General features: G+C 31.9%; 3 protein-coding genes and 1 long non-coding RNA gene across 7 annotated transcripts; 1 reads left to right on the plus strand and 3 right to left on the minus strand.

Moving 5' to 3' along the window:
- Positions 1-10,602: 10,602 nt before the first annotated feature.
- Positions 10,603-29,013, minus strand: LOC139483712 (uncharacterized). Of its 3 annotated transcripts, XM_071267632.1 has the most exons (11): positions 28,533-29,003; positions 28,135-28,242; positions 26,275-26,382; positions 23,807-23,914; positions 22,754-22,861; positions 19,947-20,054; positions 18,576-18,683; positions 17,770-17,852; positions 15,433-15,559; positions 14,102-14,268; positions 10,603-12,658 (listed from the first exon to the last, which is right to left on the minus strand). In XM_071267632.1, the coding sequence occupies exons 1-11, from the start codon at positions 28,933-28,935 to the stop codon at positions 12,575-12,577; spliced, it is 1,512 nt and encodes a 503-aa protein (XP_071123733.1). In that variant the 5' UTR covers positions 28,936-29,003; the 3' UTR covers positions 10,603-12,574. The 3 variants fall into 3 exon arrangements, with proteins under 3 accessions (XP_071123733.1, XP_071123736.1, XP_071123734.1); XM_071267635.1 differs by lacking the exons at positions 23,807-23,914; positions 26,275-26,382 and having other exon boundaries at positions 28,533-29,013; XM_071267633.1 differs by lacking the exons at positions 22,754-22,861; positions 23,807-23,914.
- A 2,929-nt stretch (positions 29,014-31,942) lies between these two features.
- LOC139483748 (uncharacterized) lies at positions 31,943-44,560 on the minus strand. 2 transcript variants are annotated; one of them, XM_071267636.1, is made up of 8 exons: positions 43,938-44,528; positions 42,412-42,519; positions 39,957-40,064; positions 38,984-39,091; positions 36,463-36,545; positions 34,990-35,116; positions 33,373-33,539; positions 31,943-32,563 (listed from the first exon to the last, which is right to left on the minus strand). In XM_071267636.1, the coding sequence occupies exons 1-8, from the start codon at positions 44,341-44,343 to the stop codon at positions 32,480-32,482; spliced, it is 1,191 nt and encodes a 396-aa protein (XP_071123737.1). In that variant the 5' UTR covers positions 44,344-44,528; the 3' UTR covers positions 31,943-32,479. The 2 variants fall into 2 exon arrangements, with proteins under 2 accessions (XP_071123737.1, XP_071123738.1); XM_071267637.1 differs by lacking the exon at positions 42,412-42,519 and having other exon boundaries at positions 43,938-44,560.
- A 2,705-nt stretch (positions 44,561-47,265) lies between these two features.
- On the plus strand, positions 47,266-58,922 carry LOC139483774 (solute carrier organic anion transporter family member 2A1-like). The gene is made up of 10 exons (XM_071267638.1): positions 47,266-47,347; positions 47,932-48,626; positions 49,415-49,501; positions 50,482-50,718; positions 51,303-51,467; positions 52,864-53,047; positions 54,529-54,667; positions 56,500-56,654; positions 57,491-57,555; positions 58,399-58,922. Exons 2-10 carry the CDS (start codon positions 47,942-47,944, stop codon positions 58,686-58,688), a joined length of 2,007 nt encoding a protein of 668 aa, XP_071123739.1. The 5' UTR covers positions 47,266-47,347; positions 47,932-47,941; the 3' UTR covers positions 58,689-58,922.
- Positions 58,923-61,935: 3,013 nt separating this feature from the next.
- LOC139483790 (uncharacterized) lies at positions 61,936-64,784 on the minus strand. The gene is made up of 2 exons (XR_011655098.1): positions 64,433-64,784; positions 61,936-62,404 (listed from the first exon to the last, which is right to left on the minus strand). It is a non-coding gene; the product is annotated as an uncharacterized lncRNA (long non-coding RNA).
- Between the last annotated feature and the right edge of the window lie 7,305 nt (positions 64,785-72,089).

A 72,089-nucleotide genomic window follows, 5' to 3' on the forward strand; every position in this document is an offset into this window, starting at 1 on the left:
ATGTCATAACTTTCTTTTGATATAACGAAAAAAAAAATAAAAATAAAAAAAATCAATTTTGGTTACGTGGGAGATGCGATAACAAGACAAACAGTGTTTGAAGAGTTAACTCTTACACTAAAATGTGTTTGGAAACAGAATGAGTTTTAAAAGCGCAGTAAATGTTTGATGTTATAAGCCTTGGAATTAATTGCCACCTTTTGACCCCCTCACAATACAATGGCGGAAAATAAAAGTATAAGCGTTTAAAACCAATTATTTAGAGAACCCTACATATAAATATGTTGATTAGACTATATCAATTTTTACTTTAAATTCATTTAAACTTTTTTTCAATTCAGTTAAAAAAAAAATTAAAAAAAAGAATGTGCCCCCAGTACACGGATGTTCCATCCAAACTATCATTTTCTATGTTCAGTGGACAGTGAAAATCGCGGAAAATCTCTAATCTGGCATTAAATTTAGAAAGATCAATTCATAGGGATCATGTGTACTAAGTTTCAAGTTGATTGGACTTCAACTTCATTAAAAACTACCTCGACCAAAAATGTTATCCTGAAGCGGGACGGAGGGACGGACGAACGGACGAACGCACAGACCAGAAAATATTATGCCCATAAATGGGGCATAAATGGGGCAGAGGAAAAAGTTGTCACTTATTTATTTTGGAGATGGTGATGTGTTTGCAGATCTTACTTTACTGAACATTCTTGTTGCTTCAATTATCTCTATCTATAATGAACTTGGCCCAGTCATTACAGTGGAAAATATATTCTAAAAATTTACGAAAATTTACAAAAATTTATGAAAATTGTTAAAAATTTATGAAAATTGTTAAAAATTTACTATAAAGGGCAATAACTCTTTAAGGGGTAAATTGACAATTTTGGTCATGTTGACTTACTTGTAGATCTTATTTTGCTGAACATTATTGCTGCTAACAGATTGTCTCTATCTATAATAATATTCAAGATAATAATAAAAAAACTGCAAAATTTTATTTAAAATTACTAATTTGGGGCAGCAACCAAACAAGAGGTTGTCTGATTTGTCTGAAAATTTGAGGGCAGATAGATCTTAACCTAATAAACAATTTTATTCCATGTCAGATTTGCTCTAAATGCTTTGGTTTCAGAGTTATAAGCCAAAATCTACATTTTACCCGTATGTTCCATTTTTAGCCATGGCGGCTATCTTTGTTGATTGGCTGGGTCACGCCACACATTTTTGAACTAAATACCCTAATGACGATTGTGGCCAAGTTTGGTTAAATTTGAACCAGTAGTTTCAGAGGAGAAGATTTTTGTAAAAGTTAACGACGACGGACGACGACGACGCCGGACGACGACGACGCCGGACGCAAAGTGATGAGAAAAGCTCACTTGGCCCTTCGGGCCAGGTGAGCTAAAAGGGTATCAATTTTATATAGACAAATCACATTAGCAAAAATGAAAAACAATAATACTGAAACTATTCATTATGAAATGTTGCCTTTCGTAATAATGAAGTTAACTATCAAAAACTATCTACAAGCAATTTGTAAAATACTATAATTCATTGACGGAACATTTACAAATGCATTTAATATGAATTTAAGTACCAAGGTTCTGGGTGATTGAAAAATAAATACATACGGTATGCTTGACCAAGCCAAGCGGACAAATTATTATTCTATCATCCAAAGAATGATTAAATGGTTTTATCTGGATTATTTACCGTAAAATTTAAGGTCAAATGTGTTATGATGTTTTTGATGAAGTATTGATTTGGTATTGTCTTGAAAACTAACTGATTCTTTTTATGTGAACAACAATGAAATGTCAACGCCCATTAAAATTGTTCAATACGGTAGAAAATTATGACACTGATACTAATCTAAAATCATTATTCAAAGTTTGCTTAGTGCACGAAGTAAGTAAACCCAAAGTAACTCCTTCTTTTCTGGAAGTTTTTATTTAAATGTTGAATTTAACTGTAATTGGTTATTTATTAACGATGTACATGTATATAGGCATTGATCCTATGAACATAAATACTCTCACCTTTTACAACTACAGTACTGTATCTAGAACATATATTAAATATATACTTTTGTTTATGGTGTTTTTAGCGGAAATCACTTTTTTTATTTATTATAGAACTGGATTATATATTTCAGTCTGTCTCTATAATCAAATATGTACAGTAGTTGTTCAATTTGACATATACTAATTGCCAATTTTGACTACAAGAGAGATCCACCTTTATAACTTATTGATGTATAGTCAACCTCAAAATAGAAATAATGAAAAAGTGTTGTTTTTTATGTAATGTCAACACCAGTTACATATTGTTTGTGGTTTGTGTTTGATAAAGATTGTAAATTTTATTTTAATGAACACGGATTACAGATAATCACTTAATCGCTTCAGTACAGATATGTCATAACTTTCTTTTGATATAACGAAGAAATCAAAAAAGTTTTAAAAAAATATTTAAATTTTGGTTACGTGGGAGATGCGATAACAAGAAAAACAGTGTCTGAGGAGTTAACTCTTACACTAAAATGTGTTTGGAAACAGAATGAGTTTTAAAAGCGCAGTAAATGTTTGATGTAATATGCATTGAAACCAATTGACACCTTTTGACCCCCCCCCTCCCAACAAAATGGCGGAAAATAAAAGAATAAGCGTTTAAAACCAATTATTCAGAGAACCCTACATATAAATATGTTGATTAGAATACATCAATTTTTACTTTAAAATGACAGCTATGTTGTAAAAGGTGAAATTAAAAATACCTAATTCTGCGGCGAATTTAAACGGAAAGTCCCTAATCAAATGACAAAATGAGAAACTCAAACCCATGCAAAATCATATCAATTGACAAAGATAGGATTTTAGTGTATCATATGTCCTTCGTGGCTTCAATAAACATTACATTGAACAATAAATCGAAAGACTTGCCTTGTTTGTATTGGATACCCAAGCTTTACAAACAACGGTACAATACTTTTTACCTTGGTGCTAATGTTGTTAAAAGATGTTAATCATTACTTAAATCCTAATACTTAAGCTTAAGGTGGTACTTAACACTACAAGGAGATAACTCTACAATCAGGTAAACGTTTAAATTACGTTGTGTTGTTGAGGGAATATTAAGCTTCTCGATGATCAAAATAAGTGTTTGTCAAACTGCTATATAACCAGTGTAATTTTTCTGATAAATTGGTTTTTTCAAATGTTTTGAAATTTTCATATTTTTGACAAAGGTTCAAAGTAAATACTGTGTCAAAATTTTATAGAAATTAAAAGAGCCAAATTAATTAAAGTGAAGGTGTTGGGTATCACCTTAAGTCCTGAAAACAATTATGTAGACATTATTTGTAATGCCTAAAATATAAATGCGGGTAATTAAAAACATTTATTCTTTTAAATACAAATACAGGGGTTGCATAATAACATTATAAAAATGGAAGTTTAAAATGTCAACTTCTGGAAATTAAATCACTAGTAGAATATATAATTGATATCGCAATTGAATATGAAAACAAAACTACTAAAATCTGTCTTATAAAGGTTTATCAATATTTGGAATATTATCAAGAAACTACATTGCATGTTTATTGTTAATTATTTGTTAAACTTTTCACAAACATAGTTTACTCACTGTGATACGAGTTTGTTTGATTATATTTTTTAAATATTTTTTGTATTTTTGTTGAAATCAAATATCAAATATCGACCCATATCAAGTCCTGAAGCTTAAGCCATCTGATAGGGGAGTTTACAGCTGGTCCCACGGCAAGTTTAAAAAATGCAATGTAATAATCTGTAATTTTCCAATATAGGTATATAATTTAAAGAATACGCAGAAAATGAATAAATAAGAATTAAACTCTGCCTCCCTCATCCCCTTCCCCGCTTTTTGTTTGCTCTTTTAAGAATTTAGAACATAAAAATGTAATACTTCTTTTTTGTAGACCTACTCTCATTTGAAAGCATTACAACTGAGGTTTTCTCTTCGTTGGGTTTAAAACCACCACATTTGTTTTATCAGAATGATACCATTATTTTTAAAATGACTTATATAACTGTTTATGTTGAATAAAGAAGATCACGTTGAGATGGATAAATTTCATTCGTTTATTTTTGTTGTTTATATTGTCTTTAATATAAGATAAGATAAGGTAAGATCAGATACGATGATATAAGGTAAAGACAGATGAAATCAGCTTTAAAAAGATAAAATAAAGAAAGATAATATATGAAAAAGTTAGATAAAGATATACAAGATCTGATAGATCAGATAACGGCCATGATGAGCAAAATAATTTATCAAAATGAATTTTATAAATATATATTAATAGGTCATGTTGAAGGCTCTATTAAGTGATGTTGGCCTTGGGTAAGTATTATGATATAGATAAAATCTTATCAAAATTTCGTCGGTAGCAATAATTTAATATTTTATGACATTGGCTTTAAAAAAAATAATATGAAAGCAATTAGAAACATACTAGGCGATGGAATAATAAATTATGTGTGATTGACGATATACCTTATAACCAAAGCAAACAAATACTAAAATAATTTTATAACAAATTTTAATATGATAATTTTTATCTAGGCTATTTTAAACGGAATATTTTTTAAAGGTTTATTTTAGAACAAAATCTTTCTTTTTATACGAACAAAAATGCTACTTCATTGCCGGTTGACTTTTTAAATGTGATAAATTTTAAATGATAACTTGTGGTTTTTCTTGTTGCTATTATTTAGTAGAATACACTCCCACTTTTCGTATTTTTTGATATTTTTTTTTTATTTCAAACTTTTTACTGTAATTAGTAAGTCATTATTTCGTAGTCTACGAAATAAGAAAAATTAACTTAGGAATGACAACACACAAATTTAAGTATTGCATATAACATGAAATTTTCGATCATATATCAACCATCAATATGACGAATTGGACATATACATATACAGTTTTGTGTAAATGACTAATGAAATTCGGAACCCATAAATGAGAGCATATATATATATATATATAAGAAGATGTGATATGGGCTTATTCTCATTTCGCCTTAGCTGTCAAAATTATTATATAAAATTAATCCCAGTTTGCCTTAGTACAAATTTTCAGGTTAAAAGAATTAACTAAGGCGAAATGGGAACTTGAGTAAACAATGGAATTAACTTATTCTTTGTTTGTATTGCAATTATGTTTGATATGTGTTATTAATGTCAAAATTAGTCTTGAAATACTTTTTAAAGATTTTTTTTGTATCTTTCCAATGTCTCTCTTTTTTAATAATTCTTTTAAGACTTTAGAGTGGCTCATCTTTTTTAAAATGTATTTTTAAATTAGAAAACTAATAATGTACATGTAATTAAGAATCACATGAGAGAAAAGCATTAATACTTAAAGCACAAAAATCATTTACATAAACATAAATAAATATTAATATAATGATAGTATTTTACATATAAATGGACTTAGTTTTTCTGCCAGGAACCATAAAATTCCCTCTGTAGTTAAAGTTTTTAAAATAACTTTCTTAAACTACCCTGGATTTGTACCAAACTTGGACAGAAGCTTGTTTATGATCATAAGATAGTTTACAGAAGTAATTTTTCTAAGATGAAATATTCAATTTTTTCAGTATTTTACATATAAATGGACTTATTGTTTCTGCCAGGAAACATTACATTCACTCAGAGGTTAAAGATTTTGAAATTTTGATAACTTTTTTTATACTATCCTGGATTTGTACCAAACTTGGACAGAAGCTTGTTTATTATCATAAGGTAGTATCTAGAAAGAAATTAAGTTAAAATTTTGTTCTTTATTTCCGTATTTTACTTATGAATGGACTTAGCTTTTCTTCTAGATACATTACATATAGTCTGCAGTTAAAGTTTTTAAAACTTTTATTAGATTCATAAACTATCCTCTTTTTTTACAAAACTTGGACAATCAAAAGTTAGTATAGAGAGGAATATCTTTATCATGTTTTTTCTCATTTTTTGTTGAGGCTGCGTTTAACATCAAAAGTAGGCGAGACACCAGGTACAATGGAATCCTTACAAATTTAATATATATACAATAAGCACAGTTTTTTTTTAATTAAATTTTTTATTATAAAAGTCTGTTGGAAATAAAATTGAGAATGGAAATGGGGAATGTGTCAAAGAGACAACAACCCGACCAAATAAAAAACAACAGCAGAGGGTCACCAACAGGTCTTCAATGTAGCGAGAAATTCCCGCACCCGGAGGCGTCCTTCAGCTGGCCCCTAAACAAATATATACTAGTCCAGTGATAATGAACGCCATACTAATTTCCAAATTGTACACAAGAAACTACAATTAAAATAATACAAGACTAACAAAGGCCAGAGGCTCCTGACTTGGGACAGGCGCAAAAATGCGGCGGGGTTAAACATGTTTGTGAGATCTCAACCCTCCCCCTATACCTCTAACCAATGTAGTAAAGTAAACGCATAACAATACGCACATTAAAATTCAGTGCAAGAGAAATCCGAGTCTGATGTCAGAAGATGTAACCAACGAAAATAAACAAAATGACAATAATACATAAATAACAACAGACTACTAGCAGTTAACTGACATGCCAGCTCCAGACTTCAATTAAACTGACTGAAAGATTATGATTTCATCATATGAACATCAGGCACAATCCTTCCCGTTAGGGGTTTAGTATCATACCATCATAACATATATGAGAAGAACATAACCCGTGTCATGCCAACAACTGTTTTTAGAATAAATGTGTTTAGTTCCGATGCAAAGACCTTATCAGTGACTCAATATTAACGCCAAAATATGCAATCTTTAATGACTTGACAACAGTATCGTAATTATATCCCTTCCTAATAAGTCTATTCAAAGGTTTTGTAAGTTTCTGAGGTGAATACTGACACCTTTGTGCTTTATAAAGAATATTACCATAAAAAATTGGATGTGAAATACCTGAACGTATTAGAAGTCTGCATGTTGAGCTATATTTACGAATGATGTCTTTATACCGATGATAAAATTTAGTAAATGTTTTGACTAGTTTGTGATATCGAAAACCCTGGTGTAATAATTTTTCAGTAATACATAAATTTCTCTCGTTAAAATCTAAAACATTGTTACATACACGAGCGAATCGTACAAGTTGAGATATATAAACACCGTAAGATGGTGACAAGGGAACGTCACCATCTAAAAACGGATAATTAACGATAGGAAATGAAAAATCATCCCTTTTATCATAAATTTTAGTATTCAGCTTTCCATTAGTGATATAGATATCAAGATCGAGAAAAGGGCAGTGGTCATTGTTAGTATTAGCTTTATTTAAATTAAGTTCAACAGGATAAATGTCATTAATATACATACTGAAGTCGTCATTATTGAGAGCCAAAATATCATCCAAATATCTAAAAGTATTATTAAATTTGTTTATCAGATGTTGTTTCGATGGGTCTTTGCTCATGTTTTTTTGTTATTAAACTTGTTTGTGTGTTGCATAATGTAAAAGGATAATTCTGAGGATAGCTAGATTATTTAGATTTTTCTAACTTCATAAAATTAAAAAAAAAGTTCAACTTTTATTAAATATGAAACAAACAATAGTTCAAGAGAAGCAAGTTTCCTACTTAAAAATGTTTTATTTTAGATTTTTCCTGATTTCACAGCTTTTGAAATCATACAAATGGTCAATTTAATTAAAAATAATAATTCAAATAATTCCCTAATTGCATGTTGTGTAAATTGCAATAAAAACAACACAGAGGTTTAATTTGTTTATTTAATATTTCTATCTAAATTCACATTTCGCCTTAATTCAATTCCCATGTGGCCTTAGTATATTGTTTACCTTTTTTACCTGGAATTTCCAGTTAAGGCGAAATGAGAACACACCGTGATATGAGTGCCAATGAGACAACTCACAATCCCTGTCACAATTTGTAAAAGTAAACCATTATAGGTCAAAGTACGGTCTTCAACATGGAGCCTTGGCTCACACCGAATTACAAGCTATCAAGGGCCACAAAAATGACTAGTAACAGATCATTGAAACATGAACATAATTATTTAAAATATCAAAATAATACTGTCATTGTCGCTGAAAGATCAAGACTACAATGTCAATAAAAAGAAGAACAAAAAACTATTGATTAAACACTCAACTGAAAACTAAGGATTTAACAAAGAAGAACCCTAAATGATAGAAGGATCATTGTTTACTTGCCATAATGAGGACAAAGTACATTTTGATTGTTACTGTAATACGTGAATCATGATGCTTGTAAAACGTGTAAAAAGTATCAGTGGTATAATTAGTAGACTCAATCATCAACTAATTTAATTTGAAGATTTGTTTTGAAAAATGTTTATATAAAGATTGTAAATACTGCCACTTTTGTCAACTACAGTATTTAGATCAAATATTAAAAGATATACATTTGGAGCGGAACCCATTTTGCTTTTATCATAACATACAACCGTTGTTTTGTAATTAATCTAGCCCTTTTCAACTAGTTTTGAGAGTTTTTTTTCTCATGTTGTAATTTTACATCACTATCCCTAATTAGGGGGTCTGAGCCCAGGGACCAAACACGTTAAAATCTGCTACATTATTATGTGTATCAGGAGCCTGTATTTTAGCGGTTGAAGTTGGTCTATGTTTGTCATATCATTTTTTCGTACATTGATTTTTTTAATATATAAGGGTGTTTGTTTTCTACCTTTAAATATATCTATTTTGTCGTTTAGGGGACTTTATTTGCGACTATACCATGTATACGGTATGGGTTTTACTCGTATTTGAAAGGCGTGCTTTTGCCTATAATTGCTTACATGCACTTCATTTTAACTTTGGTGGAGAGTATTCTCATTGGCAATTATAAAACAACTTTATATTTTTCATTATAATAAGCATTATAATTCATAGCTTAGAGTTTTGAAATTACAGTTTTTCAGGTATCGCTGAAACTGCTTTTTTAGTGATGTTGTTTTACTAATTATGAAGTTAACTATTAAAAAGTGTTAAAAAGCAGTTTGTAAAAAATACTATAATTTATGGACGGAACATTTACAAAATCATTTAATATGAATTTAAGTACCAAGGTTCTCAGTGATTGAAAAATGAATACATACACTATGCTTGACCAAGCCAAGCGGACAAACTGATATTCTATCATCCAAAGAATGATTAAATGGTTTTATCTGGATTATTTACCGTAAAAGTTAAGGTCTAGTGTGTTTTGATGTTTTTGATGAAGTATTGATTTTGTATAGTCTTAAAATCCAACTGATTTTTTTTATGTGAACAACACCGAAATGTCAACGCCCATTACACCTGTTCAATACGGCAGAAAATTATGACACTGATACTAATCTAAAATCATTAATCAAGGTTTTCTTAGTGCACGAAGTAAGTAAAACCAAATTAACTCCTTCTTTTACGGAAGTTTTTATTTGAATGTGGAATTCAACTGTAATTGATTATTACAACAATGTAGTTAATGATGTACATGTATATAGGCATTGATCCCATGAACATAAAAACTCCTACTTTTTATACAGTACTGTATCTAGATCATATACTAATTATAGATTCTTGTTAATAGTGTTATTGAGCGGAAACCAATTCTTTTTTTAATAAAAAAAACCTCGATCATATATTTCAGTCCGTCTCTAAAATCAATATGTACAGTACTGTAGCTTTTTAATTGAACATATACTGATTGTTGATTTCGACTGTAGGAGAACTCAAAAAGACATCCTTTGCTACCAATTTACGTATAGTTAACCTCAAAAAGAAATAATGAAAAGGTGTTGATTTTTATGTAGTGTCAACACCAGTTACACATTGTTTTTGGTTTATGTTTGATAAAAAAAGTAGATTTTATTTAAATGAAAAAGCAGTTATTGCATGTTGTAAATATATATGATAAAAAAGTTACAAAAAAATGGTAACATAGTATTGATATCACCACAGAATGCCTGATGTTGTTCAGCTTTTAAAGCTTTACTTTCAGATTGAAGATGTTATCAAAAGTTATGATGTACTAAAGAATAAATGTACATGTAAGTACTAAAAGCTGCAACTGTTTTTGTAATTCATTCAAAGTAAGATAGTCTTGATCACACTTTCAACAAGAAGCGCACCAAACAAAGGGTGATTCATAACTTTCTTTCCGTGTGAAGTGTTTTTCTCATAAAACAACATTAAATCTATAAAAAAAACTGTTCACCATTACATTTATAAATAATTAATCTACTTCTGGTTACTACGTTTCGTCCCCGAGGGTATCACCAGCTTAGTAGTCAACATTTCGGTGTTGACATGAATATCAATAATGTTGTCATTTTTATAAATTTCCTGTTTACAAAACTTTGAATTTTTCGAATAACTAAGGATTTTCTTATCCCAAGCATTTATTACCTTAGCCGTATTTGGCACAACTTTTTGGAATTTTGGATCCTCATTGCTTTTCAACTTTGTACTTATTTGCCTTTATAAATATTTTGATATGAGCGTCACTGACGAGTCTTATGTAAACGAAATGCGCGTCTGACGTACTAAATTATAATTCTGGTACCTTTGATAACTATTTATTCGAAGTTTATATTGAAATAACATAATAGATTTTTTCATACTGATTAAATCATTATTCTTTCTATTTTTCCTGAAAAAAAATATACATTGTTATTCATGTTTAGAAAATGTCTTTCTGGTAGCATATGCTAGCTGTGTTTACGCTAATTAAAAAAAGATTTTGTATACTTTTGCCTGAAATAAGGAGATAATTTGCTTATTCTAGTGACTTTTTTTTTTGTTGAACTAAGACTAAAATATCATTGAAGACCGACTCACACAATAAATAGACAGGGTGGTAACGAGAGCCAGATGTGGACAATGATAGAATATCGTAGATCATCTAAACGAGATTGATTCTCTCGCTTGAGCTGATACGGCAAAAATGAGAAAAGCAATCGAGATGAGTTGACAAATGATAATTATCGCTATTTTATCTATGACAACGTTGTTATTTTCATTGACAATGAGTACGTATGATAATTTTTCACATAACTCTACTGTGCTGAGAAAGTATATTACCAGTCAATTAGATGAAAAGAAAATTTCATAAAACAGCGATAATATTAATTACACAGAGAAGCCAAACCCGATATGATTTTTATTGACCCGATGAATTCCGTATTGGGACAATTAAACACTGTGTAACGAATTTATCCTGATTTTTAATATATTACATATTATTATATTCAAAATCAATTTTAGGACAATAGCAACCCAATATATTATAGATATTTAATCTTAAACTGTGAAAAATTTTAAATATTAGGACTATAAAGCAACTAAAATTTTATTATTTTTATTAGGTCAATGGTATAAGGGAGATAATTCCAATTGACGTAATACATAAGGGAGATAATTCCAATTGACATGATAAAAAATTGTACTGAAATTTATTAGGACAATATCAGCCAATCAAATTGCGAGAAGCTAATCTAAATCAGGATAATAATTATTTCAAAGATCTATTTTAAAGTACATACAATCTAAGACTTTATAATCTTGTTATAGTATTAAAACATTTGATTTTTCTACACTTTACACCATGATTCATCATTCCAAACTAAAAGACACATTGAGGTAGTGGATTTTGCTGTGTTTCATAAAAACAAATGGTCAGTAAAATCTCGTAAAGTTCACTCCCAAAAAATCTCTGAAACTGACATTCATCAAGATGTTTAAATTCTTCATTGACAACATATTTGTTACGTTTGAAGGACGAGTTTTTCAACAAACAATCGGCAATCCCATGGGAACAGATTAGGCCCTTTATCTTGCCGACTTGTTCTTTTATTCGTTTTTGGCTGATTTCATACAGTAACGTCTTAGGAAGAAAAAAAAGAAGTTAGTAGTATCCTTTCACTTTACTTTCCGCTATGTATATATGATGTTCTCTCACTAAATAATTGACTTTGTTGAATATTTTGTATTGGTTCAATTCACTTTTTCGTTTATTTGTTTTATTTAATGTGTATAGCGATGACATCTTACGTTGTATTCATTCGTTTAAGAATTTTGAAATTTTTTGATTGTGAAGTCTCTAACATGTGTGTCACGGTGATTTTTGTGGGCACTGGTTTATATCATATCAAGTTCATATATACAAATTTATTACGTACAAGGTCATTGTATATACATTCAATATCATGATTACATGGTTTCTAATATTTTATACTTTGTTCTCATGTCAACATCTCAACTGTTTACTGATTCTCATTTATATAATGCATAGCGAGAGAAAGATTATGTTGATTCTTCAATTTGAAAATAATCAATCAAGTTTAAAATAGATTTTTTTTTCAAGTTTATTCAAGTCAAGGTCACTTATAATTAAAGTATTCAGATGTTATAGAGTATGTTAGGGTCATTTAAAGTTGTAGTATTGCCATATTTACAATTTCCACTAAAAGCAATATAAAGGTGTTTATACTACACAAATCAAGACTCATTATATATTCTGTGTAATCGAGGAATATCAGCATCTTGATAGATGAACTTCAACGTTGTCTATAGCAATATCACCAGTGTGACTTGTTCCACGGACGGCTTCAAAATATATCTAAAACAAATAAATTATTGTTTAGACTTTGATGGAGATAATTTCCATTTAAATATCTCCTGTAAATGTTATGTTCTGAGAAATAACCATTATACCAAAAGATTATTTTTATCAAACCATTGTTTTTTCAAGAATCAACGCTTTTTGAATATGTTGCTGAAATTGACTCACCAAATTACATTCAATGGATTTCTTTTTTTATGCATAATTTCATTAAGTTGGAATTGGATAATTAACAGATTTCTGTTAACTAATCGCATTAATTTATTAACTTGCTTTAACTGTTGAAATATGGATATGCCTTCAATGGGAATTGAATCCCTCCTTGATATCTGTTATGAGTGACTGAAATCAACGCATCGACGAAACCGCACGGCTATTAATGTGTTGCAACTTAAACGTCTTTTTTTATTTTTATAAATTAATACACATTGGTTCAACAGACACACATTAATTGCCTTTATATATACAGAATTATAATCGTATAGTATAAGTTGGTAGTCGCGAGCCTAAGACCAATGAGCTATAGACTCAAGTAAGAATTAAAAACTTATCGGTATAGGTTCAAATTTCTGTTTTTCCTGTATTGTCCCTTTTTATAGTTTTTCCGCTTTTCTAATTATTTTATAAAAATCTTCTCCTATGAAAGTACTATGACAATTTAATCAAACATGGCCATACTCAACCATTGGAGTATCTGGCAATCAACATGGTCGACATGGCACATTAGTATGACTCCTTTTGACATTTTTGCTATGTAATGTCGGTTTTTACTACTTTTCAGCTTTCTTGCCTTTCGCAATGAGTTTGTACCTATGACTTGATAGTTACAGTTTGTACTAGTACAAATTTGTACCAGTCATATATATGTATATATATATGTATATTTAAAGTAGAAATTAAGACTTGTTCGTTATAGCACACAAAGAGCAGTTGTACATATTTTAGTTCATTGGTGTCATATATAGAGTATAGTTTACTTGTTGGATAACCTTTAAATAGAAATTTAAGATCGAGTATCAAACTGGTAATTGAGTTGCACATAATAGAAATTATCACTATAAATCTGTTTACACGTTACAAATCATCTCGATACTATAATAGATACATGGACAATTAGCAAAAACGATCAGCAACACCAGCTCTTCAAAGAAGTTAGATTTTACTGAAATTGATGATAGTCGCTGTATACTTTAGAGTGAATGCCCATTGAAGATTAGTTTATCTTTTTAGTAGTTTAAAAAATTACTAAAGAAAATAGGAAGAAACTGTTAACAAAATCATAATCAGCAATACAATGCAAGATAAACAAAATAAAAGAGATCTTTGTCATGAACAATAATGTTGTCTTGTATATTAACGAGTGTTCAAAGTTGAAGATACGTACATATTCCTAGGTGAACGTCACATGCTCTTTAGACCTTTTAATCAATATATTCAAACCTTAGAGCAATGGCAGCTGTTAGCTTGAAGAACAAGTTCGACAAGTTGCCATTGATTTCCTTGATTTCCAGTTTTCCTCCAAATTCGCCTGTTTCCTTGATAAACGTTTAAGGCACCAATTGTAGCACCATTCATATTATAATGAAACTTCAAACATCCAGGGGACTCTACAATTAGTACATAATCTGACTACGTTTTTTATCATATGTTTTCCAAGAAGCATCGATAAGTGATAGTTTTTCAGTAATGATAAGTGAAGTTCGTCAAGTAGACACGTACGATAAAAATCGAAAAAAGTAAATATTGATTTCGGACAATCTGAAAAAAGGCTATGTGAAAATCTAAATCACGGTATTTTGAGTACAAATAGATGACGTTCTTTCACTAAATAATTCTTTTTGACTATGTTGAACGCATCTATCCCATCGAACTAGAGATAAATGATACAACAGATACAGTTAAGTCGGCCTCATATCTTGACTTACATCTAGAAATTGACAATGAGGGTCGGTTGAAAACAAAACTTTACGACAAAAGAGATGATTTCAACTTTCAAAATGTGAACTTTCCATTTCTAAGTAGCAACATTCCACCAGCACCTGCATATGAGGTATATATCTCCCAATTGATACGATATTCCCGTGCTTGCATTTCCTATCATAATTTTCTCGATAGAGGGTTGTTGCTCACAAGGAAGCTATTAAACAAAGAGTTCCAAATGGTGAAGTTGAAATCATTCCTTCGTAAATTTCACGGACCCCATCACGCGTTTGTTGACTGCTATGGAATAACCGTTTCACAAATGATATCGGATATGTTCCTTACGTTGTAACAAAAATCCCCTTCCCTTTCATGTATGTGACCTACCGAATTAGACTATCTATCGGATTTATTATATCATAAGCAATACGACGGGTGCCACATGTGGAGCAGGATCTGCTTACCCATCCGGAGTACATGAGATTATCCATAGTTTTTTATGTGGTTCGTGTTGCGTATTCTTTAGTTTTCAATGTTGTGTTATGTGTTCTATTGTTTGTCTGTTTGTCTTCTTTCATTTTTAGCCAGGAGTTGTCAGTTTATTTTTAATTTTTCGAGTTTGACTGTCCTTCTGGTATTTTACGTCCCTCTTTTATCATTTTTTCAACCATTTTTTATTTTCTAATTTTAGGGCCAATATATCGACTGTGTATGTTGTTAATAAAGTACAACGTTAGATTTATTTTTGTTCCCCAACCCCGGAATACCGAATATTTTAAATACGAATTTCAAAAGGAAATTAAATGTGACGGTCATTAGTTTAAAAACTTACAAAAATGCAATGCTCTTACCAAATATGAAGCTTCGTGATACTAATCGTGCAATTGATCCTTCAGTTCCACTCGATGTCTCAAAATATAAGTATTTAACGCCTTTATAAGCTGCGAAAGGACCAGTATTAGTACTGCCTGTTTTACCCTGCAGGACAAACAAAACGCTCAAATTAGTTTCATCATTTGTATCCGATAATTATTAGTTTTTTTTATATAAATGCAACAACAAGACAAAATCGAATTAAACAAGAAGTAATTGTAACAGGATTGTCTCCCAAACAAAGCTCCCATAACTCGCCATTCCTATGGTCCCATATTCATTTTATTTGAATTTTTGTCCCATACAAGAATATATATGGTTTAGGGGTGGGGATCTTGACCATATACAAGTATTCAAACAGGAGGGGCTGGTGGTGACCCCAAGGGACTTTACCTAAATTTCATTTGATTTGTTTAATTGTCCTATACAAGAATATATATGGTTTAGGAGTGGGGATCTCAACCATTTAAAAGTTTTTTCAAACATAAGGGTTTGGAGCTGACCCCGATGGACTCTCCCTATGTGTCATTTGATGTGTTTTATTGTTTTATACAAGAATATATATGGTTTAGGGTGGGGATCTCGACCATTTACAAGTTATCAAACAAGAGGGGTGGGGTGAACCCCCAGGGACTTCCCCTGTATTTCCTTTCATTTGTTTTATTGTCACCCACAAGAATATATATGGTTAAGGGGTAGGGATCTGGACCGTTTACAAGATACTAGCACATTCTCAAATTGTACCGGGTGGGGTGACCCCCATGGACTTCCCTGTAATTTCATTTGATTTATCTTATTGTCCCATAAAAGAATAAATATGGTTTAGGGGTTGGAAATATTTTGGACCGTTTACAAGATAAAAGCATATTCTTAAATTGAAGGGGGTGGGGATATCCCCCCCCCCAGGGACTCACCCTATATTTCATGAGCATTGTTTTATTGTCCTATGTTCATTTCAGAAGACTGTGTGTGTCTAGCACTTACAGTTTTCAAGTTATATTAATTTGACAATTTTAGAAAAAAAATCCCATAGGGTTCTATAGTAAAACCCTCCCCTCTTTCTGCCCCCCCCCCCCCCCCAAATACCCCTAAACAGACCCCAATGCACAAACGAAAAATTGATGGCTCACTTAGATATATTAGTTTAACATTCTATGAAACCCCAAGTAATTCTGACAAGTGGTTTTGGAGAAACGCTGCGGACAAGTTCATTTTTAAATTTGCGCAAGAAAAAGAAGAAGAAGACGAAGACGAAGAAGAAGAAAAAGAAGAAGAAGAAGCGAGAAGAAGAAGAAGAAGAAGAAGAAGAAGAAGAAGAAGAAGAAGAAGAAGAAGAAGAAGAAGAAGAAGAAGAAGAAGAAGAAGAAGAAGTCTCCAAACTTTGTTTGGGAGACTTAAAAAAGGCAACACTAAGGTAGAAAGGGGGTCTTCCTTCATCTTTGAATTATAAGTACCAGCTGAAAACAATCGGTCTGGATCTTAAATAAAATTTTGAGAGTAATAGGTAATTCAAGTGTAAGAATTTTGAATTGAATTTAGAAAATGACATTTTTTATCATATTTTTGGTTGTATTTTACAAAAAAAAATTACTTCAAAAAATTTTACAAAATACATAATACGTTTATTTGATTAAACTTTTTCCACATTAGGGAAGGCAACTCAAATGTAGGGCCAGATAGTTCAGAAAAAGTTACTTTCACAATAGAATGTGTTAGGAATTTGCATATTTCTGTACATAGCAAGGAAACGAGTCCCGTGACCCCATTTTTTCTTTATCTAACCTGAAAACATAATATTAGAGCTATCTTCTCATATTTCATCTCAAATATAATCTATGGTAATTTTTTTTTGTGGCAGAAAATTGGGTTTTCCATGCATAATCTATACAAAACCTCTAAATTTGGCGCAACATATTGCGTAAAAATGGGCCAAGCCCATCTAACTTAACACATAACACCAAGATAATGTATCCATTTACTTTTGGCCAGTCAATGACAATGACCTTAAGGAAGGTGTAAAAATAGTTGTCATAATTTATCACTGATTGCAAAATTTTGAGTGCTTCAATATGGTCTTTTTCTCAAGATCTGGATCCGAAAAAATGCACAGATGACTTTCATGTAAAACGCTTTCAAGAGTATTTATGCATAATCAATAATATTTAAGCAAAGCTTCAATTTTGATATTTGTATATATTTTAGACACAAAAATAATGCCTAATTTAAATCACTGTTTCTACATTTACAACCACTTTCATTACCATTAGTCTACATATGTTTTGGCGCTTTTGGAATTTGGAAGATAAATATATTACCGAATGTACTGTCCAATTAGAATCGTCATTCTGGTCTTGAATAAACATGGAATCAAAGCTGTTTTCAAAGTCGGCTACATAAACTAGAAACATAGAATAATGGTCATTTGCATATATTCATATCACTTCATTGCAAACATATAAAACTGAATAAAACAGTAAAACTCATCAAATATACTAAAGAGACAGACAATAGGACGTTGAAAAAAGGGGCAAATTATTTAAAGCTGCATTTTTATAATGAAAATTATTGGTCCAGAATATTTTCAAGTCTTATATCGGCGTTTAGCGTATTAGCCTTTAAAGACACGTATGAAACATATGTCATAAATTGCCAAATCGCACAAGATCATGCTTTTTTCAGACTTCATTTGACGTATTTACTCTTGATAAGTTTCCTCATGTCGGGCTCTGACTTTTTTGTATACTTTCTGTTCTTATTTGTTTAATAATTACTTCAATTGTTTTTATAAGTTTTCACCTTATGACTGTTGCTGTAAAATAGGTACCGTTAATGTTATTTGACAGGGAACAAACAGCTAAACTAGATGGTTAGATCTTAACCCCACCTTTTTTATATATCAACCCTTGAAAAAATTAAGCGCATTAAACCAAAAGGTAAAACCTAGTAGAGGAAAATCTCTTAACTTTCAAATAGTGATTAGATAGGTAGCTCTTTTCCATGTTTTACTTTCCTTTCTTAATTGAAACTTGGAATGCAAACCTGATAGACAACATTCATGCATACATGTGTATACATATGTTGGTTTTTGGGTGTTTCTTTTAATCTATCATCATAAACTTACTTTCACAATGGACACCGGTAAATCCAACTTTGCATGTACAGTTTGGCTGCAATTTATCAAGTAAACACGTCCCGCCATTGTGACAGCTATAGCTAACGCATGGAGTACCTGATTCAAAAACCAAATGTTATAATAAAAGAATTTGAAAACATACAAAAACACTTGAAGATCTTATAGTGCTTTTTAAATGTAATAATTACTAATTTAGTTCTTATAACAACTGCGAATTCAAATGATTGGTTAATATGAATTTAATAATTGTTTGAAAATGTGTATCCGTTATTACAAAATCAAAGTTAAAGTTATGATTATATAAATTTTAAAAGTCTAAAATATGGTTATTCTATGCATCTTATATGTTTGCCAAGAGAAACAAACAGGACTGACACAGCTGTCAAATATGTGAAGGATGAGCCAATGTCTGCAGTCCTGTTTCTACCACGTTCATATATTTTGCAAGATTTTCTTGCTACTATTAAATGAAAATATTAACATGTAAATGACAGTTACTGTTAAAATATGCCATCTTAACAACGCCATCATGAATTATACATGGAATAGATACTGTTACAGAAATTGGAACAAAAATAATAAACTCAACCCGTTATCCTGTACCTCTTCCGAAAAAAACCGAAGAAACAAAGCCAAACAACAACGTACATCATGTAAATAAAACATGGTACATGTTTATAACATTTGGTGTTTCTCTAGTTATACATGAACATGTAAATCCACCTTATCTAAATCGAAAACGAAATTAAAACTTGTCTATAGTTTATATAATCATGTAATAGTATCAATGAACAAGTATAAAATCAGACGTATGCTCGAAAACACTAAAAGAGTAAATAATTGAAACAACGAACATTGTACATGTTGTATTAATAAATTTCAAAAATATGTTAAAGATCTCTTATACACACTTGAATAATTGTCCTTATTCTGATAGAATTTGACTGCGTAGGGGATGGAATATTTTTAGAATCGATAGTCTTGAACTCGGTTCAGATGCCTGTGAGTACTCGACTCCTCGGATAATATCGATTAGATATGTAGAGTTTCTTTGTTATTGTTTAGTGTAACCAAACATATGCCTTTCTTATAATCCTGGTACCTTTGATAACTATTCTTAAGCACTAATGTACTATCGAATTAGAAAATTCTAATACGACACTATTTCTCTACCCCAGACAACCGTTATGTTTAACATTGTATCTACAACTGTTATATTTTTAATGAAATAATGTCCCTCTATGAATAGCGTTTGGTAATTTTGCCTTTGTTAGTTGCTGCCTTAATGGCGTGTATCGCATCTCAATTTATATAATATTTCATATAAATAGTACGTAAAATGAGAGTATTATTTCTTACTTTCGCATTGCAATCCTGTAAATCCGTTTTTACAAGCACAAGAAAATCCTGAACCTTTCACCGAACAAGTCCCACCGTGTTCACATGGTGATCTTGAACATGGTGTTGCTAGAAAAGAAAAATATACAATATATAAGTAGTGTTAAACTAATATTTTTGTGATTAAATAAAGAATGATTATAAAAAAAAACAGTTGATGTAATAAAGTCTCACAGAATAGTCATTCAGTTCAGCGGATCATGCTTGTTGTTTAACTGAGTAAAGCATTCATTAGTGAAAGATTGTAAAAAGGTCATGGTGGTATTGCATTCCTTTAAGATGACTTTACATCAATAAATTGTTATTTTTGTTGTGAATTTTTTTATCTAGTTTTAAAACAAGGTTTCGTCCACCTCCGGGTGCAGACATTTCTCGCTGCATTGAAGACCTATTGGTGTCCTTCGGCTGTAATCTGTCCTTTGATCGGGTTGAAGTCTCTTTGACATATTCCATTCTCAATTTTATTAATATTGATGAATTTAAACATTAAACTCGAATTCAAATATATATGACAATGTTTATGCATTTGATAACCCCAGAATTGAACCCAGGGTCTATCTTTCTGTCTATAGTTTGTGAACACTTTGTGAGGGAATTCGATGTTTACGCAGTTCGCACTTTATTACAAATCACAAAACCAAATATTTTGCAGTAATTTAAGGTATGATTTACTTTAAATCCACATAAAGAAATATATGAATACAGGAATTGTTTTTGAAATTACAGCAAAACTTTTGCTTGACAAATCTTCGTTCGTTATAGCAAAAAACTAACTAAGAATATCTTGTCATTTTCTCCTAACCCAGCTTATCAATTGTTATTGAATTTGGCAACACTTTAAGGAATTTTTGTCCTCAATGCTCTCCAACTTAGTACTTTATTTGGCCTCTTTAACATTTTTTTTATTCGAACGTCACTGATGAGTCTTTTGTAGACGAAACGGGCGTCTGGCGTATATATGAAATTTTAATCCTGGTATCTATGATAAGTTTATTTACACAATTTTATTGAATCAAGTGATTACTAGTTTTATTTCAAACGCGATTATCTCATACAATTCCAATGTATTGTTTCAATTAGAAAGTGAACGAATGTGAACAGTAACTTAAATTACCTTCAAAGTGAACACTAAACGTATCCATATCAATTTATAACAATACATTTAAAATTGTATTAGATAAGAAATGCAATTTCTTATATGTTAACCTATTTTCCACAATAAGAGTAGATAAATAATTTTATATAGCTTATTCCGCAGAAAAAATGAGAAAGTATACAAATCATTTCTATTCCATTAAAAATGTAATTTTTTTCGGTAAGAAATGCAGAATACATTTTATGCACAGCTACGCTCGGAAGAATAATGATTTATTTCAACAATAAAAGTACATGTTGTCTGTCTCATTATAATGTTTTAATAACAACTGTCCCAAACCCTGAAGTCAGTAAACATAGTGAAAATAAGACCGACCTGCCAATTTTGGGAATTTCAAATTTAATACCATCGTTTATAGGTCAATTTGGTCCACCCCAAAACATCTTTTTGACACTTTAATCAGAATAACTTGTCAAGAATCTCTCTTTTCCATCATCCGTTATCGTATGCACAAATGTTTAATCCACGTTTCGAAAATAGAGATCGTATTTTATATTTGAATATGTCCGGAAGAAAATTTGAGATAATGCGATTGCTAAATTTTTATAAGCCAGACAGCTTGTGCACACATAAAAGATATATAAATAGCGTGAAATTAAATTAAACTTTTTTAATTAGCCTATTTCTTTTACCTGTACTAATTTAGGCAAAAAAAATAAAACATTTCTTAAGAAAACACCATACACAATTACAGTTACTAGGTGACTTTAATTTTAAATTGTTTTTGCTCCATATCAATTAATGTTAAATATATATCATATGGTTTCTCTTTACTGGCTATTTGTATATATGAAGAACTGACATGTTTCGACGTACAGCAAATACAAATAAACTGAAGTTGGTACATGAACAGTTTATTTTTATGTTAATTTTTATTATTTCTTTTTTATCTTAAATTGTTTTTTCACTGCATTATGACTTTTTCCATGAATGTTACACATGTATATGTACTAGTCAACAAAAGAAACGATACACACGTTTGAACTCTTATTCATTATAAAATATAAAGAATATGAAAAACTATTAAATGTTCCAATAAAAAAAATTCATTTACAAAGCAAATACATATGATTAAAAGAATCTGACCAAATTGGAAAGTTAGAAAATACCGAGTTTTTAAACCAAGGGGTCAAATTTATTTTGCGGAAAATGATAAAAAAAAAAGTCGGCACTCAATTTCGATGGTGGGACGCAAGTATTCAAATATCTGCAAAGGCATTCAAAATTTTAAGCCAACTATATTTAAGTTTTCGATTTTAAGTTCTAATATCGATTTTAGTTTTAATGAACGGTGACTTTTATGTAATTTCTTTGAAAAAGTTACTTCAATAACAATTTGTCTTTGCTGCATATCAATTGATGAGTTTATAATTAATTTTTCTATTAACATTTACGGGCTATTTATTAAACGAGAACTGGCGTGTTCCGACGAACAGCGAATGGAAATAAAATGCAGTTGGTACTTGAGAAATTTATTTCTATGGGATTACTTTTGACTTTTTTTCATCTTCTTTATTACTTTTTTAATGAACATTTAACATGCATATATATGCATACAAAATTTTGTGTTCGATTAAACCTTTTAAACAGTTTTCTATACTCTTAAACTAACTTGTACAATGGTCACCAGTAAATCCATCTGTGCACGCACATTTTGGCTTAAATTGATCAATAAAACACGTCCCACCGTTGTTACAGCTATAACCGACACATGGAGTATCTGTAACGAAAACAATATGCTATTTTAAAAAATGCGAAAACATACAAGAACATTCGAAAATCGTATATGTCCCTTTACATAATCGTCCCTCAATTTTCGTGTTGTTATGTTGCTGTCTGCAAGACGTATATTTTACAAGATTATTCATTCTAGTTTACCTGATTGCTCCTTGTTTTTCTGACTGCACAGTATTTTTCGTGTCATGAAATATATACGACTTTGAGTAATATCAAACCATTTTGATTAAATGAAATTTAAAATAAATCCAGCATTTAGTACTTTCTCCGGAAACGTAGACCATAAAACAAAGATGAACAACAACGAATAACATTTATACAAAACTAGGTAATCTAAGAAAAAGTAAAAAAATTCTGAAATCCCTGAAAAATTCAAAAAGAAAAGTCCGTAACGGAAATTCCCTACCGGAGAAAGTCTAAAAATAGTAAAATAGATGCATGATTGTACACACTAAAACTGTAGATAAATTCGAAACTGTCAGTCTGAAGCAAGTATATTCGATATTTTTTAATTAAAATTATTTATAAAAGGTTTCTTCAAATCCTACACGAAGCATTGGTCAGGAATAGTTGTCCTATTTCTGACCGAATGTGGCTGCAAGAGGAATATCGATTATATTTGGAATCAATGGTCAAGTATCCGGTTCAAATACCTGACTAAATATCAAATAATGGAAGTAAAATGACGATAATATTTCTACACTTCAGTCAACCATTAGGTTGGACATTAGTATATACACCTTCTGTTTGTTCTTTCTAAAGACGTTAATTTAGTGATTGTCTATAAATATCATTTTTTTTTATTTTTAATTTTTGTTCAAATGACGTTTTTCGCATCTCTATTTATCCATATGCAATTCTAGTAAAAATAATGATTATATATTAATGTTTATAAATAAGTACGTACATTGATGGTAATATTTCTTACTTTTGCATTGTGACCCTGCAAATCTGTTTAAACATGCACAAGAAAAACCCGAACCGATCACTGAGCAAGTCCCACCGTGATCACATGGTGAACTTGAACATGGTGTTGCTAAAACAGAAAAATATAGAATATCTAAGAAATGTAGAACAAATCAAAGCATTTTTGTGAGATGAAATCAACAATAAATCTAGCATTAAGTTCCTCTTCCGAAAAAAATAGACCAAGAAACAAAGATTATAAAAACAACAAATATCATATATACAGAATTTGGGTATCTAAGGAAGAATGTAAAATATAAAAAAAAGTAGATCCTTAACACTTAAAGTGTAAATAAATTCTAAAATAAAAGCATGAAGCAAGGAATACTGATTTTTTTAAACGTTTATAAAACGTTTCTGCATACCCTTCACAAAGCATTGGAATAATTGTCGTATGTGTTTAAAACGCATCGAACATTTAGGTAAAACATCTTGTGAAATCAATTGACGAATCACTGGACTAATGCCGGCGTCACACAGTGGCGTATAGACCAGTGTGCACCAAACGTACAGAGAAAATTGACAAAGTTGGTATACATTAGTTGCACGCCAAAGAAACGCTAAACAATCGCTAAACGCGCGATGCATACGTTTGAAGTACGTCCAAATACAAATTATACGCTTGGAAAACGCTTAAACTCGTGAAAATTTTTATACCGGCGTCACACATCAGCGTATAGCTCCGACGTACGCCGGGCGCGGTAAAAAATCATGTACGCTGCCCATACGCTAGTAATTTTGGATGCATTTGACAGGTTCTGTCAATCATATCTGTATCGTGTGCACAACGAGCTTTAAGCGTGTATTGGGCGTACGAGAAGCGTTCCTTAGCACATATCGGGCGTTCAATTAACGTATCTTGGCGTATACCTGGCGTGTGTCTAACGTAGATTGAATGCACGATACGTATGAAAAAAACCTATTGAACGTATTTGAGACGCGTCCCGGTCGTATCTTGGACGCTCTATTATGGGTTGTTTGTTACAAACACACCCGCATACGTCTCAGATCAAGTCGAACGATCTTGAAGCGTATACAACGTGCCCGACACGTGTCTCAAACTTATCTGTAGCGTCTTCAACGAGCGTGTAGCGTTTTCAACCGCGTGTAACGTTTGTATTACGTGCGTGTAGCGTACAGGTTTACGCTAGACATACGCTTTAGCTGGATGAATTTTTTTATGCTGCATAAAAATTTCGTCGAGTTGTAGCGTTCATCAAGCGTATATCTTTGTATAGCGACGTACTTCAAACTTATGAAACGTGCTTTAAACGATTGCTTAGCGTTGTTCTGGCGTGCAACTAACATATACCGACTTATTCAATTTTCTCTGTACGTTTGGTGCACGCCAGTCTATACGCCGATGTGTGACGCCGGCATTATGCAGAATAATTTTTTTCATCCAGCTCAAGCGTGTGTCTAGCGTATACATGTACGCTACGCGCACGTTATACATACCATAGAAGCGCGTTTAACGCGCTACAGGTAAGTTTGAGACACGTTTAAGGCACGTTGTATACGCTTAAAGATCATTCGACTCAAACGTATGCGGGTGTGTTTGTAACAAATTCCCATAATAGAACGTCCAAGGTACGATCGGGACGCGTCTCAAATACGTTCAAGAAACATTTTTTCTTCGAAGCGTGAATTTCATCTACGTTACACAAACGCCAGGCATACGCCAACATACGTTTCTTGAACGCCTGATAAACGCTTAGGTACGCTTTTCGTACGCTAAATACACGCTTAAAACTCGTTGTAGACACGTTACAGATATGATTGACAGGTTGAATGCATCCAAAATTACTAGCGTATTGGCAGCGTACATGATTTTTTTTAACACGACCAGGCGTACGTCGAAGCCATATGCTGATGTGTGACGCCGGTATAAATTTCAAGGAAAATATAAATTTAGTATCTTCTGGCGGAACCATAGTTACCCAGTGAATCAATTCATTAAAGGATTGACTCTTTATCTTGCCGAAAATTCAAAAAGAGACGTTAGGAGGCGGGATATTTTTGACTGCCATTCCCTTAAAATTAAGATAAAAGTTTGAATATGCTCTATGAAATGACAAAAAATCGTTTGCAGTTTATTTGTTTTAGTGAATGGTAACTTTTATGTATTTTTTTTACAAGTGACTTCAATTACAATTTGTCCTTGCTGCATATTAATTAAAGTTGTTTATAATCAATTATTTTATTGATCTTTACTGGCTATTTATTTAATGGAGAACTGGCGTGTTCTAACGAACAGCAAATGAAGTTGGTACATGATACATTTATTTCCATGGTAATTTTTTGTCATCTTGTTTTGTCTCTTTAGTATCATTTTTTCAATGAGCATTTCGCATATATATATAGCATGTGAATACAAATTTTGTGTTCGATTGCATATATGATATAGACTTCAATATTTCTTAAACTTACTTGTACAATGGTCACCAGTAAATCCATTTTTGCACGCACATTTTGGCTGAAATTGATCAATAAAACACGTCCCATCGTTGTAACAGCTGTATCTGTCGCATGGAGTATCTGATAGAAAAATATTATACTGTTTTAAAAGAAGGTGATAACATAAACAACTAGAGGCTCTTAAGAGCCTGTGTCGCTAACCTTGGTATATGTGCATATTAAACAAAGGACACAGATGGATTCATGACAAAATTGTGTTTTAGTGTTGGTAAAGTGTTTGTAGATCTCACTTTAACCATATTGTCTTTTTCTGGAACTTTTTTATTTATTATTCTTGCATCTTGCATATTTAACGTTTCGCAGCGTCTATTATCGATTTCAAGGCAATTATAGTTGAAAATGTTTTTTTTTGCTGAAAGGACATTTCACGGACATTGATTCCAAAAGAGATTTTCTTGTTGTTTTCAATTTTGAGATTTCACGTACAAACTGCTGTTTTTACACAATGCATCTTTTCTGCCAAGTTTCAAAACATTTTTTCTTGTGGTTTTACATAGAGAATATTTTTTAAATAAGGGACATAGTAAGACGACGTTCGAAAAGCCATCATGGTAGTTGAAAATACAAAAGCAACTGCGTACCAGCATGAGCAGTGTCAAATTGGAATACAAAAATGATGATAACGAACAACTGTCCATTTTCACCAATTAAAACCAAGCCGGAGAAGACGAATGTAAACAGTATATTGTGTAATGTCCAATATTTTGGTAATTATTCTTAGCCTGGTTTAGTTTACAATGTAGTAAATCAAACGAAATCAAAAAAAAAAAATCTTTATACAATAAGAAGATGATAATGATTATCAAAATAAAGTAGTATACAGCACGCCAAGGTTGATTCAATCAGGGAAGTAAAAAAACCTATTGAAACTTTAGATGTTATCAATCAATGAAACGAATGGAAAGCATCTGTCTTATTCCTGACGTGTAACTGGCAATTTCCCGGAAATAAGATATGGTGGGTTGAAACCGGGTTTTATGTTTAATTAGCTAAATTTTTCACTTTTTTGGCAAAATGACACAACTATCCACGGAAGACCAAAGTGCACAAATGTTAGTAGAAGCTTATGTGAATTAAATTCCATTACATTAATGTAGTTTTAAGCAACTAATATAGGCCACCTTACAACATTCAGCAATGGACAAAATGCATGCCGTGCCGTCAGCTCTTACAGGACCCACTTGACAAAGTACGAAACAATTAAAAAAACTAAATATCAAATGTATTACAAAACAATGAAGACATATATCATGACAGACAACAACCAACATCCCACACTGAAGTGCTAGTTCATGCCTTAAAACATATACTCACGGTTATTGAAAGATTGTTCAAAACCAATAGCAATAAATAAAAGTATCCAATTGTACATATCAAACAACTTTAGTATAGAAACATACAAAACTTTTTTATCTTTCAAAAAGCTATTTGTCTTAACTGAATGCAATACAAATATCGTTGGCAATTTAATTATCGAATAGTGTTTGATACCCAAACACAAGTAGCGTCAAATTATGGTAAAACTTCCTCATGTTTACAGATTTAGTCATTGATAAAACAATAACAATACAACTAGGAGTCCAAAAAATATGTTACTTTTAATTTAATTTGTATTACAGACTATATACTATCAACTATATGATAATCATTTAAAAAAAATCATATAACGAATTGATAATTTATTTTTAAAAAACTGTTTTTTGCGCTTTTGACAAATTAAATTATTGAAATGTCTTATCAAAATTTACATTATTCAAATATTACAAACTTTAAAATTAAAAATGAAAACTGAATTAAAAAATAAACTTGTACCTTCACATTTCAATCCATAAAACCCATCATGGCATTTGCAGATTGCTTTATCTCCGGAAACAGAACAATTCCCATTATGAAGACACTGTACATATGCACATGGAGATGCTATAAATAAAGTTGAAAAATGTATGCATTTTTTTTTAGAAAAAACAAATAGTAATTAATAAACAATGTTTTCGATGGCTCTAACACTACATACACAAAAAATAGCCAACAGGAACCATGAACACAAAACATGTTATCATTTCCGTTTGCATTACAGTTTAACCATATTCTGTTATGTAAGAATGATAACGTAGTGTTAATAGGAACAAACATCATAGAGTCATAGATTCCAATTCATTAACTAAGGGTTGACCAAATAATTCGTTTTGCTTAAAAATCAAATTTCTTACCCTTGTTTGATAGCATCAACCCCAATACTACACCAAGAGCTAACAGTAAGACGACACATACAACTGCAGATACTGCACATGCGGTTCTCCATATGCTTCTTACTACTTTTGCATCTGCCAGTTCTTGTTTTGTAGGTAATTGTAAGTCGATATTTTTTGTGTTTTCGTGTTTGTTGTTCCCTAATGTTTCCTTGCTGCGTGAATGTGTAGCTGTATTCGTACCACGTTCATTCCAGTCTGTATATTTGTTTTCATTCTTTTTTTCGTCTGGCGGTTTATTAGCATATTCAGCAATTTCCTCATAATCTGCTTGATCATCATCTTCATCCTCAACAACAGCTACGTTTCGGTCAAATATTTCATTTTCATAAGGTCGAGAGCCCTTTTTATAATTAACAGCCATTCGATTGGAATGTTATTATGAACAAAACTTTCTTCGGAAAATATTAGATGACTTGTTTTGTAAGGATCTCTTTTATATAGAATTAAACATTTCCGTGTTTACTTTCGTTCGATTGAAATTTGATTACTGAGTCGGAAGCCTATGTTCATGTGAAACTACACTATATCTGTACTTAGAAAACATTGATAAATATCTTCAGGTTTTATGTGTTGGTGTATGGGCTGTTTCCTAAACTATTATAGCTGAATAAACGGAAACCCGCGTGAAACTGATGATCTGCTGATTGTAGATACATGTACCTGTTTATACAAAAACAGAAGATAATTGAACTTTAATTAACACATTGACATAACTATCAAACATAATCCTCGAAAAGGTAGATTATTTTTAAAAACGAAATGTGCAAATAAAAAAGACTATACGGGGATATAACTTACTTGAAGCAGTGTTACATCATTAACGACATTTATCAAAAAGAAGAATAATAAATGCACCAATGAACAACCGTCATATATAATTCAATCTTAATCACATTAATACAATTGCAATTTCGCCTAAGAATATTCCAAAAATTAATATATATGTAGTTATCTTATCTTTCAGATAATATTGTTATATTTATATAAACATTATATATATAATATGATGTACATTTGTAAAATGCTATTCTTTTTATAACTGTGTAAAAATAAGTAGATGTGTTAATATGATTGTCAACAGCGATCAAATTATGTGTATCTATGTAATTATTTGTATCCATCCAAAATTCCGTGTGGATAAAACAATATACGATATAGTTTTAATTAGACCCGACATAATAATATAAAAATAATTTAACAAGAATTTCTAAATAATCACTGCTAGCATTGTGGAATGGGTTAATAATTAGTTGCAAAATGTCTAGCTGTGAATTAGTATATTGGAAAGCAGGAAGCTCACTATATTTACAAATAATGTTTTTCAGTACGGGTATTCGAATTAGGTCTAGGGCTTAACAACACAGCAAAAAGTTTGTTAGTGTTTCTTCAGTCTAGTCACATAATTTACAGGTTAAATCAACGTTGTTTTTATTTTAAGCTGCTCTTTTTGTCTGTAGAATAAATGTTCTAGTTACAAGTTTTACTCAAATTGGATTTCTGCTGATATCTCTTTGATAAGCACTATTCGATATTTCTTTCATTAACACTATTTGGTATCTCTTTGGTTTGCACTATTCAATAACTTTTTGATAAGCACTATTCGTTATGTCCAAGGGGATGAATTTTTACCAATATTATATGAAGATGTCGAATTGTATTTCATGCTGGAAAAATACAATATTTCTTTTTTAATTCTTGTTGTCAAATATTTATGTTCTGCTGATGTAGTCGTTTTCTTCCATTTTTATTTTGCCAGTTCATTATAAAGTACTGATTATTGGTTTTATAAATCATATTTGATACATGTATCTTTTTCATATCTATAAACCAGCTATAATAATTGCTTTTGGTTTGTGAATTGTTTTTTTTAACTGCTTTTACGCTTTTTTTCTAAGTAGCTGCAAAACTCCTTTTGATTTGGGTCACTATGTAAAAGCTAAATGTCAAAACTACCTTATTAATAACTGATATCGATGAAAATGTTTGTTTACAACAATTCGAAACACGTGTTATCATTACCTTTCGGTTGAAAAGCCAAAAATGATGAATTGAATGCTTTACTTGGAATGTATTTGTGGTATGTTTAATCGGGAACGGCATTAACATTTTCGTTTGCGGCTTCAAAATCAAAAAAAAAGAATAAGACGATAAGTTTTTCAAAATGTATTTATCAATGACAAATTTATTCGCTGGTATATTTAAAATATGTGTAGGAGTGTAGGGTATTTGCTTGAGACAAGAATGAAAATGTAAAACCTATTGGTGTTCAAGTTAAAATAAATGTTTTCGACTAGTCATAATAATACAGCCCGTAACAGAGAAGTGATCGAATTGATGTTTCTTTACCGTCAAAATTAGCTACGTTATCGACAAACTTAATTGAGTACATTCCCCTTTGAACTTTAAAAATCTAAACAGTTTGGCACTTTGAGTTTGTCTCATCTAATTATTTATAATTAAACTTATCTTTACCGTATATGAATGTGTACACAATTTAACGGTATAAATTGTATTTATTTTATGTATTATTATTAAATGACATGTTCCTCTTTCTTTTCTTTCTTTTACTCGATCTAAAATATTTTGAAAACCTAATGTACAGTACCATACAGAAAGCCTACTATTTTTGTATATTCTTCATAAAATAATTGCATCATTATACGGCAACGAGAACATAGGACTACGATAGGACATCTTTGTTAAGATTATCTTAGAATAGCTTCGATGTACAGTCTGGGACATATCATAAGACTGTCCTATAATTTGTCCTAAGACATATCTTAGGACAAATCTTAGGACACTTTCGATGACACGGCCCCAGGCTTATAGGATCTTATAACTTGGTACATCTTATATACTTGATTTTAACAGTAGCAGAAGATTGAAATACAGAAGTGACTATTTTGTCGAGGCTCATATGGGTGTTGATATATGCGTTTGGTTTATAATTTCTTAAAAAATCGTTTCATTTCTACTTTAATGATTTGATTTTGTTTCACATACATTGTAGGTTCTACTACGCCATCCCCTTGACCACTATGATATAAGATACTTTCAAGTATGTTATATTTGAAGTGTAACTGAACAGTCGTGAGAGCAGACAGTCATCATTATCACTGAACTAGTATATATTTGTTTAGGGGCCAGCTGAAGGACGCCTCCGGGTGCGGGAATTTCTCGCTACATTGAAGACCTATTGGTGACCTTCTGCTGTTGTTTTTTTTTCTACGGTCGGGTTGTTGTCTCTTTGACACATTCCCCATTTCCGTTCTCAATTTTATATGTAATTGGCGTGGTGAAGTTCTGATGAAGGAACATGTTCATTGCAATGTCCCGATTTGAAATAGCTGAATGAAAATAAGACGATAGAAATGTACTCAACTTTATTGCGGTTAAAAATAAATCTTACATTTCAGAAACGGTATAATTTATACAGAAAAAAAGGAATATTACTTATCCGATCTTTGTCAATGCATTGAAATAAAGAAAACAACAGACTGCTTTTTAAACAAAGTATAAAACAAATAACATTACCAAACTCTGAGTTATCTATAATGTACGAGGTCACCTTGACACGAACAAAATTTAAATAGAATTTTACTGATTTAGATCAAGGCCACGTTTTAGGGGAATAACAGTTACTGATGTCATAGTAGATTTTCATTTACATTGATGTTCGTGGCAATGCTTCGAGAGTTTTCTTTTCAAATTTACGACACTTTGAAAAGTAAATAAAGTATATTTCCTCCTGCATTCCACATTCGTGGTATTTTTGAAAGATCACTCATACATGTAGTAAACAGTATGTTGATGTATTGAGCCTCTCAGATCACAAATGTTTATTGACCCAAAAGGATTGTAATCCAATCAACACCAATATTCCGCTCAATTGATTACTGATAGTTTTAACAGCCCGATAGCAGTACTTGAACGTCATCAATGGCAATATCACTTTTGTATCCTGAACCACGGACTGCTTCAAAAGATATCTGTAATAAAGAAGAACAAATGCGTTCAGTATTTCGTTTGTACTTGTTTACTACCCGCGGATTTTCATTTCCGATTTTTTTTAAACTTATGATATTAAGTCTAACCAACACGTGTTTAATCTGTATAAAAGTAAGGACGGGAACTGTATAAAAATAAAACAATACTTTATGAATGGCATGAGTCTGATGATCATGCGCTTTTCTAGATTAAATTCATCAGGAACGCTCATTTACGCGCAAACATTTTTAAATAAAAAGTACTCGACTATAACTGATTTTTAAAGTAAAGTCCATCGAGTGCTATTAGTGGAACAGAAACACGTACCTTACTGCTCTGATGCTACTGTGTTAACTTCTGGTTTATTGTGGATAGTTTATTTTGATGCTGATTGTTGTTTTTTTTTCTTTTTATATGATACTTTATTGAATGTAGTTTGTCGTTTTGTCGGTATTTTGTTTTTAACATACTACATAAGTGTTGTCTATTTTCTCCCGGTTCTTTCTTTCTATTGTTTCTGTGTATTTTCTTTTTTCCCTTTTCTGATATGATGAGGCATGCAAATATTAAGGTGTAAAAGGGCTATCTAAAACAGTAAAAAAAATGAGAAAATTAAGATTGTATTATTTGAAAGTTATCGGACTCTTTTGACTAATTACAACGTTACGCAAATTACTATTTCTCAAATCATCTTAAATCATTGAAACAATCATGGAAATTGTATTTGATTTATAGAATTGGTCTAAGTACTTACAGAGATATTGCTACCCGAATCTATTCATAAAATACATGTTGTGGAATTTGTTCTTACATTTGAGCTACTAAAGTTATTAGCTTGCAGGCTAATTTCGACAAGCCGCCATTGATTTCCTTGATTTCCGGCTTTTCTCCAAATACGTCTGCTTCCTTGATATACGTTCAAAGTTCCCATTGCTGAACCATACATGTGGTAATGAAACTTCAGACATCCAGAAGATTCTGAAAATATGAGTCATTCGAATAATAACAAATCTGAAGTATTCACTGGAAAAAGTCAAATCTACGGAAACGCAATGCCATATCTAAAAAAAGGTAAAATTTAAAAAAGAAATGAGTAATTAAGATAAGTTATATGCATTCATTTCTTAAAACAATATTAAGCATGGACCATTATCAAATTGTTTTTAAATATATTATGGAGAAATAAGTCAATACATCAGTAAGAGTTATTTGATTTTAACGGATTTGAATTTAAGCATGAAGACACCTTTGGTATACTCCTCATAAGAATCATGGGTCGTTTTGTAGATCGGTTCAAACCATTTTTTTCTATGATTCAATTTGGATTCCAATAAAATTGGTGACACTATATATTAAATAAAGATACATCTACAAATTAAACACAGAATGGAAACTTTTGTCTGGATTATGAATAAACGAAAGTGAAAAAAAAAGAAAAAAAAAGTTGCAATTTGGGTACCTTCATGTTAGGAACGTATTATTCATATTAAAAAAATATATACAATTGCGTCATAGACGTATTCGTTCATTGCATGTTTACTTGGTTTTGTTTAAATGTCTTTTTGATCAAGTAAAGCCATTTCAATTGATATTTTTGTCTTTTTATAGTCTCAGGTTAAGGTAAAGGTAGGCGCCGGTTTTCCTGTTTTAATTATTTTACACTAGTCATTTTGGGTCCTTTATACATTCTGTAGCTTGCTGTTTGATGTTATCCAAGACTCCGCGTTGAAGGTCGTACTTTGACCTATAATTGTTATTGTTTAGGTATTAACTTGGATGGAGAGTAGTCTTATTTATAATTATATATATATTCAGATTAATTTAGTATAACATATCACCACGAGCCCAATATTGTTTGAAGGCATACGGAATGTTTTGATAAAATGTACTTTATACATTTAAACATTTGCAGAATAAAATATAGAAATAAGAAGATCTGGTATGATTAAAATCGACACAACTCTTCAACAGATATAAAAAGAAGTAGAAGGTATAACAATTATAAGCCATCGTTCGGCCTTTAACAATGAGACAAATCCATACCACATAGTTAAATATAAAAGGCCCCGAATTGATAAATGTAAAACAATTCAAACGTGAAAATTAATGACTGGATTTATGTCATACATACATGTAGCAATACAGAAAGTGTAGTGTAGAGGGATGGAACTACAAAACAGTAAACCGAATTAAAGGGACCAATAACGTTTTTGTGTCAGATTTTTACATCAATACATCGATCCTATCTTTCTCCTTGTATATATACATGTATTGTTAAAGAATTTGGATTATTAGTATTTATTTTATATTAAATTATAAAATATAAAAGTTAAATCATGTCTCAATGTTGATTGAAACAATATTTTTTACGACACAATGCATATTTGTTTAAGAGTAACTATAACATATAAAGGTTAAATAAGCTTACCAAAAATGAAGTCCCGGGATAGAAATCTTGCAACAGATCCTTGAGTGACAGATGTTGCCTCGAAATATAAGTAGTTATCACCTGTGTATGCTGAGGACGGACCAGTCCCTATACTAGATGTTGAGTTCTGCATAACAAAATACAAGTATACGTGGATTATGCTCATTGTTACATATTTGTTTTTCGTTCATTTTTTATAGATAAATAAGGCCGTTAGTTTTCTAGTTTGAATTGTTTTACATTGTCATTTCGGGGCCTTTTAACGCTGACTTTGCGGTATGGGCTTTGCTCAGTGTTGAAGGCCGTACGGTGACCAATTTCTGTGTCATTTTGGTCTCTGGTGGAGAGTTGTCTCATTGGCAATCAAATACCACATTTTTTATTCTTTTTATATAACCACTATGAATAATATTCAACATCAAGCAAACAGCACAATATGCGTGGAATTCTGTTTAACAAATTTCCTTATGTCTTGCGTTTAATTAAACGAGACAGATATAATACAAAAACTAAAAAAAACGAGTGAACTTAAAGATACTTTAGTCAGGGAGAACATTTTTTTAATTAGCAACAGTTGTACCTCTAATTGGCTTGGAACTAGATTCCAGTAACTGCGAGTACTCTTATTTCGGAAATATGTGTCTATTTACCAGATCTTCTTTTATCTATTTTCTATGTTAGTTTTTTATAGCCTCGTACCAAGCATTTGATTTAAACCAACTGCAACTGGTTTGTTCTTTTTTGTTTGTGCTGTTAAACCACTGCCCCAGATTAGGGAAGAGCTTTTAAAATATTTAACAAACATGATATACCCGCCACATTCTGTATGCGGCTGTCCCAACTCCGGAGACTGTAATTTAGTGGTTGTCGTTGCATGTTTCATATTTGTTTTGTTTTTTTTTGTAATTTTGTTTTTTTTATATTCAAGTTAGTTTTCTTGTGTGTTTCACATCTTTCGTTTTTTGTCTTTTATAGCCGTCAATACGGTATGTTTTTTTTTATAATTGTCGAAGGCCGTGTGGTACCATATAGTTGCTATCACCCCCTTCATTTGAACTCCGGTGGATAGTTTTCTCATTTTCAATCATACCCACACCTCTATACAGATATAATAGTTTAGCGTATTACTAAAAAAAAATTGTTTTGCAATTTCACAAGATCATGGTCCTGTACTGTTTTTGGCGTAGCTACATGAAATCTATGCTAATTAAGGCACATCGTTGGTTGTGCCTGCAAAATGTATTCCCAACTTTCAGATTCTCAGTACGATTTATAGCATGAAATAAAGAACATAGATATAGAAAGATGTGGTATGAGTGCCAATGAGACAACTCTCCATCCAAATAACAATTTATAAAAGTAAAGTCTGGTTGAGGATTACATGTTGAATTTAGGATGTCTTTTTGTGTTTTTGTCATTCGGTTGATATCCCTTTAACGTAAAGCCAACATTTTGTTAATTCGTATGTATTACCGAATGTATTCTCCAGTTGTGTTCGTCATTTAGATCCTGAATAAACATGGAGCCAACGTCGTTCTCAAAGTCAGCTTCATAAACTTTAAAAATTTCAAATAATGTAATAGTATTTTATTAAATGTTACTATGTTCAACAACAAAAATATAGTTCAAAGATCGAAACAGTTAAAATTTCGTTACCACTTGTGTTCGTGTAAATCTCAGTCAATATAGCTTCAGGAGATTGAGAACATGTTAATAATAATATATACAAGTACACACCCGTGATATCGCGGGTCCGTGAATGAATTAAAGTATATAACTATGCCTAAGCCTTATTTTAGTAATTGGTATTGTCATCTGATAAAGTCATGTCGATTATAAGATACACAGTTTTCTCTGCTTTCAAATCTTTCTGTTTGAACCCGTCGACCTGGAACTTATCAATTATTGGTAATATTAATTATATGGAAAACAAAAGGTCCTGGCTATCCAAGAATGGAGTATTTTTTAATCAACAGCATTGTCCTATATTAGTTATCTTAGAATGTCTTGCTGGTTGCTGAATAAAACTACAATAGGGAACAATTTGACAATGATTGAATTAAGTAGTGTCAGCCCTTTGATTATGACCGGTGTATATAGCAAATCCTAAATACACCGTTTGGTGGTGCGCCTGTCAAATGCGGAATGTACAGATAAGGTAATAGGTAACAGGTGAATATACTGTTTGTATCGTTGTCGGATTCGACCGCGGAACTTGTTAATTATTGGCAATATTAATTATGTGGAAAACAAAAGGGTCTGGAGTGGTGTAATTTGTAATCTACACCATTGTCCTATATTAGCTATATAGAGAGTTGAATTCTTTGATTTGTCGTTTTTACCAGATGACGGCTGACAAATTGGACCTCGTTATTTTAGTATTATAGATACTAGAACACACCCGCGAAATCGCGGGCATTCAGAGCGGAGTTAAAAGTATATGTAAAGTGTTGTTCGAAGTTTTATACCTCCTCCTTCATTTCCATAATTCTTTGGTTTTCTATCAATTTCAATATGAACATACATTTAGTATGTTATGAACATTTAAGTAAGGAGCCTGTAGTTCAGTGGTTGTCGTTTGTTTGTGTGTTACATATTTGTTTTTCGTTCCTTTTTTGTACTTAAATAAGGCCGCTAGTTTTCTCGTTTGAATTTTTTTACATCGTCATTTCGGGGCCTTTTAAAGCTAAGTATGCGGTATGGGCTTTGCTCGTTGTTGAAGGCCGTACGGTGACATATAGTCGTTAATTTCTGTGTCATTTTGGTCTCTTGTGGAGAGTTGTCTCAACATGGCAATCATATCACATCTTTCTTTTGTAATCAATGAATTTTGTAAAATATTTAATGAATGGAGAATTTCAGAAAAGGAATCAAAAGTTCACATTAATAATTTTAGCGCTTATCTGTATATTACTATATAAATAAAGTGTATTTACTTTCAATTCTTAGTTTAGTAATCGGTCCATGGTGGTCATTTGACATAGTATACAGACCCTCTCCATTTAATAAACTCTGAACAGAATTTAAATACACTTTATTCGTACTATTTGTTTGTTCAAAGTATACAGAAAAACGCAAACCGGAAGTATAATCTGACTTAAAATTTCGTCCAATGACGGGACAATATCTGGATGCCTTTTTTTCGTTTTTCTCCCAAAATAACTCAATCTGAATAATCATATGAATGGATGACAAATGCGACTTTGCACTGTACATATAGGACACAGAGTCGTGTTGATTAATTTATTGTGGAAAGAAGAAAAGCGACACCAAAAATGAGGTCTTCTCGTTTAATAGTATAGATATAAAACCTGATTTGTACTAGACCCACACGTTGAGCTGGACGTTTGCCGTGTTAGTAAAATGTCCGGATCAATTCTATCCGTCTAATAGGATTAGATTAGACATTTAGCCCGCAACAGGTAATGTACGAATTTCTAAACGTATCGTTGTTGGCATAAATTCACATGCACTATGACACTATGCCGCTCATACTTCAAACGCCCACGTTTAGACATGGCGACACGCGAACCCGAAACCAACTTTGCATGTTTATGAGAAAGTGGAGAACTCTAGGGAGCACCATGAATCTACGTCACATCCAGCCTATAAGACTGAACATATTATATAGAAAACAATCTATAATTTTGGAAACTTAATGTTGCCCAATAGATTTGTCGATTGATTGCTGTCCAATTGACATATACAGCATCTCCTCATATACAGTGAAACCTGACTAAACCGAACCCTTTCGGGACTTGAGATTTCGTTCGGTTTTGGCAGGGATTCGGTTTCATCAGGTTCACAATGCATAACATGTGATATGGTTGGTCTTCAGAACAAGTTTGGATTAGACAGGTTTCCGGTTTATTCAGGGTTCGGTTTAATCAGGTTTCACTGTACTAGTAAATTATTATTGAAAACATCGAATATGTTTAGGGTTATAATGATTATACCTATGCAGCCAGGTAAAAGCAAAAATCATATTACTCACTTTCGCATTGTATTCCTGTAAATCCGTTTAAACAAGAACAAGAAAAAATCGAACCTGCCACCGAACAACTCCCAGCGTGTTCACATGGTGACCTTGAACATGGCGTTACTGGAAAATAACAAATATTATAATAGATACGTGAAAAAAGGGAGATGTATTATGATAGCAATAATGGTGGACTATTACACCGAGTATGTAAATATTCGATCCATGATCCGACCAAGCTTTTCGTGGACTCGCATCTATGGCAGATTCCAATTTATTGCAAAATCCCAATCTATGGTAAATATGACGTCATTCCATCTCTGAGTCATATCTATTGCAGATTTTTTTTTCAATCCAAATTATTGGCAGATTGTTAAAATCCAAATCTATGGCAGATTGTTAAAATCCAAAATCTATGGCAAATTTTCTATTGACCTTATCTATGGCGAATTATTTGTTTCCAAATCTATGGCATGATGTGAATGCGGAATCCGTTACATGTCAAAAGGTAACGAAAACGCCGGCAGTGAATAACAGCCAGTATTCAAAAATAGATCAGGAGTACAACAACGGGTGTATATTATTCATAACCATTTGTGAAATTAACCTTCCTTTATAGTTAACAAATCGTGATGGCGACCATAATGTTTCCTCAAAGTTGACTGAAAAACTATAACCTCACACTAAAGATTAACTGTATAAAAAAATAAGTCCATGTATCGGTAAAATACTGAAAAATGAAAATACATATGTTCGGAATTTTTCTCGGGAAACTGTATTTTGGTTATAAACAAGCTCCTGTCCAAATTTCAAATAATTCCATGACGGTTTGACAATATTATTAATGTTTTAAAAAAAATAGCTACAGACTGACCATTTATGTTGACGACGCCGACGATGGAATCTAGGATTGCTAAAAGTTGTCTCCGTTTTGCGACATTAATGACGTCGACACAAACAATAGAACTGCTATATTTCATTAACTTACTTGTACAATTGTCACCAGTAAATCCATTTCTACATGCACATTTTGGCTGGAATTCATCAAGAAAGCACGTACCACCATTGCCACAGCTATAGTTATCGCATGGAGACCCTGATATAAAAATCAAATGGGGAGGACATGTTGAAAATACAAACTCAACTGCGTAATGCGGTAAGCAGATTGCATTTCATAGGTTGAACCACCAACAATGCAAACAAAGATGCAACAATTCAGCCGTACATTAACGGACAAGCGTGGAAACTGCATCTGATTTTTTTCTTAAATTATAAAGACCCTCTGAATCTTGTAAAGTTCCCCTCATAAAATCAGTATATAAAAAAAACAAACGAAAATAGATTTGTGTTTGTTTCCTCATGGGCTGTGGAAGAAATTGCATTTCTAATCTGTCACAAATTATCTACTTTATTGAAGACTGATACAATCAGGCTTAAAAACTTAAAAATATTGTATATTTCTAGTTCTGTTTATATTCCGGATGAAACGTTGAACAATTGTCATATAAGAAGTAACTGCTTCCTTGTTTTACTACGGGATGAGTGTAATAGATCATTGTGTCGGAAGCCAATACTTATATTTAGCTATATAAACAAGTATAAGTCATCGAAACAAGGGGGTCATATGTGGAAAATTACGATTTTTTTTGTGTTTTATGTTTTGAAGAATATGTTTGGTTGAAGTTGGTGTTTCCTACTTGAATAAAAGTATTATTGTAAAAAAAGAAAAAAAAAAGATAAAAGATAACTTACTTTGCACACGTTTATATATATACAATGACCACTGCCCTTTTCTCGATCTTAATATCTATATCACTAATGGAAAGCTGAATACTAAAATTTATGATAAAAGGGATGATTTTTCATTTCCTATCGTTAATTATCCGTTTTTAGATGGTAACGTTCCCTTGTCACCATCTTAGGGTGTTTATATATCTCAACTTGTACGATTCGCTCGTGTATGTAACAATGTTTTAGATTTTAACGAGGGAAATTTATGTATTACTGAAAAATTATTACACCAGGGTTTTCGATATCACAAACTAGTCAAAACATTTACTAAATTTTATCATCGGTATAAAGACATCATTCGTAAATATAGCTCAACATGTAGACTTCTAATACGTTCAGGTATTTCACATCCAATTTTTTATGGTAATATTCTTTATAAAGCACAAAGGTGTCAGTATTCACCTCAGAAACTTACAAAACCTTTGAATAGACTTATTAAGAAGGGATATAATTACGATACTGTTGTCAAGTCATTAAAGATTGCATATTTTGGCGTTAATATTGAGTCACTGATAAGGTCTTTGCATCGGAACTAAACACATTATTTTTTTTTTAAAACAGTTGTTGGCATGACACGGGTTATGTTCTATGATGGTATGATACTAAACCCCTAACGGGAAGGATTGTGCCTGATGTTCATATGATGAAATCATAATCTTTCAGTCAGTTTAATTGAAGTCTGGAGCTGGCATGTCAGTTAACTGCTAGTAGTCTGTTGTTATTTATGTATTTTTGTCATTTTGTTTATTTTCTTTGGTTACATCTTCTGACATCAGACTCGGATTTCTCTTGAACTGAATTTTAATGTGCATATTGTTATGCGTTTACTTTACTACATTGGTTAGAGGTATAGGGGGGAGGGTTGAGATCTCACAAACATGTTTAACCCCGCCGCATTTTTGCGCCTGTCCCAAGTCAGGAGCCTCTGGCCTTTGTTAGTCTTGTATTATTTTAATTTTAGTTTCTTGTGTACAATTTGGAAATTAGTATGGCGTTCATTATCACTGGACTAGTATATATTTGTTTAGGGGCCAGCTGAAAGACGCCTCCGGGTGCGGGAATTTCTCGCTACATTGAAGACCTGTTGGTGACCCTCTGCTGTTGTTTTTTATTTGGTCGGGTTGTTGTCTCTTTGACACATTCCCAATTTCCATTCTCAATTTTATAACACGTTTTGCTAGAGAAAGTTTGACTATCTCTAAAAACGTTTTATATACAACTAGGCAGGTTTTATTCTGATAAAATCGGCTTTGTACAGCGTAGCACTTTGGATAACTTGATTCGTCCAATTTTGGACTGATGCCTCAATCATCTAGTGATTGCGAAATTCATCTACTATCATCCTGAAGGTTTATAGTGACGAGGTGCTTTCGACTCCGATCTTAATTGAATATTAATGTCAGTTTTCTTACCGGTATTATATAGCCATTCTTCTACATATTATAAACGGAAAAGCGTGGAAACTGCATCTTATTTTTCTTAAATTATAAAGGCCCTCTGAAGCTTGTAAAGTTCCCCTGATAAAAAAAAAACCGATAACATATTTGTGTTGGATCCCGTATGGGCTGTGGACAAAATTGCATTTCTAAACTGTCTCAAATTATCACATTTATTCAAGACCAATACAATCAGGCATAGCAATAATTAATTACCTTCACATCTTAATCCGCCAAATCCTGTATGGCAAGTGCAGATAGCAATTTCTCCGGAAACGGAACAATTTCCATCATTAAAACAATGAACAAGTTCACAAGGAGACACTATTAAATAAAAATATAACAGATGAACTTGTTAACATTTTCTAACATAATGTTATTTTACATAAGAGGAAAACGTAATGTTGGTTCAACAATGACTTCTTTACCTCTATCGCTTAATTACTCCAAAAAAATAAGTACTTTAAATCAAAAACACGATGTCATTTCTTTTAATATTACATAACAAACATATTCTATTCATAGTGACTTTATACATGCAACAGTTCTATCGTCTATACGGGCGTTTGAAAAAAAAACCTATATTCCTAATATCCAAATGCGGTTGATGTTGAATAAAAGGGATATATGTTTTTTTTACGCACGTAGACAGCTATATAATCGACCTGTAGTCATGCAAGTTCTGAAAACATTAAAAAAAACAATTACCCGAGGATTGACGAAAATAAGGATTGACTGGAGTTTAAAATTTGATCACCTCTTGATTTCTCCAAAACGTCCGTATCATCAATGCTAAAGTGTTGTGTCTGTATTTCTGTGCGTTTTGGATAAATTCGCAGCCATGTCCGGACGAATCTGATGTTTAATATTTCAAAATGATTATTTTCAATCGGAAGTCGAAATTTAAGATGCTATTGTAATATTTTGGATTTATTTGATAACATGACATAGACCAATTTATGGTTGACATACATGATATAAATACAATCATATTTTATAATGGCCATATTTGAATATAAACAAGAAACAGAAGGACGATAGGGATAGAAATAGAAATACTACATAATAAAGTAACACAATAAAATTATGAGATAAGACTTGACATAAACATGATAACATCTAGTTATTTATATGTTTACGAATCTTCAAATATTTGTAGGACTGTGAACCGCGATGCTATTCCGAACTGCGGGGATGACGCTGATGTGCGATGGTTGAACGCTTAAGTAAGATCTTGATCACGCTGATTTGCTGATGGTACGCCTCAGTTCGATGGTGGAAACGCACTAGTGTGATGAAATGCATAAACTGTATTTTCAATGCCTTTAAATAGTTGTAATCAAATTACTGGTTACAAAGCTTTGCGTTTTTCCAATTACTAAGGATTTTCTATCCCAGAAATATTAGATTACCTTACCTGTATTGGCAAAAGCTTTTTGGAATATTGGGTGCTTAATGCTCATATAGGTAAACCGGTTTCATACACAAGGAGGAATCGAATGTTGTTGCTTGTTGTTGGTCTTTCCAGTATTTTTGGTGATTCCTGTTTTCCTTTAATATGAAATGCATTATTTACATAAACATTTTACTTTAGTATTTTTTTTCGACTTACTATTAAAAATGTGGTTCAGTTAAGGTGATGTAAATGAGCAGTGTTGCTACTTCTGCGCCCATTTAAATAAAAGAAGAACTGATTCAGTAGATCACCCTATCATCATCTTTGTTTTATATAAGTTTCTTACCCTTTGTTGAAAGCATTAACCACAATAGTACACCAATAACTGACATCAACCCAACACAAAGGAAGGCAGATAATACACATGCAGTTCTCCATGTTTTGCTTACAAATTTCACAGGTTTCACTTTCTGTATAATACTAGGTAGTTTCAAGTCGAAGTCTTGTTTACTTTCAGTTCTGTTCCCATTGACTTTACTCTTATTTTCTGCATTAGTAGATTTACTTGTATCCCGTTTATTCCAATCTGTGTATTTGTTTTGATTCTTTTTTTCTTCCGACGGAGTTTCAACACATTCGGCAATTTCCTCATAATCTGATTGGTCGTCATCTTCATCCGTAACAATTGTTACCTTGCTGTCAAACTTTTCATTTTCATAAGTTCGAAAGCACTTTTTATAGTTTACTGCCATGTAGTTAGAATACAAATCAAACTTACTTATATATATATATATATATATATATATATTGTTAGTTTCTATCTGTATTTATATTCCGGATAAAACTTTGAATATTGTCATATAAAAATTAAATTCTTCCTTGTTTTACATCAGTACAAGTGAAATAGATCTTTGTGTCGGAAGCCAATACTTATATTTAGCTTGATAAACAAGTATAAATCATTGAAATATGGGCGTTATGTATGGAAAAACACGATTTCCGATGTTTTACTTTAAAGTACATATTTGGTTGAAGCTGTTTCCTACTTGAATAAAAAAAAAAATGATATCGATTGAATCAGATTGTGAAAAAAGAAGAAAAACAGATAACAGTTACTGACTTGTCACACATTTCTATAAAAGTATGGAACATTTTGCTGGAAAGTGGTTTACTATCTTTAAGAACGTTATCACATGCAACTAGGAACTATATATTTAATTCTGATGTAATCTGCTTTGTGCAGCCTTGCACTTTGAATAACTTGATATCAATAAGAATAGTTTTAATCAAATGTGATAAACTAACACATATCTGATCATATCAATGAATTGACAGTTTAAAAAGTCTGGTTTTACATCAATGATAATTCTGTTTTTATACTTCAAGGTGCTGAACATATAACGCATGAAACTTTTTCAGCTTGGGAAAGGAGTCAATTCAATTACTCATAACACTTAAAATTCATGAGATTTCTCAATTAAACCCTGGGGAGGCCTCAGTGGCCAAATGATCTGAGAAATCCGTCTAAAATCAACTTTTAGGTTTTAAGTGGCAAGCTGCGTTCGACTCCGATCTTAATTGACTACTAGTATATATATCAGTTTTCCTAGTGGATTCATCCGCCAATAAAAATTGACCAAAGTGAAATAGCCAAGAATGCTGAAAGAAGCTTTCAACATCAATAATAAGTCAAGCAATTACTTTATTAGAAAACATAATATTACCTTTGCAACAGCAGACACTATTTGGGTGGTTCGTCTGCATTATAGCTCTTTCAAACATAAATTTACTTATTTTCAAGTAGCAATGCCCCCTTCCCATTTCCCCCGCTTTCTTCTCATAGATACTCAGAATATATATATGTACGCTGTGCTGAATGTTCGAAGGGACAATAAAGATTAAAAACACAAACGGCATTTAGCAATAAAAATGATAAAATTCGTACTTGTGAAGCGGTCAACAATGTATAAAATGAACAGTAGAAACAAAGAATCGATCATCTAAATTTGCATATTTTAGATCGTAGATATTGTTGTCTAGAAATAATATTACAATATCCCATTTTAGAGTCAAATAATGACCTTTTTACTTCATATCTGTGTCTGGACTCGGACTGAGTTATTTGCACATTGTGATCTCTCTTCAATTTGTTTTAGAAGTATAGGGAGAGGGTACCACGTTTGCCAGTTGTATGAATGAAAAAGTGAAGAGAAAGACAGCAAAGGGAAATTCAAACGCACAAGTCGAACGCAAAATAGCAACGTAAAGGCGAATGAGAAAAACGACCAGTTTGTCATACAACAAACAACAGTTTAAAAAACATAACATAGAAAAAAGAAAGACTGACCAACACGTACTCCACCAATAACTTGGTGTTCTAAGCAAATCCTGCCCCACATGTGGCATCCGTCGATAGATAAACACCAGTGATAAGTCTCATTTTGTCTGATTGTGAACGATATTTCAAGTAAGCGTTAACATTGATCAGAGAAATCATAGATTAAATCAGATGCCTAGGAAAATGATTGTTTGGTTGTTGCTTGCTTAACGTCTATTGAAAACAATATTTCCTACTTGTTCGGGACGAAACCAAATAAAAAAAATAAGAAAAGTAGGTATTTTATATGTCAGGTAGTTCACCTTGATGAAAAATGGGAAATTTGAAGATGTCGAGGAAAAGATATAGCTTTGAAGCCTGTCAAATATGTAACTGGTAGAACAAGTTGATATTAAGATTTGCAAACAAGTGATTTTAATTGCTTCAATTTCAAAAGTTGGAAATTAAGAAATTAAAGTTCAAGGTTATTGATATTGATGTCGTTCACAATCAGACAAAATGAGACTTATCACTGGTGTTTATCTATCGACGGATGCCACATGTGGGGCAGGATTTGCTTAGAACACCAAGTTATTGGTGGGGTACGTGTTGGTCAGTCTTTCTTTTTTCTATGTTATGTTTTTTAAACTGTCTAGAATAAAACGTGCCAGCTTCCAAATTTAAAAAAACTAAGTGTCATGTGGGTTATTCCTTTTTTAAAAGTGAGTTTCTCCTAAAGGATAATCGCTACTCTTGTCTTGAAATTTTTGTTAGAAATTTTTGAATCCTCAAGTTTTATCCGTGTAGTATCAGTAAAACAAACTACACCCTTCTTTCCCTGGCATAATTTGTTTTACTATTATGTGATTCTTGTTATTTGTTAAATGTATAAAAAATCCGGAGAGAATAACTTCCCGCCAAATTTTCAATAAATGGCATCTTATTATAAACACACTGCCAGATCTGTAATTTTTTTCTTCTTTTAAACTTTTTACCTTCTAAAGTTTATATCTACATACTTTTAATTTTATAACAGTCATTTACAAAACTCGCTATTTTGAAATAGAGGAGCGAACATCCCTAAATGAATGTCTTAGGATTATCCCAGCTTCTTATCGTCCAAACGCTCATGCCAATGACAATCTGGCTGTTATGGACGTGCTTACATTTGTATCTAAAACGGTTAAGAACATAAAGTAAGACAATTGTATCTAGTATTTGACCATGCATCATCTAATTAATGCAGTTTTAGATTTTAACCGGTCAGTATTCAGTACATACAGTCATGTAATAGTTTATGATCACGAATACATTTGAATTTAATTAGACTAAATATATACAATTGCCATTAATCATTCTTTTTATCATTCTGTTATATAAATCTTTGTTTATAAGTAATGCAGATCGGACACTTCAGTAACAAGGTTGATCAAATGCACGTAAGTAAAATATTTTACCCACTATTGTATCAACACAGCTTAGATAAGTAACTCATCAATAAGTATGTACTATTTTATCCAATATTAAATTTTACCATTTTAAGTTTAATATCCTCTCCGGGACCCTGAATTTCTATCACACAAAAGTCATACTCAAAAGTCTTTCAGTCCATATATTGATAGTACTTCATTTTTATGTGTGATTTAAAGCTTAAAGTTTCCAACATTTTATGACCTATCTACCAATGCGTAACATTGTATTTGCGCTAAAAAATGTTAAATTATTTTTTTTGTCTCTTTCTTTGTTTGCCATTGCGTTGTCATGTTCTTTTCCAACTTTCTATATATATTCCTTTTGATTACTGTTTCCTCTTTTTTAAGTGACTCAGTTTTGTATGAGTTTGAGCTCACATACTTTCTTAATAGGGGATTGGGGATGGGGTGGGGAGAGGGATACTCTACAACATTTCTTATTTGAGCCTCGTATTCATGATTAAAATTATTTTAAAATGTTTCTGTTACAATTCACTATCTTTGTCAAATTAGTTAGAACCTTTATCATATTTATGTTTCCATGTTTACAGAAATAGCAGAATGACTGAGAAAACCGAAAAGAATGGCCATATATCACATGAAATAGATGATCAGGAATACCAATGTGGCTTTTATTGTCGCATTCCATACCTTCAAAGGTTTGCTACGGCAGCTGGGTTTACAGGTTTCTTTATACTTCCACAGCTGGCATCACAGTCTTTGTCCAGTTACATCAATTCCCAAATTCCTACTTTGGAAAGACAATTTTCCCTCAGCAGTTATGAAAGCGGAATAATTATGACCTTTAATGACATTGGATTCCTTCTTGTTGGAATATTAGTTGCGGCCATTCCAAAACTAGTGCATATACCAAGATGGCTGTTTGGTGCAATTATGATTTTTGCCGTATCCGGTTTACTTTGCAGTCTGCCTCATTTTATTATTAATTCAAAACAAGATGTCACCGACACAACTTTGGAAATTGCAAATACAACGAAACTTGCTGAATCGTCGATCTTTCCAATTTGTACCGACGTCGTTAATTCAGACAAATTGAATAACAATACAACAATGGAAAACAAACCTCGGTTTAAGAACTTAGCTATTGACCAATCACTGAAGTCGCTGTCTGTTGGATTGATTGGGATTGGTTTGGGACTACAAGGAGCTGCAAAATCTATACGAACGCCATTCCTAACACAATACCTGGACGAAGGAAACAAAGATAAGACGGGGTTTTACCTAGGTGAGTAGGTCCCACATCTGAAAATTTTATAAAAAGTCCTTTCTAATAACGAGGTCAAAATATTTAAAACCTTAGATTACGGTTACCCTGAAATTCTTAAACCTATTTGCAACTGCACATATCTAATTTAAAATGCTCACCATCTTGCTTTTGCCTGAAAACGCAAACACTTAGTTAGTTGATTGTGTTCCAGATCTGCATGGACACTGTTTTTCTATCGTCAATCTCCCTGTCGACAATTCTCAGTCGATATCGCGGGATTCATAGTTTAGCCAATTGTGCTAGCCATGCACAGTCAATTGCGCAACTGGTACAATGTATATTGCTTAAAATTCTTGTTTATGATTAAAGACTGACAGTAAATAGAATCATGATGTACTTTCAAATATAATTGGCTCTAAACAGTAATAATCATAACGAAATACGATTAACATGATAATATATAATAACAATACGAATACTCTCTGAAGTCTAGTTAACGTCATTTTGACAGCATTAAAAAACACCCAGAAAGGCAGTTAAAGGGTAAAACTCCATTTCTCATTGAGCTTAATTCAACCTCAAATTCATGAATGAACAAATAAAACTTTAGAAACAACCAAACGTGATTTCGAAGAAATACAAATTATACATGTAGATAAAAGAAAAGAAAACAAGGGAACAAGTGTTGGGAACTCACAAAACTAGTTTGTGCTATCGCAATAGCAAGACAGGAATCGTTCAAAATACTGTTTAATTTGCATACTAATAATAAGTCTGCTTGAAGTTTTACAGTTTTGTCAATTTAGGTATTCTGACAAGTGCTGCGATATTTGGACCAGTTTTAGCCTACGTTCTGGGTGGTATTTTTAGTAGAATTTATGTAACACTTGAAGGTATGTTTTGCCGTGACGTAATCAACATTTTTTATGATTTACTACGTCATTTAAACATGTAGAAATCTGGCTGTAATAATTTTTCTGTCTATTCGAAATAACCTAAAAATTAGCTGCACACTTTAAAAAAAAACAGCTACGCATAAATAGAAAAAAGTATTACAGTCTTTCCTTAAATGAACCTTATATCACATCAAACGGTTCTTATTACATTGCACCTGGTTCGAAATTAAAAAACAAACCAACCTGAATTGATCTGTCATTTCTGATCATGAAGATGCGATAATATTGCCAATGAGACATGTTTGCAAGTGACGATGAAGGTTAGCATAAGATACGTTCCAGACCTGGGACAGTGATGTAACAACACAACACAAGCATATTAAGCTACAAAACATAAGTTGAATAGAGCTTTACTCACCAGATAGACACTAAGCACACAGAAAAACTAATTCATTATAAAAAAAATGACACAAGATAAAGCTCTGACTCAGAGTACTTTCAGTTATCGAAAACTGCTTTAAAGCCAATAACAACTAATAAAAAAATGAGGTATCCGAAACTGTGTTCATTTATATTAACGTCTTTTAAATCGTTATTTTGTCATTCAGTGTATTTATATAAAATAATTAACAAGGTCGGAAGGAGTATGCTTTGCACTTAATAGATATGCAAATTACTTCTCCTTTATTTATATGAGTTACTCCATATTATATTCATTAAGAACACACATTTGTTACATTTAACACGTTAACAAATAAAAATACATGACTTTTGTATAAATAAGAAAATGATGTGTTATTGCCAATGAGACAACTTTCCAACAAAAACAAAATGATGAAGAAGACAGTACGGCTTACAGTATAGTATACAGCAACATACAACAACCATTGCATTACATTATTTGTATATTTTCATATATATTATTTTTTGTTTGTTTTTAAATTTCTTTTTACTTCTAATTGTAATAAATATTTCAGACGTCGACATGTCTACCCAAGACCCTCGATGGATAGGTGCGTGGTGGCTTGGATTCTTTGTATTTGGCACTATTGCCTTGGTTTTTGCCTTTCCACTTCTTTGCTTTCCAAGATATCTCACACAAAAAACTAAGAAGAAAGAGAAAGAAGAGGAGAACCTCGTTATGAAACATGAAATTCAGAATGGTTTGAAAGTTGAGTCGTTGAAAGAGGCTTCTAAAATGGAGATTTTTAAAGGTTTGTACTCACCAATCTGACGTTAAAGAAAGATTTTGTTTTAAAACTTATAGTGCGCTGTATCTTTACGAACTTTTTAGTGGTCTGGGGTTTATTTAAAAAATTGTTGATTATTTTATATATAATTAACCACTAGTTTACCTGATTGTGTTTATAAAAAAACTCGTTCAAATGGATGATTTTAGTTTGGTCTTGTTTCTAGTTTTGTGGGTCAAATAAAGTCTTACAAAAATTGTTTTCTTGAAATGATTATAGAATAATACAATTCAACGTCATCGAATTCATTCTACATATATACATCATTCCATGAGAATTTTTGAAAATCAAATATTAAAGCCTAGGAAAAAATCCTAAACGAAAAGAATTTCAAAAAACACAAATGTTCATGCTGTTTATGGTAATTTCTTATATTTCACTGACCAATCGCAATAGTAACATGAGTAAGTTCTTTGAATAGTTATTCACATTTACTAAAATCACGTCCAAAATATATCAGTGACACCTTTAGGTATTCCTTTAAAATATTTTGTATAAAGTCTTTTAAGTTTGATATATTATTTTGTTATTTTGTCATTTTTTTCCAGAAAGATCAGCTTCATATATCAGAGTACTGAAAAGCCCTGTGTATTTGTTTTTATTAGCAGCTTTTGTATTGCATATATCGGCTGTGCTTGGTCCTGTTGCATTCAAGACCAAGTACATCGTAGCTCAATTCGGACTTCCTGTATGGAAAGCAAATCTAATTATATGTAAGTACACGTATTAGTTAAGTGAATTTTCCTATACCAGTACGATATGGCTTTCTTTTTAAGTTAATTACACCTTATATAAGAATGTTGGATTTTGATTGGTTGGTAGCCAGTGTATTTTTCGCATATTCTAACATTTTTTCCTCATTTCAAACTAATTTGCATGTTTTCACCCCTGATTTGCTATTTTGGACATTCCTTTTTTACCCTCTCGAACATCTTCCCGCCAAATTTTTTCGGATATAACGTTACATAAAACAGCGAGCCAACGCATAGTACATGTATAATTCCCGCGGTTCTATGATAACATCCCCTTATCCTCAAAATTATACATAAACATGTTAATGAATTACAGCTTTCAAGTAAAGAAAACCTATTTGGTGTAATTAAACAGATACATGTATATCATGTTATGGAGGGGTATTTGCGAAAAATACCAGTCTTGAGACCGAATTTCCCTAGCCTGGCGGCTCGGGAAAGTACCCTTGACTGATATTTTTCGCAAATACCCCTCCAGAACAAGATATATCTGTTCAATATTCCACGTTTCATATTATTCATTTAATCTTCATGATTTAGTTTTTAATTTTGTCAATCATGGCTTCTGTAATACGACATGTGTCAATAGTGATGAAAAATATTGGTGCCCCTTAAGAAGTTCAACTGCTGAAATTTTAAGGGGTTTGTATAATCCAAAATATAGCTGTTTTTGTAGTGTTTTGTTATTGTTGTTTCTTTTCACTGGCCGCTTGGTATCATCTTTTTTTTTCAGATAACGGAAAGCCAAAAGATAATAGTATGATTTGTTACGTTTTATTTTTTTTTTAATTTTCATTTATACCAAAGAATATAAATAACAATAAAAAGGGCGGATATAGCCGTCGAGGCAAAACACATTATCAGAGAAAAAGACAAAAGAGGGACAAAAAATACAAGAAGGACATAGATCGAAAATAAACTGACAACGCCATGGCCAAAAAAGAAAAAGACAAACAGACAAATAGTAGTACACAAGACACAACATAGAAAACTATAGACTAAGCAACACGAACCCTACTAAAAACTAGGGCTGATCTCGGGTGCTCCGGCAGCATTATCAGATCCTGCTCCACATGTGGCACCTCAAAGACAAGCTTAAATATGAAGGTCCTATACCGAAGTATCATCTCTTTTCCTATATTAAGTTCTACGTTATAGATTATTATAAAAGTTGAAACAATGATGAACCAGCAAGGAAAACACATACTGTGACCAACCGATAGACATTTAAGCTCATTTAAGATTATAATGTGTTACCCAAGACGTCATTTATGTTAAAAAAAATGTATTTTAAGAAAGAAAAAAACTGTGCGGGTGAAGATATTGGCTTTTACATGTATTCCTGATCTAATTACAGCCGCCGTAACTGTAGCAACAGTTGCTATTGGTGCTTTCTTCGGTGGATACATAACAAAGAAGTTTAAATTGTCACCACGGATGTTTATTGTGGTAATTCTGATACTTCATGCAGGCCAGATTTTTTTCGGTGGTGCAGTTATATTTGTGGGATGTGATCAACCTCAAATTATTGGTCCTAATATGTAAGTAGTTATATGATATTGAAGAACATTGTATTGCAAATGAAAATATGTTGAAAGGACAATTTAGACGCAAAATTCGTCAGAAATTTGTTTTGTTGAATGTTCCATGATAAGAAATAAGACCCCAGATAATATCTTTTATGAATTCAACAATACATCATAACATTATTACCTTTATTTTGGAACACCATATAAATAGAGGCCGATATGGAAAAGGTTATGTATTAATCGCTTTATCATATACTTACGACAATTGTTTTATGTAAGGCAAATTAACAAATAAAATAACTAAAACAGTCAAAAACTTTATATTGAGGTTAAATTATTAATCCAACAAATACACTATAATTGCCCAACAATAACATTACTACCTTCATATTTATTTATGTTACTATTTCCTATAGAGGCATTTTGAAACATTGAAAATTTGGAAGAGTTTTATGACCATTATTACATGTATTACTCCATGTGTGTTGTACTATAAAATGATTCATAATTGTCATAGCATTTGTTAGCAAATGAAAGTACTAAACTATCCCCACAAAAGTTCCCAAATTTACGAGATCTAACATTGTTGGGTTGATGTTTAGACGAGTTGTATATACATTTTTACATAATGTACACAGCCATGTATCACTATCATTGCTGGTGATCCGATGGATAATTCTGTTGTAGAGTTGTCACTGGCTCAGACGTACTTATATATATATCGCCGGGATTCGAACCCATGCAACTGTGATATCGTGACACCAAATCGCCTGCACTGCAGCCGTCCCGCTAGACCACACGACCACCTGGGCTCTCAATAAAAGAGCTTTCGCTGGCCGTGTGTTACCTTTCCACGTCAGTTTTAATCTAGCGGGGTACTGCAGTACATGGTATATAAGGCATGAAGATGTTATTGTTACAGATCAGCTAAATTATCAGTGCAGGCGATTTGGTGTCACGATATCACAGTTGCATGGGTTCGAATCCCGGCGAGGGAAGAACCAAAAATTTGCGAAAGAAAATTTACAGATCTAACATTGTTTGGTTGATGTTTAGACGAGTTATATATATATATATATATATATAGATATATATATATATATATATAGAGTCTATAAGAATCTACCAACCAGTAAACTTAATAGGTATTGGATCATCAAAATTGACAATACTACACAAACAGGAAAAATTATATGAGTCTGAAAGATTGTGTAATATATATATATAACAAGTCAAAAAGGGATCCGTAGGAGGTCAGTAGCGAACCATATAACTTATTATATAAGACTAAATACAACATATGTACAAACAAAGACGAACAAAATGGTCCTGATAGCCTGACACATTAAAATCTTATTCCGATATTATTTTTAAAAAATTTCTGAAACAAGGGTTATACGCAGAGTGATTAATGAAATGAGAAGGCAACCTAGATTACTTTAAGAAATTCATACTGAATCATATCTCAAAAAAATCAATTTCTTTGTTTCCAGGCCACATTCCATTGCGATAAATATGACAGAAGACTGCCATTGTGATTCAAAAGACTATTTCCCAGTGTGTGGCTCCGATGGTAGAAACTTTCACTCTCCTTGTTATGCTGGATGTAAAGAAGTGGTTAGAAATGGAAGGGTAAGTAACTGCTTATTCACAATTGTTTCAAAAAGGCGGGAATATTCTTATTTTAGACATTTCGAATCATGAGGTGCCACTTTATGAAGCATGCTTAAGATCAAATATCGCTTATTTTATGGATAGACGGAAAAAATGTTCTTTTATTTGGTTTGTTCGTTTATCCTGAAATTGAATATTTCGCCATTTACTGTGTCTAAACCACCGGGACTCTGACTGTATGCACATGGTTTATTATTATTAGTGTTTAACATGAGCCAGGTGTTGATATAAATATAAGCTGCATTAATAGTTATATAATACTAGAACACACCCGTGATATCGCGGGTCCGTGACTTAATTAAAGTATATAACTATGCGCAAGCCTTATTTTAGTATTAGTTTTGTCATCTGATAAAGTCATGCCGATTATAAGATACACAGTTTTCTCTGCTTTCAAATCTTTCTGTTTGAACCCGTCGAACTGGAACTTATCAATTATTGGTAATATTAATTATTTGGAAAACAAAAGGTCCTGGAATGGAGTATTTTTCAATCAACAGCATTGTCCTATATTAGTTATAAATAAAGTTGAATTCTTTGATTCGCTGATTTACGTCATGCCCGCTAACAAATTGAAAACTGTACCTATACGCCTTATTTTTAGTCCAGATTTTTAGTATTCGTATTGTTATCTTAGAAAGTCTTACTGATTAAAATACTACAATAGGTAACAATTTGACAATTTAGTAGTGTCAACCCTGTGATTATGACCCGTGTATATAGCATATTAATCCTGAATACACCGTTTGTTGGTGCGCCTGTCAGATGCGGAACGTACAGATAAGGTAATAGGTAACAGATGAATATACTATTGGTATCGGTATCGGACTCGACCCGGAACTTCTTAATTATTGGCAATAATAATTACGTGGAAAACAAAAGGGTCTGGAGTGGTGTAAATTTTAATCTACACCTTTATACTATATTAGTTATATATAAAGTTGAATTCTTTGATTCGTCGTTTTTACGTGATGACGGCTGACAAATTGGACCTCGTAATTTTAGTATTATAGATAAATAAGTATTGAATTTGGAAGATTATGATTTGATCATTTGAAATAAACAATTCGGAAGATATCTGCACTGCTGGTGGAGATTTACTTCCCCGAGGGTATCACCATCCCAGTAGTCAGCACTTGTTGTGCTGACATGAATTATCATTGATATGGTTATATATATAAATTAACTGTTTACAAAATTTTGAATTTTCGAAAAACTAAGGCTTTTCTACCTCAGGCATGGATTACCTTAGCTGCATTTGGCATAGCTTTTAGGAATTTTGGTCCTTAATGCTCTTCAACTTCGTACTTTATTTGGCCTTTTTAACTTTTTTGGATTCGAGCGTCACTGAATAGTCATTTGTAGACGAAACGCGCGTCTGGCGTATAAACAAAATTTAGTCCTGGTATCTATGATGAGTTTATTTGCACAAAATCAAAATCAGTGTCAAGCTCTAAATCATCATCATTCAAACAGGTTGTGAATAGACTAAAGGAAATGAGAATTAATCTACAATGCAAACTCATTATTTAAATAATACAAATTATTAAAATAAGACACACTATTGACGCCGTTCCTTACAAAGGCCAAAACCAATGAAAATGTGTCAGGTCCAACTTGGCTTAGATGTAAACAAGCCTCCTTTTTAATCTCCATTAAAACACGTGTACTTACCAAAATGAATCATTAGACTATATATAGAATAGATAATTAAACCATGTATGTTAATTATTGAAATTATAATCAAACTATGTTTTAAGGTCACACTTAAAAAAAAAATATTATTGTAGATGTATGCAAATTGCACAGCTATTCCCGATGGACAAGCGTCAGCCGGACTATGCCCGTTCGAATGCAATACACTCATTCCGTACCTTCTTCTTAATGTTCTTGGATATGCCAGTGGCTCATTAAAAATAATGCCCATGTTCCTTGCTACTATACGGTAAGATTAATACTGATTAACAGTTACTTTATGTCCAGTGGCAAATTCACTTCAGTATCAGGACAAACACATTTTTGTTATATAAATATGAACTATGCTTTATTCCCGACCGAAACATTGATCTGTTGTTTTAACATGCTAATGCACGTAGAAACAGTCTAGTAAAAAACATGACACCTATATTTAATTCTTAAACCTTAAAATAGTTATGTACACCCAGCTGCAAATATTTCATGCATATTCAGGCCAAGAACAAAATTCATTCCTCATCAATAACATCGGCAGGGTATGCAAGTTAGTATGAACGTGATATATGGCGAGGAAATTAAAATTGCCAATGGATATTGAGGTTATGTTGGATAGGTGTAGAAATATTGGCTTGCAACAGTCGACCTCAGGAACCCTCTAATAGCTGTTGCAAGAGTAAGTTAATGTTCAAAATAGGCAGTCTGACTTCAGCAAGCATCATATTAAATGACCTCATTCCAACTGGATCGACTATTCCGCATAGAAATAGGAACGCTAAATAAATTTTAGAAAGGGTTTTATTGTCCTTTCGGAGAATTCCATGGATGAATAGATTTCATTACCCAAAAAGACCATTGAAGTCTGATGATTAAATTTATCCTTGAAAAAACTCTAGGTTGCTCGCAAAACAAAAATATTTATGTTTACCTTGATCATTCAAACAATATATATATCTTCAATAGACACAAGGATTTAAAACTGTTAAGCCCCACGTGACTAAAAGAAAACACTTCACTTTTCAAGTTAAATATGGCCTGTAACTGTGACCAAGGGTATTCACGTTAATCTGTTTTAGTTTTATATTTTAGGAGCGTTGAAGATCGTGACAAATCTACAGCAGCAGGATTGAAATCCGTTGCTGCTTCTCTTTTAGGTATGAACACTTTTGTCAATGTTCATGGCTGAAAATATTTATACCAACTTCCCATTAGTGACCGATTGATGTTGATACCGGTAAAAGCAGCTACAAGTAACTGAACAACCATAAAAAAATGAGAAAACCCATAGTTAATATCAAACTACAAAAAGTCTCCGACATGACAACATGAAAAACAATCAAACTAGAAAAATGTAGAAATGAATTACAACCAAACAAAAGAAAAACAATAAACAGGCACCATAATTTTGCAGGATAATAAAGAATGACACGGACAGTATGACTTTGATCAATATACGAATATTTACAGTATGTAGGATCCTAAGTTATTATAAGTGTCTGGCAATATTGGGTTATGTTAACATCTGTACGATGATCTTAAAAAAAAACTTTTATATTACGATTGTTTGCATCAGTTTTGAATATTTGATTCTTCGGCTCACAAAAAGAAAGGAATGAACCATCGAGTTTTTTTTATGTAATTCAAAACAACCCTTTGTTAATTCGTCCAAAGTTAAATTATGTAATTTAATTGCCTGAAGTTAGACATTTTTTCAAATGCCTCCCTATCTGAAATAAAATATAAATAGTTGAGGAAGGTATATGCCAAATTTCATGCTTGTAGCAGAATGTGCACATTTTTTTACAAAGCCGCCGTACTATTATTTGGAATTAGGAATGCCAAGTTCAAGACGAAGATATAATTTGAATGGTCATTTAAACGATTGATTATGTATAAGTTGATTTTATAAAACATTTAAATGGGTTGCACATTTTGTATCTTAATATATGTGATTTGTTTTCCAATGAGACTGACATACCTTTTCCGAATCATTTTAGCATTCATTCCTGCACCCATTGTGTTTGGAAAGATGATAGACACGTCTTGCATCCTATGGAATTCTGATAGCAGTAGGAAGGGGTCATGCTCGTTATACAACATAGCAGAACTCCGAATTGGTATGTTTGGAACTGTTCTGATTTACAAAGCAGCTGCACTAATTTTTATGTTACTGGCCTTATGGAAAGTTTGGAACATTACGGATTGGGAGGATCTCAGGAAAAAGAAAACGGATCACATGACAATGAATGGCGATGCAGAGAAAGCTGTCAGAAAGGAACATAAATGATATGTGTTTTGCTGAAACGAATTTTAAAAATAAAACCAGTCAGTTTTATGTAAAATGTAGTGTTGTCAAATCGTACAGTTTGGACTAACCGGTTACTCAGATAATCGTTCGACCGATTAACCGGTTAACCGGTAGTTTATGTTGATGTTTGAATAACTTATCTATAGTACCCTACAAATGTACGTTTATATAATACGATGCATTGAAGTTTGTCCTTTAATATTATTAGACTTGTCTGTGAGTATTCCTGGCATAGTTTGGCCTTTAATAACCCAGTGATAGACCGTATCTACTATGGCGTGTGTAATAACTTAAGATTGAAACATAAAAAAAACATTCTTGATCTGGTCTATTTGAAAATGTCTGAAACCGATGATTCTTTCATTTTCTCTTCGTGATTCAGACAATAATATGAAGTGTTTCTTTTTGGTTTATGATCAGTCGTGTAAATGTCGCACCATTAAATAAACATCAATTACATTCACCTTAAGGATGTACTTAGGTGAGGTTAGGTAAAAATTAAGAAATTAAGAAATTAAAATTGATACTATAAGCTGGTAGAACATCAATTAAGGATAAAGATAAGCTAAACATATGGATAGATCATGGACCTCCTTTTCGAGATATTTGAGATTTAAAATATGGCGGGAAAAGGCTGACTCGGATTTTACCTTATATTTGCATTGGTGGTATTTGGGTCTCAAAACAAAAGAAAGAAAATCAAGAATCTTCTAAAATTTTGGTAAATGATTTTTAATGAGCTATTTAGTCTTATATAAAAAAAAAATGGGTGTTATGGGGCAACATATTTTACATTGTATTGTATGGAGAAACACCAAGGAGTCCGAACATTTGACACAAATTCTAAAAACTCACCTAAGTACATCCTTAATCTGTATAGAACAGTTTTTGAGTTGGTTTTTCGTGTAAAGCCTTGGTGATACATAAAGGAGGTTGCACATGCAGATGTAAGTCTACACAATATTATATCAAAATTAAATAATGAAGTAATTCTTAAAATTTAACCGGATTACTGATTTGAAGTAACTGGGTTTAAAAAAATATGTATACTAATTATGTTTACTTAAGATCTTTCCCCGAGCTAATTGACAGGTTGTCTAAGTTCTAAATAATGTTATGTGTTTTGGATTAACAAAAGCAATCAATATACTGGACAATTGATCTGTCAAATTAATTACCACGACGATAATTTCAAAATAGAATAAAATTATTTAATGATTTCAATACACATTTATATCAAATCTATCAAAATTGGGGAAAAAGCCGGTTAACCGGTTAGCGTTTTTTGGTATTTGATATTCAGTCCTTCCGACGGTTACCCGTTTAACCGTTGACAACACTAGTTAAATGCATGAATGTGTCGGTGTTTTATCAGGAATTAGGTTGTTCATCGCTAACTCTAATGGTTCATCACTAATATGATTTTTAATTATAGTTTTTTGTGTATATTTCGCCATTTTGGTATGACGTCCATTATCACTGAACTAGTATACATTTTTGTTTAAGGGGTCAGCTGAAGCAGGGTTCGGGAGTTTCTCACTGCATTGAAGACCCATTGGTGGCTTTCGGCTCTTTGGTCAGGCTCTTGTCTCTTTAACACATACCCCATTTCCATTCTTCATGATTTTTCTTGGTTTTTTGTTCCCTTCATCTTTGGATAAATAGTGTTAGTTAATAATAGTCCCTATTTCCCTTTGTATCTTGTTAATTTTTTTACTTTATAAAGTTAAAAAACTTAAAATTTTTGTATATTGGTCATGCTACATTCATTATAATAACCTTGTAAACCAGTCTTTATAATGACTTTCATGAATCAGATGCGTACATATTTTGTTATTTTCAGATGTTAAGTTCGATTCACTAAAAACTAAAAAACAAATTCACAATGTTAAAGGGGCACTAGCTGTCAAATTCATGTTCACCGATTCTAGTCAAATTCTCATATTTGATTTATAACAATGTAAAACATTTATCCAATTATTAAAAGTCTCAATAAAACAATTAACAAACAAGACACAAGCATAAAAAATACGTAGCTTCGTTTCGTGTTTATCTGAGACTAGACGCCATCTTATTATTTATCGAGTTGACCTCTATGACCATTTAAACGATGTAAACTTAAATACTGATATAAATCGATTAAGCAAACACGTGCTGTTGAATTATTCTAGGTCTATTTAATTCATATTACAGATAAAAAATAAATGTTTATCATCGTTTTCATCTGTATTTGAATGTTTATTTGTGGATCGAATCAGTCAATCAAGACTTAGTGACTTCCCTTTTTTCACTTTCAATGTTGACATTCTCTTCCTTTAAATACCTATACACATACAATTCACGAGTTATCCATCTCAAGCTAAGGGTTTAAAATAAAGTTAATATAAATACGGATTCAATGAGGTCGAATTATTCAATTGCAAGTGAATAATTCATAATCAATGTTTGTTTGCTTATTTAGACAAAATTGAACCTTATTGGCTACTAAAAAGAATTTCACTATATGTATTTCTTTACTGATTGAGCCAAAAAAATAAATAATATATTAGGTTTTTCTTATATCTCGTAGCTAGTGCCCCTTTAAGGATGTTGACCTATATGAATAGAGTAAAACGAGTATACCGCTGTTCAATAGTCATAAATCGACCAAGCGAAAACAAATCCTGGTCACAAACTAAAACCGAGGAAACCAACGGACCAAAGGAAACACTGAATTGCTACAAAAACAAACACCTTCATAAATAGTTCGGACTGTTTGATAACAACTGCTATATTCCAGACTGGTTACAGGACATTTCAAGAATGTATGATGGGTTGAAACTGGTTGTATGGCTAAGACAAAGACCTAATTCGATTTTAAACATTAACAAAAAATAAATATTCGCAAATTGTCATGAAAAAAAAATCACGGAAAAGATGGAAAATATGATGACATTCCGAAGAATAAAACAATGTTGAGGCTTATGCAATTAAAGCAACAAAATACAGCAAACAATAGATGGACGTTCAATTCCGACACTTGGATTTGTATGACTACATTACTCCAAGTTATTGTTTGCAAAAATTTCGATGATACAAATCATTGTGGTGTGGAGAAGGGACGGGCTCAATACTTCAAAAAATATATTGAATCTCTAATTCATGGACTACCAAAGCCAGTATTTGAGTTATTGGATGAATACCCAATTCGTTGCAAGGTTTAAATCAAAAGTCACAAGGTACTTAGTCAGTTATTTCATATTTGTTTATACTTTAAAAAGTTTTTAGGTGTAAGCTTGTTTACCTATATATTTTTTTTATCAAGTTTTGGAAGCATAGTTCAGATAAAAAGCGTAAAAAACCTACAAATCAATTCAAAGTTATAATGCTGGAAAAAATGTATGTCTGTACGAATAAACTATACTATATAATGGTGTTGAAAGAGAAGTTATATGGGAAATTACAGATCATGGACATCCATTGTAACAAATCATTTCAGCAGTTGCACAATTTCTGTAACAAACATTTTGCATGTTCTGGTTTCTTCGGTCGCTTATATCTCCACTACATCCTCTCCGACAGGCAACAGCCACACTTCCACACATACACGATGTATCTTCTTTCACTTTGGTAAAGCCAAGTGACACAACTACCAAACAGGAAATCATAATAAATATCAATATTTGGCGGGTCATGTTGCCGAAGGTCACGTTCAACTGAAAAAAAAAGAAAAATCACACTAATGTGTTTTTTTTATACATGTGTTGGTATTACAGAGACAAACCCAGATATTTCCGTTACAGTTTTTTGGTTATTGTTATCGTGTTATATTCCGCTCTGTTTGCAAAAAGATATCAGTGCACATGTTAATCAATAGAGAGAACAAGTCAAAATATCCTAGCATATAAACAATTGAAGCAATGCAATTTTCTAACTGTTCGATGAGTACCACCAAATATAAATTGTTAATGAAACTATTTTACGTTTGCCTTTCCTTTCATTCTTCTACGATATGATGGTGACCCGTGGATCGATACTTCTGCTGTTCACTGAAATGTCGGTGGCTAGCAGTACCGAAGTACTGACATGAACATACGGATTGAAATTTATTGTTACAACATTTAGGAATTGATCATGCATTTAACAATATCCCCCTCCTGTAATGCTCTGGTGCGTTGTCCGGCTTTGCGTTAAGCAAATTTTTTATACAATTTTTCGGCTATACTTTTCGTCCATTTTGATTGATAAGCTTTTTATTGTTCAAATAAGTTTTGGATCATCAAAATATTTGTTTGCCCTCGGGCAATGAATGAATTGATATTTATTGTCGAAATGCAAATCTGGTTCAGAATAATGAGTACCATTAATCTTATTTTTCTTGTTCAGAATATTGCGAAATGGACGTTGCACACACCAAACGCGTATAAAAACATAGAAAACTATTAAGATAAAAAACATAAAACAAATTACAGTTTCCTTTCTTCAAAATGGGTTTGTTTTAGTAGACAAGAATAAGGTGCAATTTTTTTTTTAAATATTGTATATTAACAGCAGTACACAACGTACAATGTAATGTTCTTTTATGGACAAATATGATAAAGTATTCTAGTTATAGTTGTAGGTTCCTGTCTGTAATAATTGTGTTGTCGTCAAATTCGGCAATGATCCGACCGTCTGTTCTGTTGTATGCATTGTTTCATGATGTATACTGGTAATTTTTAAAGCTGACTATACTGTATTAGTTATCATGGTTATCCTTTTTGCTAAAAGAAGTTCAGTACTGTCATTTTTAGAAAGTTTTTTTATAAATCATGACAGTACCTAAGTACTGAGAATTGAGTTGAAGGTTGATACCCTTGGGGATCCTGACTGATAGTCATCAAAGCTATCTACCCAGTGCTGTATAAACGAAACAACACGTTATAATTTAATGCATCCGAACCGCTTTTCTGAGTTAATTTCATAAAATCGTAGTCAAAGCAAAATATTTTAAAGTCAAGAAGGGATAGGAACTAACAGTTGAAAAGGTTTTTTTTAAATTTTGATTCCGAATTCAAAAATAATGTCTGGCCTTATACACAATAATAGTCATGGTATCTATGATTAGTTTGATAGCTTAATAAAAGTAAACAAACAAGCAACTAACGGACATCTTTTCAATTAAATCAAATGCAAAATGAAAGGTAAAAAAGGAGGGACGAAAGATACCAAAGGGACGAAAGATACCAAAGGGACAGTCAAACTCATAAATCTAAAACAAACCGACAACGCCATGGCTAAAAATGAAAAAGACAAACAGAAAAACAACAGTACACATGACACAACATAGAAAACTAAAGAATAAACAACACGAACCCCACCAAAAACTAGGGGTGATCTCAGGTGCTCCGGAAGGGTAAGCATATCCTGCTCCACATGTGGCACCCGTCGTGTTGCTTATGTGATTACAAATCCGGTAAATAGTCTAATTCGGTAGGTCACATTCATGAAAGGGAAGTAAAGGTTGAGGGCATCTTAAATAACCCCGCTTGTGTGAGCCAGTTTATAAAAAAATATTTTTACAATTTTCCAGTGAAACATAAAATATATCAAATGTGCCTGATTTATTAAAATAAGTCCTGTTCCAAATCAAATATTTAATTTGATTCTTCTGCACCTGAAAGGATGGGGATTTTAAAAAGATCTTTCAAGGTCGAAACAGATGAAAATTCACCTAATAAACCTCTATTTAGTTACATACTTACAAGTTTGAACAAGCTAAGTTGTCAACCAAAACAGCAACATTGAAACACGTTGTTACATTAATTCGCACCTATTTTCCCAAGTACCTTGAACTTTGTCTTGGTTATTTGTGTTTAAATCTTATATTTATGGGTAAACTGTGTTACTAATAGCGAATCTTATTTCCTAGTTTATCTTCTTGAACTTTGTACTTGATTTACATGTATCAAGAAAAATGATGGGAAAAACGTAGTTGTTGTTTATTTCCTGCAAAAACATTGATTTTGTAGTATATTGATTTAATAGTGAGTAACACTTGCACGGTTCAAGGTCATCTCCACCATTAGCAGTTAATACTGTTTCTTTTATACAATTACCGATAATTTAACATACAAGTTTGTTATTGTCTTCATATATCTTTGTACGGTTTGTAAATGCTTCGTCCTTTATGAATAAAAAATATGCAATTCGAGACTAACTAGTTACGATGCAGGAGTTGGAAGTCCATCGGTCTGTTTGCTCTGCACTAATTCTTTGAGAACTTTCATTTACCATATAGAAACGCGTAGTGACAACCACTGAATTACAGGCTTCTGACTTGGGACAGGAACATACATACAGAATGAGGCGGGGTCAAACATGTTAGCGTGAATTTAACCATCCCCTAACTTAGGACAATGGTGTAACAGTACAACATAGGAACGAACTATAAAAATCAGTTGAAAAAGGCTTAACTTATCACATGGATACAAATAGAAATACATCTAACAAAAACACAAGGTGGACGTGGCCGGTACGGGTACTTGTATTTCCCAAAAACAAAACGACACTAAGAGCTAATCTGAAAGTTACTGACAGCTAGTTCAATTCCACTAAAAACTAATGAAATAAATCATGCATATAAGACTTTATTATCAACGTTTAACGTTCGTTTTAGTAAAACAAAACAAGCAAACATAAATACACTAAAAGTTGAGCGAATTTAGGACTATCAGATAAATATATTCCTATTAAATTATATATCGAAATATTTGGTCATTTTTATAAATTTACTGTTTACAAAAGTGTGAATTATTCGAAATAATAAGCATTTATTAAGCCAAGCTATAGATTATCTTAGCCGTATTTAGCACTAACTTTTTTGAAAATTTACATAAATCTAACAATTTAAGTCCTGTAACTCTAGAACTGCGACCTAGAAAATGTCCAAAAAGTATAAGGTAGATAGCTTTCACAGATAAAAAGTGTGAAGTATCGAGAAAGTCATTTCATGCGAACTGGAGTGAGCGCAAGTTATGTTAAAATTGCCTCAAATATGACGATAAAAGTCCCGCATCTCAACAACAACAAAGCCAAGGATTTTAAAAATCGAATGGGGCTGTACTTATTATATATAATCAGAAGGTGCATCAATGTAGAATAATGACTTGAAAGGAGTAGATTCGATAAGGTCCTATTTCTGTCTAAAACAAGATTAATTGACAAGTACAAAAATGAATCATAGCTAATACTTTAACAATATAGAATTTTCTTTTTAAAATTTACCTACTTGCACTCTGTCAATAATTTTAAATTTCGACGAAAATTCAATGAAAATCGATAAATTTCTGTTGTTTTCTTAGAAAGGAAACATACAGCAAAGGTGTCGACAAAAAAAACTTTCACCATTATCTTGGTATGGCATTTTACATACATGTCAGGCTGACACAAATGTATAGTTTGTCGACGCCCGTGCTTTATGTTATTTAGGCATTGATAAGGCTGAAATCAGTACGATTTTGTCAAATTGTGCAACAATTTCTGTTTTTGACCTATTTGGGATGTAAAATTCAACGCTTCTGAATAAAACTGGGGAAAATACTTCTATTTAACTTCCTCAGATTTCTTAAAACATTTTTAATCCTGAAACAATGTTTATACTGAAACATTGAATTCAATACTAGTTGTCATAAGTATAGTGATACAAAGAGATGTCATTATCTAAATGTCCCTGTTAAAAAAAAGCGATATGAATACATAAAGAGACTTATCATTAACCATTCAAACGCAAGGAAGCATTAAGCTTGCTGTTATAAAATTTTGGAAATCCTTCTAAATTATTAAGGGATCAATATATCTCGCTCTTGCAATTATTTGATCTCTGCCTATATTATGCTTATATGCTTTATGAACTGCAAGATTTGATGAGCTTATCATTTTGGTATTACCTTTGGACATGTCATGTTTTTCCGGCCCTATTCATCACTGAATTGACATTAATTGTCGATATATGCATCTGCTGCAGTACAATTGGTACCGTAAATGTTAGTGTAAGGCCATTTTTATCTGATTAGATGTATTTAAAATAGATATAGGAAGATGTGGTGTGAGTGCCAATGAGACAACTCTCCATACAAATAACAATTTAAAAAGTAAACCATTATAGGTTAAAGTACGGCCTTCAACACGGAGCTTTGGCTCACACCGAACAACAAGCTATAAAGGGCCCCAAAATTACTAGTGTAAAACCATTCAAACGGGAAAACCAACGGTCTAATCTATATAAACAAAACGAGAAACGAGAAACACGTATATATTACATAAACAAAAGACAATTACTGTACATCAGATTAGTTTATTCTGCATGTAGAAGGTTTTACCGTCAATTACATGGAAGTCTTTACTAAAAAGGAAATACAAAAACAACAACATCAACATCAACAACAACACACATGAATATTCTCATTCAAAGATATATTTAATGTTATTTTTTTATTTTTTTTACAGATAAAAAGAATCGTATAACAGAAATGAAGCGTAACATTTATAAACAAATCATGTTTAAATTCTAATGGAAGAATAAGGGAAAAAAACGTATAAATTATTAATATTGTCATTATATTATTAGAGGTAAAAGCACCCTCGATAACAACTAAAGTGGGAACGTGCACAACTGCTGTAACAGGTCATTCCCCCGTTACAGTGGTCCCGACAGGCGGATAATCTATCGTTACATCGATTCAAACACTGTCTTTTCTTGTTCCAGATACTAGTAGTAGTAGTAGTGGTAGTAGACGTAGTAGTAGTAGACCCAAGTGACGCAATCACTAAACAGGAAATCATAATGCATATCAACATTTGTCGAGCCATATTTCTTAAGGTTTTGTTAAACTGGAAAATAAAAATAACAAATAATGATAATGTTGTTTTTTATCTGCGTATTAGTGATAAAGAAGAAAAACAAATTCAACTTACAAATTATTTGATTGCAAAGGCTTTGGCTATTCCTTTTAGTCCTCTCTCAATTTTTTTTAATAAGCCTTGGATTTTCAAATATTTTGGCCTCGAGCGTCACTAAAGAGATATTGATTGTCGAAAAGGGCATCAGTTGCAAAAAAAATGGTACTTTTCATGTCATTAAACATACAGAAACAAATACGCGTCAATTTTTATTTAGGTTGCATGTGTGGTATAAACAAGTAAAATTAATTGAAGCATCTGAGATCTCCCTCGACTTTGGTTGCGAGTTTGTAAAACTATAAACTTACGATAATCGTTCAAATCATCAAAGAAATTCACTCTATCACAAAGGTTCTCAACACCTTAATAAAGTAATTCGAAAAATTAATCAGAAATAACACGATGTTTTGATTTATATCAATTATATAAATCAAAACATAAAGGTTATTCCTGATTATTTTTTCGAATTATTTTATAATTAAAGGCGTTCAGAAACCTTTGGTAACCCCACAGTTTAAATGTCTATCGTAGGAACGTCGTGAACAGTGGTCGTTACAGACAAACGTTCACGTAATTTGTCCCAGTCAATGGATGAATTTAATGTGTCAATCAATGGCCACAGCCACACTGTTTTGAATTTCATTCTAGAATGTTCCTTCGTAATTACACGGCCGACACTCGGCTAACCGAGAGATTGATCGGTTAATCTATATTGAGTATGTGGCTATATCGGCGGTTGGTCTGTTAAACGGGTTGCCTAAAGTCTGTTAATCAGTTGTTATCGAGAAACTCATTGCATGTTCAGTATGTTTCATTGTATAACTTATTAAATATACTTTTATCATAAAAAATATTCATGTCTGACAAAACAATTCAATGTACTGAATCCAGTGGTGTATTTTTTTTTTCTAACATAAAATATACGGAAACAACACATGAACAATGAACAATTTTAATAGACAATGGAAATTGAAAATTGATAAAAATGGTTTCAAAAAGTGTAATATTAAAGTAATATTAATTTCATTCAAGAATGGTCGCATAAATCATGTGGATTCTGTTTAATTCTCATGAATGGCACCAACGTGTCATCTACCGTGATTGGTAACCAGTATATAAATCAGAGATAATTAAACGTCGTAATGAAACTAAACAACAGTAAGTAAAATATGTTTGGATGCTAAATATAAAGAATAGAGAAAGAATAATGAGAAAATTAAATAAAATGTAGAGAAAAGTGACAATTTAAAGAATACATAAATAAAGAACGCCCCCAATCTGGACCCTCAAGGTATACACGATAAACTGGATGGAGACGCAGAATATTGAATATTAGATAAGGGACCGGTCAAAATTTAACGTCACATAGGACCGGTGCAAAAAATAAAAACATTTAATAAAAGTTACAACCCTATCGCTTTATGACTGAAAAAAAAATGATGTCCTATGCCAACTTAGTAATAAAAAAGTTGGTGTCCTATCCTACTTTTCCAATGTATTGTAAATAAAAGTATACTTAATAGAGGCATTTAACATATGTTGTCTTTATAATATGATCATAAGCAACAGTTTCATGTTTTATTTTGTTGATTCACATACAATTACAGGCATGGCATTATCATAAATTATACCATGAATATAGCATTGAAAAAAACAAAGACATTGCATAATGCAATCAAACCACAAATAGGTGTTTGTTAAACTGAAAAATTAATGAATCTGCATGTATCTTATATAAAATTTTATCAATACCTTTAAATATTAATTATAAAAACAAGCTCCAGGAGAAACATGAAACTCAATAGCATTTGGTTGAACTCTCTATATATATTTTAACCTGAAGACCCATATGTTGCCTTGTAATGTGTTTTTTATTAGGAATGGTAATAATTGCTTTAACATTTTCCCACTTACAGAAAATGTACCTGATGTGACCCCCGAATTTTTGCTACTTTGTTGGATGATGTAATGTACATGATGTACATGATGTATGTTTGTTGCACTTCACCATATAAGTGAAATTAAATTTTACAGCAAAACAACAAAAAACTAAATGACATTGGATTCAGTAAACTTGATATATATCTAAGATAGCTGCATAGTTTGATGAAAATCCAAGTTGAATTTAAAAAGTTATAAAAAAAATTAAAGTGTACTATCTCTATTTTGTTCGAACTGCAAATTCTAGCTTTTTTGACCTAGATTAATTTAATTCTTGAATTTGACAGCAATACAACAAAAAACAAAATGACCTGGGATTTAGTAAGCTTAATATATATCTAAGATAGCTGCATAGTTTGATGAAAATCCAAGTTGATTTGAAAAAGTTATTAAAAAAATTAAAGTGTACTATCTCTATTTTGTCCGAATTGCAAATCCTAGCTTTTTTTACCAAGATTACTTTAATTCTTAAATTTTATAACAATACAACAAAAAACTAAATGAAATGGGATTCAGTAAGCTTGATATGTATCTAAGATAGCTGCATAGTTTGATGAAAATCCAAGTTGATTTGAAAAAGTTATAAAAAAAATTAAAGATGCCTATCTGAATTTTTATATAATAATTTTTATTTTTACATATTGTATATTAAACTTGTTATTTTAAGTTTTGTTATAAATGTATTAAAAATTATTTCAAAGTAATCGTTTGAAAAAAAACTTGTGTCCTATGGATATTATCTGTGAAAAAAGTGATGTCCCAACAAAAGCGATTCCGGAAAAAAGTATCTGTCCTACTGCACTTTGCACCGGTCCTATGTGTAGATAAATTTTGACCGGTCCCTAAGGACAGTAGAGAGTGATGCATTGCTAAAAAAGAGAGAAAAAATAATAATTGTTTAAGAATACATACATGAAACACCCCTTTTCACTATTCAGACCCTCAAAGATGATTATTAAAACAGTTTTGGCATTTATTCCACATCTCCTTATTTTTATATTGATAGTATAAACAACGGTATCTAAATTTATATATGTTTGCAGTTTTATTACTGTATATCACTTTATGTTATTTGAGACTGGAGTCCGATAAACATTAGTCAACCGCTGAATCAGATAGCTCAGTTAATATTGCATTTAGTGCAAACAAAACAAAATTTCAGGGGTGGTGGGGTGGTGGGGTGGTGGTGTTGAAACAGTAACGGATTGCAATCTACTCAAATTGATGACAAATGCTAGAAGTTTACAAGTGAACAGCTGCAGTTCTCCTCTGCACTTATGTAGAAAGGAACTAAACGGAATAAATTAATTAAAACGTAAGATAACCAAATGTAGCTGCATTCGCTCCCTTCCATTTACTTCTTTAGAATGATTTGTACTAAACAACATATGATTAATTAATAGAAAAAAAGAACCAATTGTGTGATCCTGACGAATTATACGGTTTAACGTCCAGTGACAAATAGCATGTGCATATGAGAACGACAACACGTTATATGTACCCTGTGTTGTATTAGACGGACACTTTCAGTCGAATTTTAGAACGTGCTACTTTGAACAGACACAAAAATTAAGGCTGATTAAAAACGTTTATAATAAATTCATGCATATTCCAGCGGCTAATCCATTTCACGCTATATTGAAGTAACACATCCTTCAATAAAATGCAAAGAAAGTCAAAATAAAAATGCTCTTACTAGAAGGATACTGCTGCACCGTATTGTAATTTTTTTTTACTCAAGTACATCTCATTCTTGGCCTTAAATGGGAAAATATAAAGATAGCAAAACTATTGTCGTGGCTAAATAACTCTTCACCTACACAATTTTAATTGTCCAACCCATTAACAGACTGTATTCCCCTTATTTTCATTAAATCGTGATATTACTCACGTTATATTACAATTATGCAATATTTACTTATGTCAATTTATTTTTTTAGAACCAAAATACTATTTTGTGTCCTTTAAATTATATCTGAAATTTATTTCGCCTTTTATTAAAAAAATTGCTATGCGTACATGTATAAGCAATTTATCATATACTTGCGCGACGCCTTTTAGTTTTACTGAAAACTGCGCAGACTATGAAATGTTTTTAAAGGTGAAAATTGTTCTATGATAGATATCATTTTGTCAGACACTTTTTTTTTTTTTATTTGATTCTTATAATATACCAAAAATCTGTATATTTAACAAAGTTTAAAATTAAATTGTGCGTTTTACTCTTAACAGACGTATAACCAACCCGATTAACAGACCAACCGCCCATGTAGCCGCATACTCAATATATATTAACCGACCGTGCAATCTCTCGGTTAGCTGAGTGTCGGTCGTGAATTAAAACGTATCATATTACATACTTACAATTTTCAACAGACTTAGTTGCTACTGAGAACAGAAAATGTTAAATGATCTATTATCTAAATGCGCACCTTCATGTACTTATACATCATATACATAGTGCGTATATCATTTTGGCTTATTTCCGTGAACTTTCTTATTTTTTTTCCTGATAAATAC

Source organism: Mytilus edulis, chromosome 1, assembly GCF_963676685.1.
Source record: "Mytilus edulis chromosome 1, xbMytEdul2.2, whole genome shotgun sequence".
Taxonomy (NCBI): domain Eukaryota; kingdom Metazoa; phylum Mollusca; class Bivalvia; order Mytilida; family Mytilidae; genus Mytilus; species Mytilus edulis.

Bases quoted from the DNA above. Each gene is read 5' to 3' on its own strand.
- LOC139483712 (XM_071267632.1), bottom strand. From the start codon at position 28,935: ATGGCTGTTAATTATAAAAAGGGCTCTCGACCTTATGAAAATGAAATA. The intron at 20,055-22,753 runs GTTAGTTTAAGA...TTTCTTTTCTAG, and splicing joins TACTGGTGACCATTGTACAA to CAACACCATGTTCAAGATCA. The intron at 12,659-14,101 runs GTTTGAATATAT...TATTTGTTTTAG, and splicing joins ACAGCTGCCATTGCTCTAAG to ATATATTTTGAAGCCGTCCG.
- LOC139483774 (XM_071267638.1), top strand. From the start codon at position 47,942: ATGACTGAGAAAACCGAAAAGAATGGCCATATATCACATGAAATAGAT. The intron at 54,668-56,499 runs GTAAGTAACTGC...ATATTATTGTAG, and splicing joins AAGTGGTTAGAAATGGAAGG to ATGTATGCAAATTGCACAGC. The intron at 56,655-57,490 runs GTAAGATTAATA...TTTATATTTTAG, and splicing joins ATGTTCCTTGCTACTATACG to GAGCGTTGAAGATCGTGACA.
- LOC139483748 (XM_071267636.1), bottom strand. From the start codon at position 44,343: ATGGCAGTAAACTATAAAAAGTGCTTTCGAACTTATGAAAATGAAAAG. The intron at 39,092-39,956 runs GTAAGTTAATGA...GTTATTTTCCAG, and splicing joins TACTGGTGACAATTGTACAA to TAACGCCATGTTCAAGGTCA. The intron at 33,540-34,989 runs GTAAGCTTATTT...TCATATTTTCAG, and splicing joins ATCCCGGGACTTCATTTTTG to AATCTTCTGGATGTCTGAAG.